The following is a 72089-nucleotide window of genomic DNA, read 5'->3' on the forward strand; positions in this document are numbered from 1 at the left end:
GGGAGGGAGAAGGGAAGGAAAAGAAAGGGAAGGGGAAGGAGGGAAAAGAGACAGGAGGGGAGGAAGAGAAAGGGTGAGGGTAAGGAGGAAGGAAGAGGAGGAGGAGTGGAAGGGAGGGGGGAGGGAAGAGAAGGGGGATGGGGAAAGGAGGGGGAAGAAGAAGGAAAGAAAGAAGGAAAGAGAAGAAAGGGGAAGAGGAGGGAGAGGAAGGGAAGGGGCGAGAAGGAAGGGATGGAAGGAAACTAACTTCAGTAGATCACAAATTCATTTCTGCCTCTTACTGTAAGACTGACAAGTTACATAATTTTCCCTATGCCTTAGTTTCCCTGTCTGTATAATGGACATCTCATGAGGAATAAAGGAAGTCAATACAGTGGCTGTATTTGCTACTTTTTTTTTTTTTAACAAAGAAACACCTCAATTGCTACTGATTATGAGTCACCATTTTAAGTAGATGCACTATGTCATTCAGAAGCATTACAAGTCAAGGCCAAAGGAAGAGGAAAGGCCTTAGCAGCCTGCTCTAAATACAGCAGCTCACTGGCCCAGCAGCACATCAGACAAGTGGTCGCTGTGCTGCTTTCACATAGGATCTAGGTCTCGGGAGATAAAGTGTAGTGGAAAAAAAAAAACCAGTCAAGAAAATGAAAAGCTTGGCTTTAATCAAATCACTCTCATTGGGACAGTACGTCCATTTCAATTACTTTATTCTGAAAACCAGAATTACAGGAGTGGAATGTAAACATTTAGGGTGTTTTCCAGTCTCCGCTTTGCCTTTGATCAACATAAACACTGAGCCAAGATCTCTTCCTCCTCCAATTCCCCACTCCTGTTCCTCTCTCTTCCTCTTCTTCCTTCTCCTTCCTCTTCCTCTTTTCCTTTTTCACCTTCTGCTTCTTCCTACCCCTCTCTTCTCCTCCTCTTCTCCTCCTCTGCCCACACTGATATTTGAATTCAGGCCTATGCACTTGCTTGCTTTGCTCACTTAGCACTTTACTATTTGAGTCTCACCCCCAACCTGGCTTTTTGCTGGCTATTTATTGGACATGCAGTCTTACAGACTTTTTTGCCTGAACTGATTTCAAACTGTGATCCTCCGATCTTAGTTTAGTCATTTGAATAACTAGGATTACAGGCGTGGGCTACCGATGCCCCGTGAAGACCGCTTTTGTGTGTGTGTGTGTGTGTGTGTGTGTGTGTGTGTGTGTGTGTGTGTGTGTGTGTGTGTGTGTGTGTGTTGGTGTCTGTTGGTACACCTGGTTTGCTTTTTTTACTCAAAGCTGGTGCTCTGCCACTTCAGCCACATCTCCACTTCTGGTTTTTTGCTGGTTAACTGGAGATGAGTCTTCCTGAATTTTTTGGCTCAACCTGTCTTTGAACCTTGATCCTCAGATGAGTAGCTAGGATTACACACGTGTCCTCGGCTCCGGTCTCAGACCTTCTAGTACAGCATAGTGGTATAGTGTTACTTCGTTTCCATCTTTAATTGTTCTCAAAATCAATTTGAACCCCTCTGTACAGTATTTTCACAATAAAAAAATGCCACATAAACAGAAAAAAAAATCAATTTGACCCCAGACACCAATGGCCCACACCAGTAATCTTTTTTTTTTTTTTTTCTGTTTATGTGGTGCTGAGGAATCGAACCCAGGGCCTCATGCTTGCAGGCAAGCACTCTACCGCTGAGCTACCTTCCCAGCCCCCGTCACACCAGTAATCTTAACTACTCAGGGACACAGATCTAAGGATTGAGGTTCAAAGTCAGCCCAGGCAGTAAAGTCCCATGACACTCTCATCTCTAATTAACCAACACAACAACAAAACTGGTAGTAAAATCTGGTAGTGAGGCTGTAGCTCATGTGGTAGATCAAGTGGTAGAGGAAGGGAAGGGAAGGGAGGAAGGGAAGGGAGGGAGGGAAGGAAGGAAGAAAGGGAGGGAGGAAGGAAGGAAGGAAGGAAAAGGAACAAAGAAACTACTTCAATAGATCACAAATTCCGTTTCTGCCTCTTACTAACTGCAAGACTGGACAAGTTATGTATGAATGAATGAAAAAGGTTAAGCAAAAATACGAAGCCCTCAGTTCAAGCCACAGGAATGGCACAAAAGTGTTAGGCCCAGTTTAGCCAAAGTAGCTCCTTTGTTTTGTCTAGGCAGCCATTTGGTTTGTAAAGTATAAGTATGAGCTGACTTTGCCCCAACCTGTTGTTTGTGCAGTAAGAACAAGCCGACCCTGTCTGTAAAGGACCCCCCCAAAATCTAGAAAAACCCCAGACAAAGACTGCCAGGAGTCAGCCTTTGTCTCTTCTCCATCCTTGCTAAAAAAACAAAAGAACATCTGCCCCTCAGTCAAGTTTACCAAGCTGGCAGCCTTGCAGAAGGCTACTGACAACCTTGAGGCTTACCACCAGCTGCACTGAGTTGCTGTGTTAATCACAAGCTTATAATAAAAAGAATTTCTCTAATAGTATCAATAACATTGATAGTATTGGGCATTCTGACCAAGCCAAGATTATGCTTTGCCGTATGCTCCTGTGACTTAAGGCTGTTTTTGCTATGATTTGCTTCTGTAACCTTGCTTGCTTGCCTCAGTCACAGAGCCCAGAAAAACGAAGGCAAGAGTCAGGTCAGGTGGAGGCATCCAATCAGTAAAAAGCAGATATGTAACCCTCCTGTTTTGACCAATAGGAGTAAGATTAGCTACATGCTTAGAGTTAGTTTATGATTTGTGGTTTTGCCCTATAAAAGCCTGTAAGACTGGGAGGGGTCACTCTCTCTCCATAGAGACGGCCCTGACCGCTTAGTTCAATTCTCAATGCTTGGCATGAAATAAAGCTTTGCTTAACTTAAGCTTTGTATCAGCCTTGATCCTTTGATCACAAACCTTATCAAAAGGAAAGGAAGGAAAGGTGGAAGGAAGGAAGGAAAAAGAAAAAATTAATTTAAAACAGAAAATCCCCCCCATGGTATAACCCCTGCTTTCATTGTATTTAATGTTGGTATAATTTGTAGAGGGGAAGGGCAAAAACAAATCGTTTAAACAGGGATACAGGTGGACTCATTGCAACAATGAGATGTACAAGTCGTTATGTCGAAAAATGAACTTTACAACTTTTGGGGGGGATAGAGGGGGAAGGAAAGGGGAAACAAAGGAGGAGGCAACATGTAATTGTAACCCCTCTGCTATTTTCACAATAAAAAAAATTGCCCCCACAATATATGAATGCTTATAGCAATTTTATTTACAATATCCCCAAACTGGAAGCAACCATAATATTCTCAAATTAGTAAATACATTGATCAAAACTAGTGCATTTGTATTATGAAACATTCTGTAGTACTAAAATTAAATGAGCTGTCAGGCCACACAAAGATAATGGATCCTGCATGATTCTCTTTACATGATATTCTGCTAAAGGTTTGACTATGGAGAAAATAAGAAATCTCTCTTGCCAAAGCTATCCAAAGAGGTTAGACAGATGACACACAAGTAATTTGGGGGAGGGGAGAGCGCAGCTATTTTCTGTGATATGGTCATGAGAGCTGTCAAAACCCATTGATTGCACAATTGCACGTAACAACATGATGAGTGTGTCTTTTTCCTTTTTTTTTTTTTTTGGTCAGTCCTGGGGCTAGAACTCAGGCCTGGGTGCTGTCCCTGAGCTCTTTTGCTCAAGGCTTAGCTCTCTACCACTTTGAGCCACAGGGCCGTGTTCTGGTGGTTCATTGGAGATAAGAATCTCACAGACTTTTCTGCCCAGGCTGGCTTTGAACTGTGATCCTCAGATCTCAGCCTCCTGAGTAGCTAGGATTACAGGCGTGAGCCAGCAGTGCCCAGCTACAAATGTATTTTAATGAATGCATCCCACTCAGAAAGCTAGGAGACTCCCGGGATGTAATATGTGACTTGATAACATAATCTAACTGTGGTCTAAACATATTCAACAGCCAGGCATTGGTGGCTCACGCCTGTAATCCCAGCTTCTCACAAGGCTGAGATCTGAAGTTCCTGGTTTGATGCCAGCTTGGGCAGGGAAAGTCTATGAGATTCTTATCTTCAGTTAATCATCAAAAACCTAGGAGTAGAGCTGTGGCTCAAAGTGGTAGAGGGCTAGCCTTGAGCAAAGCAGAGAGCTTAGTGCCAAGGCCCTGAGTTCAAGACCCAGGACTGCCACAAAACAAAACAAAAACAGCTTCACCAGACAGAATAATGAGCAAACATGCTCATTGAAGTCACCTCAAAGGGACTCATGATGACTGAACCAGGACAGAGTAACGCTTCTGTAAACCTAGGACCAAAGTGGAAGCCATCAAGTGACAAAACAATGTAGTATTGGCTGAGGAGCCCAAAGTGGAAAATACCCACAAGGCCAAGCTGCCTCTAATTAATTAAATGACAAAGAAGAGACAAGTCCTCATTTTTTTTTGGGGGGGGGTCCGGTTGTGGGGCCTGAACTCTGGGCCTGGGCGCTATCCCTCAGCTCTTCAGCTCAAGGCTAGCACTCTACCACTTGAGCCACAGCGCCACTTCCGGCTTTTTTCTTTTTGCTTATGTGGCGCTGAGGAATCGAACCCAGGGCCTCATGCATGCAAGGCAAGCGCTCTACCACTGAGCCACCTTCCCAGCCCCAGTCCTCATATTTAAAAAAAAAAAATTCATTTGGGTGCCTGTGGCTCATGTCTATGATCCTACCTAATCAGGAGGCTGAGATCTGAGGACGGAGTTTCAAAGCCAAGCTGAGTTTAAAAGACCTATTGAAGAAGAAGTATTTTACTTAAAATTGCCTTATGGAATTATAACCCCTTTATACAACTTCTTGATGATGATAAGCTGTGAGACTCACACACACACACACACACACACACGCACACACACACACACATCTGCTAAAGTATAGCTTTTCTTTCCTAAATTCATACCCCAAGCTATGGAATTGTAACCCCTTTATACAACTTCTTCATGATGTTGATGATAGCTGTGAGACTCTCATACATACACACACACCATACACACACACACACACACACACACATCTGCTAAAGTATAGCTTTTCTGTCCTAAATTCATACCCCAAGGTAGGCTTTCCATTCAACCACTCTCCCAATTCTCATCTGTGTTTTCCAAGCAAACAGCACCCAATTTAGCGCCCATGGAAATGAGAAAAAAATTACAGTCACAGGATTGTTACATAGTATTTTATCTCCATAGTGTACAAACCACAGCCACGGAGGGTCTCAACCCTCTGACACATAGTATGTATTACCATATTCATATTCTAGATGAGGAAATGGAGCATGAGCAGGGGGGAACACGCGGAAAAAGCAAAGTGGGTAAATTAGGACACCCACACTAATTCTGCTCAGTAGATAGGAAGAGATAAGACATTTAGCCCAAGTGGAATTGCTGATTGTTTCCCCCAGAGACCCGGCCCGAGTCAAGGCAGCAGTCTTTGTAAGATCAGAACAAGAGTTGGAGAACAAAATCTGTTGTCTGACCCATTTTTGTTAAAAGTGTTTGGTTGGTTGGTTGGTTGGGTTTTTTTTACTTTCTTGACTCTAGTTTTGGAAGACAAAATAGATTTGATGATTCTAATTTTCTGGGCATCCGCACTTCTGTGCTAAGATGTACCGGACTGAACTTTTTTTTTTTTTTGCCAGTCCTAGGGCTTGAACTCAGGGCCTGGGCGCTGTCCCTGAGCTTTTGCTCTACTACTGGAGCAATAGCCCCATTTCTGGATTTTTCTGTTATGTGGTACTGAGCAATTGAACCCAGGGCCTCATGCATGCTAAGCAAGCACTCTACCACTAAGCCACATTCCCAGCTCCCTGCTTTAATCTTTAAATGGTATGTTAGCTTACTAGTAAGTTCCAGATAAAGTTCAAGGAAATCTCATATTTTCTGTGAAGTTAGTTTTCTCCTTTTCAGTAAATGAGCTTTATTTAGTATTTAGGATTGGATAAAAAGAAAAGAAAGCCATATCTACAATAATACAATGTTTCTGTATGCTCACTTTTTTTTCTCTGAAACCAAGATTCTGACTTTATATCTGAAGCTTCCTTTCACTCATTGGCTAAGGTGCTCTACTACCTGAGCCACACCTCCAGCCCCTGTTCACCTTTGTATGAGTTTTCTGTAGAGATATTGCTCAGTTAAAACTATAATCAAGCTGGGTGCTGGTGGGCTTGTGCCTGTAATCCTAGTTACTCATGTAGCTGAGATCTGAAGGTCATGGTTCAAGGTCTGCCCAGGTAGGAAAGCCTGTGAGACTTTCTATTTCCAGTTAAGCACAAAAATAGCCATAAGTGGAGCTGTGGCTCAAAGTGGTAGAACACTAGCCCTGAGCAAAAAAGCTAAAGGACAGCAACCAGGCCATGAGTTTGAGCCCCAGGACTGGCACAACAGTTTTTTAAAAAATTTTTTTATATTGGTGTTATAAAGGTGTGATATACGAAGGGAAATTTTTTTTAAGTAGCACTGAAGTGTTTTTTTTTTATTTTTTTTATTGTGAGAATACCGTACAGAGGGGTTACAATTACATGGGCAAGATAACGAGTACATTTCTTATCAAGCATTGTTGCCTCCTCTTTGTTTCCCCTTCCCATCCCTTCCCATCTACCCCCCTCCCTCCACCTGATCCTCCCCCCACCTCCCACCAAAGTTGTAAAGTCCGTTTTTCAACATAACGACTTGTACATCTCATTGTTGCAATGGGTCCACCTGTATCCCTAGTTAAACGATTTGTTTTCTCCCTTCCCCTCCACAAATTATACCAACATCAAATACAGTGAAAGCATGGGTTATACCGTGGGGGAGGGACATACAAAGCAACAAAGAAATCATCTTATAAATATGTTAGAAACAATTGCATGAAAGGAAAAAAAAAAACATTTGAATACTTATCTTGAGATTCATTCCCCAACATCAACTTATCTGACCTTTTCTGCTTGACTCAGACATATACTAGTTATTGCAAATAAGGGAAACCATGGGACCTATGTTCCTTTGGGCCTGGCTTACTTCACTTCATATAATTTTTTCCAAGTCTTTCCATTTCCTAACAAATGGGGCAATGTCATTCTTTCTGATGGAGGCATAGAATTCCATTGTGTAGATATACCACATTTTCTTGATCCATTCATCTACTGAGGGGCATCTGGGTTGGTTCCATATCTTAGCTATGGTAAATAATGCTACAGTAAACATAGTTGTGCTGGTAGCTTTAGCGTGGTCTTGTTTGTGATCCTTTGGGTAAATGCCCAAAAGTGGGATTTCTGGGTCATAGGTGAGCTTTATGTGGAGTCTTTTGAGAAACTTCCATACTGCTTTCCAAAGAGGTTGAATAAGTGTTTTAAAGACACCTAGAGTGGGTTTTGCCAAACAAAGAGTTAAGAGTACAGCTGTTAGGTGAAGTAATTCTCATTAAGGCTTTGTTGTTAAAAAAAAAAAAAAAAAAAAAAAAAAAAAGCTTGACTTTGTTTATGAGCACAGCACAATCTAAGTTTCCAGACACTTCTGCAGAAGCTGCAGCATCGTTCTACACCCCAGTTTGCAGAGGCAAATTCCAAAGGCACTCTAACATACATACATACATACATACATACATACATACATACATACATACATACATGAACTCTGGGGTGGATCATAAATCTCAGCTCTTTTATAGCTTTCCCTCTTCTACTTTTGTGCTCATTCATCTATCTTCTTTAGTGAAAATTAAAGAATTGAGAATAGATCTCAATTGAGAATAGTAGATCTCCAAGCCAGAGCTTCCTTCAGAAAATAACCCTGCCCTGCTATTAACCCCCCTCTCACCCCCCCATCCCCCCACACCCGCCATAGGTCTCGGTCTCTCTGAGCTTTCAGAGTCTTACTCCCTGCCTGAGAGTTTTCAGGTAGCACAAAACTCAGGCAGATCATGAGGGCCCATCCTCTGCCTTAAAGGGGCAGGCAGTGCTAGTCCAGAGTAAGGTGTCCCCAGACTCAGTAAATGCTTTCTGCCCTTCCTTGAGACATGGCCCACTCCAAATCCCTCCAGCCAGCCTCCCGCTGGTTGGGTTCTCCTCTTCACTTTGAGACACAGATACCGGAAAGTTCCTTCAATGAAACAGCCATTGAGATATCACCAGAATCTCCTAAATTTATATTTAGTATTCAAGCCTGTAATTCTAGCTGTTCAGGATGCTGAGGGGTGAGGATTGGTGTTCAAAGCCAGTCGGAGCAGGAAAGCCCATGAGACACTTCTCTCTGATTAACCACCAAAAAAAAAATTGGAACTGGAGGTGTGGCTCAAATGGTAGAGTGCCAGCCTTGAGGAAATAAGGTAAGGAACAGCACCCAGGCCCCGAGTTCAAGCCCCAGTACCAATATTAATAAATATATATATATAAAATATATATTTATATATACAAACATGTTATATTATAAATCTACTATATATATTTTATTGTATATATATAACATGTTATATATAAATACATTATATGTAATATAAATTATATGTATATAGGATATTATGCATAATGTATACCATATAGTCTATTATATATAACATACTATATAGTGCATTATATATAATACATTATATACAATATACACATTATATACAATACACTATATACATTAATATACAATACATTATAATTATATACATTAGACTATATAGTTTATATATTATATATGTTAATAGATTATATATTTACATATTTTATGTTTTATTTATGTTAATTTATATATGTATATAGTATACATAATATATATATCACATATATACTATATATAAGTACACTAATCTAAAGTATATATAATTTATATAAACTATATATGTTTGTATGTTATATTTTTATCTATTATGTATATATTATATATAGCATATACTATATTATGTGTTATATGCATGTATTTTGTATATATTTTATATGTATTTGCTTATATATATATATGAGCAAGCTAGACAAATTATATTCTGGCCTTACATTTAGTTGAAATACTAGACTCAACTTCATGTTGTTTCCTGCTACAGAGATTTCTTTTTTCTTTCTTCTTTATCTTCCTTTTTATATTCCAGCAGTGTATTTCAGTCTTCCGTCCTAATTCCCCCTTATTACACCTAATTCCCCATTATTACACCTAATTCCCTGGTTATTACACTCAACAGTGTTATAAAATTACCTTAAAAGGGCTGATGAGTCAAGCCAGCTACAGAATTTCCCGTGTGCAGGCTGTTTACCTTTCCCTGTGTGTCCTTAGTCTGGTTCAGTGCTCTCAAAGACCCCTGTGGAGGAAGTTTATTAGAGAAATTTTTGACAGAGGTAAAGGCTAGGACAGTATCGGGGGAGGGAACACATTCTCTGCAGATTGCATCTCTATAATGCTTTACAATGGGTAAGACACCTTTCCAACTTTCTTCAACGCGCCTCTGAATCACTTGGGAAAACTGCCAACTCTGCGGTCCCATTGTCAGATCCTGAACTTGAAGGTTCAAAGGAGGGCCAGGCATCTGCATATATAACACGCACTGATGGACAGTCTGGTTCAGATGACATAGAAGCTTCTACTAGTAAATGAAAGGACTCTGTGGAAAGAAATCTAGGCCTCAACAACCAAATGTCTAATTACAAATCCAATATTAACAAAGTCCGTTCATCCTGCACAAATACAAATCGGAACACGTCAGAAAACACTGTACTGTTAAATAAACCATGCATAGGAATGGATCTGAAATGAGAATGAGAAAAGAAAAAAACAAAAATATTCGCAAGAAAGGACAAGCCAGGTACTGGTGGCTCACACCCATAATCCTAACTACGCAGGAGGCTGAGATCTGAGGATCACAGTTCAAAGCAGCAGGAAAATGTGTGAGACTCTTATCTCTAATGAACTACCAAAATGCAAGAAGTGGGAACTGTGACTTAAGTGGTAGAATGCCAGTCTTAAGCAAAAAACTTCAGGGACAGCTTCCAGGCCCTGAGTTCAAGTCCCAGGACTGGCACCAAAAAAAAAAAAAGAACAAAAGGGAGAGATTTTCCTCATTACCACCATGTCTGCTGGTCTGATTTTTCACTAATGGATCTCACTGTATCTGCTCCCTGCCTGCCCTTCTGTGATTTAATCTACCCAGGCCAAGAACATTGGATTTTTCCCTATTCTCATATGAAGAGCAAGTAAGGACATTTCCTTCATTGTTAGCGGTATGCTTTTCCTTTTCTGTGTTTTGGGTCCCATCCCCCCCCCCTCCACCCGCCCCTCACTCCCATTCCACTATTGGATCCCAAATGGAAAGGAAAAAGGGAAAGTATTAAGTACTTCCTTGATTCATTCATGAGCTGGTGTCAGACTCCAAATGTTAACAGTCTAATCTCTGTCACTCACTTCATGTGCAATCTTGGACCAATTGCTTAACCTCTCAAAGTGCTACAAAATGAAGTACTTAAACTACGTTTCCTCCAATGGTTCTTTCTGTGCTGAAATGAGACTCAGAAGTGCAGCACCTAGTGGCTCACACCTGTAATCCCAGCTACTCAGGAGGATGAGATCTGAGGATCATGGTTCAAAGCCAGCCTGGGCTGGGAGGTCTGTGAAACTTTTTTTTTTTTTTTTAGTATAAACTTAAATCCAAATCCAAATTTTATTTTACCTTAATTTTTAAGCGTGTTAAAGCAAGTTGAACTACATTTAAACTAGGAATGTTCTGTAAAGTTTTCTGCTTAAAATATTACCTGTAGAATGAATATATTATTTTTCAATGAAAGATAATGTTACATTACGTGAAAAAGATTGTTCCATATATTATCCCTTCAAATGCTCTCCTTAAACAACAACAAAAAAAATCAATGGAAATACAACTTTGAAATTGCCATGGATGAACAATTAGAAATGAAGAAAACAAGTCACTGGCACTCACAGGTAGCACAGAGAAATACATTTTGTTTCCTATCACAGTAGTTACATGTAAACTCAGGTTCTTTCAAAGTTGAGTAGACTAGAAAGATACCATACTTTAGGCAAACTTTCCATGTGATTCAAAGTTTATGCAAACTTTTTCCTTAGTCAACCCCCTAAGTATTCTTTGGAAGAAATGAAAATATTGAAATATGCTTGCCTTAGTGTGACCCTAAACACACAAACTCTTTTTCCAATCTGTACATAGTACTCTGAACTTTGAGCTAGCATGAAATTTAATTTTCTCTGAGATTTAATGTAAAAACAATACTGCATTGGGTTTCTATGCTGTAGCTACTTTTGTAAACAGGATAATATATCAAACACGAGGTAATCTAGAAAGCATAGACATGAGCCTATCATAGACATTTTAAACATGAGTATTTTAAATGGTTTTGCAAGTACTTCTCTGAGAGCAAGTTTTTTAAACAGAACTCAAGTTTTGTATTAAAACAAAAATACATCCCTCAAAAATGGCCCCTCAATGAGAAACCAAACTTCCTGTATTACTATAAAAATAATGACCATACATCTACAAAGTTATATTCCTGAAAGAATGAGCATTTTTATTCGTGGTTCATCATTTCCTGACAATGTGTCTGCTTCAAAAGTTAAAAAAAAAAGATAAAAATAAAACCAAAATGAACCCTGGTACTGGTAAAAAGCTAGAAAATAAGGGATGTACAGTTTGACAAAGGCTCAGAGGAGAGAATACAACAAAAATGCTTTTCTTCAATGACTCAGACCAACTCTGCTTTCTCCAGAAAAGGTTCACAAAGTCAACTGCCTGACCCTTCTCTTTCCATTTCTCCTGTCCCACTGCAGAATGGAAAATCCCACCACATCTTTTGCCCAGTAGCCCTTGGATTCAGACTGCACTCTGAATTCATACTTTTAACACTGTCTCGATGCTGTAGACCTGTGTCAGAGCCCACACTTGGTACAACATCCACTGTTCCATGAAAGTCTCCAGCCCAAGCTGAGGTAGCAGTGGTAACTGTGGTCGCATCTGTCTTTGTGATGTCACACTGGGGAGCAGGAATCCTGACCGCAGGCACTGATGACCTTAGCAGGGACCCATAGGATGGATCCAGGGCAGAGCCAGCAGCAGGGAGATGGTGGTGGTGGAGACCTTCATCTTAAGCCCTTCCGGGTGCCACCTCCCTCTCCCCCCACTCCACCTCCTTTACCGAATAGCAGCTCTGCCACGGGGCCGTGTTGGGAGCAGAGCCCTGCTATAGAGACCTGGAGAGAGTGCCAGCGGCACTCACTGCAGCGCCAACCACCATCGCTGCCCCCGCCCCCCAGACTATCTCCAGTTAACCACCAAACAGGCTGCAAGTGGAGCTGAGGCTCAAGAAGGTAGAGCACTAATAACCTTGGGCACAGAGAGCTCAGGGACAACACTCAGGCTCTGAGTTCAAGCCCCAGGGCTGGCACAAAATTTAAAAATGAATAAGGAGACAAAGAACCTCAACACAGAGTTCATCGGTGAACCAAGTAAGCTGCAGTAAGTACTAAATTTACTGTACGTGCCAGGGCATTCATGAGAGGAAGAGAAAAGAACGAGGCTGAATGACAGGGTACTACCAGTATCTCTTGCTCATTAATGCAATAGTTTCAGCCTCTCTGGTCTGTTCAGATCTACCTGGAACATGGCCACCTGATTGATCTTTTCAAAATGCAAATGTCAGAATATTCACATGAAATCCTTCAAAATCTTGCCCTTGAACCTACCATCCCAATACCTATGTGACCTAAAACACAGACTCCCAACTTGAATCTACCTCTGGTGCCAAACACGGCATGGGAACATACAAGAAAAAAGTTGGCTGAAATAACCAAAAAGCAAATGGATGATGAGTGAGTGAATGGTGGACATTAAGATTCAGCATCTTGGCTGATCCTCAAAACAAAAGTAAGCAATCTATAACAGAGACCAAAGTTCAGAAAAGGAGGGAACTGACTTTGGGTGCAGAGAAGGGACGCATCCTCTCTACAAGATGGAGAATACAATCTATTTGGAATGCACAGAAGATCCTTTGTTCTTTGTTCTTCTCCTTTTCTCTTTGTGCTGGTCCTAGGACTTGAATTCAGGGCCTGGGCACTGTCTCTGAGCTTTTGTGCTCAAGGGTAGCCACAGCTCCACTTCTGGCTTTTTTCATTGGAGATAAGAGTCTCAACAGACTTTCCTGCCCCTTGGCTGGCTTTGAACTGCCATCTTCAGATCGCATTCTTCTAAGTAGCTTGGATTACAGGCATGAACAACTGGTTCTGGCTTGTTCCTCTCTAATTAAGAAACAAAACGGAGATGCAGAGAAGTTTGCAAACAAAGACATCCTACTTTCAAGAGATCTTACAATGTCACAGCTTCTGGAATGACCAGTATGGAGAAGACCGGCATGGCAAAATTCTTTCATGGTGATGGAGATACTCCTGGGAAAGGCCAGGAACCACTTCCATTATCCGGTGGATTACCTTTCCACAGCAGAAACGCTTGGCTTCTCATTGGATTCCACGTGTGACTCCTTTATCCAGCCATGCCTTCCAGGGTGTCCTTCTGGCCATTAACAGCAGATGCCTGGGCGTAGAGCTCACTTGAGCAAAGAAATAGATAAGTAGAGCCTCATCAGGCACCTGATAAAATCTCCTAGGAGAAAACTGGGACAAACCAATTCAGACTTGTCAGCAACCTATATTAGTCAGATAAAAGAGGTCATTTATTGAGTACCCCCAGTGGAAACATTCTGGTGCATTAGCCAGAGGCCACTGAAGCCAGATGGCCGAGCACAAGATACAGATGCCAGGCTGGCAGTTCTGCTGGGTCTGTATTGGAGAGCTGAACACAACTGGACTTGTCACTAACCTCGATCCTCCCCTCATTTGGTAAAAGAAGGATTAAGCAGTATCCACGTCACAGATAGGACTAAGAAAGTATATATGAAGTCCTGCATGTAAAGTGACTCAACATAAATATCACATACTTGTTAGATGCTAGCAATATTGGTGGTGGCTGTATTCTTGTTATTACTACCATGAGCCCTCTTTTTAGAACATACATACAAAGTGGAATTTATTTATTTTTTTATTTTTTTGCCAATCCCAGGGCTTAAACTCAGGGCCTGGGCACTGTCTCTGAGCTTTGATTTTTTTTTTCCCTCAAGGCTGGTACTGTACCACTTGAGCCACAGTGCCACTTCTGGCTTTTACTGAGTTGTTTATTGGAGATAAGAGTCTCATGGACTTTCCTGCCCAGGCTGGCTTTGAACCATGATCCTCACATCTCAGCCTCCTGAGTAGCAAGGATGACAGGTGTGAGCCACCAGCACCCAGCCAAAATAGCCATTTTTATTTCTAAGGAAAGTGAATTGGGAAGTGTAAATGACTAGCCTGAGATCAGATAGTAATTGCTTTGGGGAGCTCCAGGCACTACAACACTTAGGTCATAACCAAAGATTTCACTAATGGGCTCAGGAAATACAATCAGGAACTCAATGAATGAATGAATGCATGAATGAGTCCTTCCTAATCCATGGTGGAGCTGTCATTGATAGAAGCCATCTGCACCATGCTTGGTACAACCAATAAAAGTTAATAGAGCTGGGAGTTGGCTCATGCTTGTCATCCTAGCTACTTAGGAGACTGAGATCTGAGGATCACAGTTTGAAGCTAGTTGGAGCAGGAACATCTGAGAGCTTCTGAACACTGAATTACAAAAAGCCAGAAGTGGAATTGTGGCTCCAAGTGTTAGAGTGCTAGCCTTGGGAACAAAAGCTCAGGGACAGCACTCAGTCCTGGGTTCAAGCCCCAGAACTGGGGCACACACACATTCTACATAATTGTTCTATGACTGCAAAGGACAACTCAGGATGTTCTGAGTACATAAAATGGTGCGTGGATTGGGTATGTTGTAAGGACACATTTCTTCAGGAAAGTGATGTCTGACCTGAAGTAAACAGGTTAATGGACAGCAATTCAAAAACACAGGGGTGGGAGGCGTGGCTCAGTTGGTAGAGCACCAGCCAATGAGTGAAACGTATCAGGTACCAAGTTTTTGAGTGCTGCCTCCAGACTAAAAGAAGGTGAAGAAGAAAGAAAATCTATCGGGTCTGGGAAGGTGGCTCAGTGGTAGAGCACTTGCCTTGCAATGCATGAGGCCTGAGTTCAATTCCTCAGCACCACATAAGCAAAAAGAAAAAAGCCAGAAATGGTGCTGTGGCTCAAGTGGTAGAGCGCTAGCCTTGAGCTGAAGAGCTGAGGGACAGCACCTAGGCCCAGAGTTCAGGCCCCCACAACCAGACCCCCCCCCAAAAAAAGAAAAAAGTCTATCTAGACAGATAGAGATAGCTATCTCTAGTGTGGAGATACAAAGATTTCTTTGTTAATGACATCAAGGAAAACTGGAACTAGAGATAAGGGAAATAGAGAGACACAGATGGCCACTAGTCCAAGGAGCCCACCCAGAGAGAACGGCTTAGAGGAAGGGAAGACAAGTTACTGCTGTGACAGGATGCTGGCATGGGATCAGGGATGAAGACAACCCTCTCCACCCTCTGCATCTTCTGCAGCCAGCCTGAGCCTCTGGTTCTAATTGGACTCAGAGCGGCCGTGTCTCCCAGCAGCATTCCCCAGCATGACTTGGTAAAAGTCAAACAAGGAAAGAAAAACAAATCTCCAGAGCTTGTGGGAAAAGTTGGTTTTTCGGGGCCTTTTATTATTGCCTTCTAATTAGCTGGACCTCCCACAAGGCCCCCATACTTCATGCTGTTCTGGTTCCTTCTAATGTGGGGTAAATGATAGGAGAAATAAACGAGCTTCCATTTCCACAATAATGACTCTGTCCTAATTAGTCCAAGCATAGTGAGCTACTAATGATGAAGCATCAGAATAACTAGAAGTCTAGAATCAGACTGATCTAGATTAATCTCAGGGCCACTAAGGTACAAGCTGTGTCAGATCTTGGCCCAGCCTCTGATTCTTGCTTTACCTTACTAAAATTTGCAGGTCATGATGGTACACATTTTGCATAATCGTATCTGATAGTATTTGCTGTGAAGAATTAGGCAACAGGCATAAAGTATATCCTGCCTGGCTGTGTTGTTTGTCCTATGGACATCAGGAAGGACTGACCTGTCCTTAAGCCTGCCAGCTGCTGCACCATTTGGGCTGCAGGTGGCTTTCGAGTTCTCGATTGATTGAAGCAGGACATGGTGAAGATGGCCAGGCATGGAGGAGATAAGGGTCGTGGTTATTAAGAGCTCTCTATGCACAGATTCGTCACTAGCAGTAACAGCAGCAGCAGGCCTTAGCAAACCAGCACACAGTCCCCTGGCTCATCATCTTGACACACACACACAGACCACAGGACCATTTGGTCAAGGATGTCCACACATGGCCACGTGCATCCATGCTCAGGGCTACATGCAGGATGGTTTCAGGTAACAAGTGCACATGTGATGCTCCAGATTGCATGGAAATACTGAACCAGTGGAATCCCACAGTCCTTGAAAAGTGCGGGCTCTTGAGGTCCCCAGGGCTCACAGCTGAAATCCTACCTACTCACAAGGCTGAGGTCAGAGAATGTGCGGAAAAGTCTCTGAGACTTATCTCCAATGGACCACCAAAAAGCCAGAAATAGAGCTCTGGCTCAATGGGTAGAGTGCTAGCCTTGAGCAAAAGAGCTCAAGGACAGAGCTCAGTCCATGAGTTCAAACCCCAGAACCAGAACAAATTAACAAAAGGCCCTGCATGCTCTTCAAGATGACAGCAAGAGATGCCTGACAGTAGCAGAATATGATCCCTCAGCCCCGATGACTTAATTAATAAGGCATTACCAGGAAGATGGTGCCTTTCTTGAAGGAATGGCATGTTAGCATCATTTTGGACACTGTGGCAATGAAATAAGGGATGTGGTAATATTGGGTGGTTGGTAAGGATCAATGGCTAGCAAGTTGTAAATCAAAGCAGCAATAATTTCCTAGTCTAAAAGTTGTTAACCAATGGGGTTGGGTGCTTGTGGCTCATACAGGTAATCCTAGCTACTCAGGAAGCTGAGATGTGAGAAGTATGGTTTGAAATGACCCAAGCCAGAACATCTATGAGACACTTTATCTCCATTTAACCTCCAAAAACCTAGAAGTGAAGGTGTATGTAGCTCAAGTGGTAGAGCATTTATCTATCTTGTAAAAGCACCCAGACCCTGAGGTCAAGCTCCGTACAGAGAGGGGGGGGGGGGGGGAGAGGAAAGCCTTTGGAAGATAGGTAATCAGAAAATCTGATGCCAGAACCTAGAGGAAACACTTCTGTTCATGTCAGCCTGCACAATCAGGCCTTTAAAAACTGGGGGGAGTGGTAGGGGGCACTTATAATCTATAGATAATATATGGTCAGACCCCCTAGCCTCAAATTCTAGTTCTTCCACTCCCTCGCTGTCTTTGTTACCTTCTCTATTGATTTCACCTTGAGCCTTGATTCCTTCATCTGTAAGATGGAAGAGACCATAAGAAAACATGCCTGTTTCATTTCTATGATACTCAAAATGCATCCTTATCTGAATGTCTAGCCCAGAATAAGGGATATTTAAGGCCTACTGAATCTTTAGAATTAGGAAAACATTAAAATCTCACTGTGTGTGTGTATGTGTGTGTGTGTGTGTGTGTGTGCGCGCCAGTACTAGGGCTTGAACGTAGGGTTTTGGCCCTATCCCTTAGCTTTTTTTCTCAAGGCTGGTACCCTACCACTTGAGTCACAGCTCTACGTCTGGCTTCTTGGTGGGTAATTAGACATCAGAGTCTCATAGATTTTTCTGCTCAGGCTGGCTTCAAACTGTGATCCTCAGATCTCAGCCTCCTGAGTAGATAGGATGACAAGGGTGAACCACCAGTGCACAGGTGTTTGTAGTAAGTTTGTAGTAGGTGTGTAGTAAGATGAAGCTAGAAGTCTGAGAAGGAAAAAGACTTTTTCAAAGCATCTAGATCATTCCAAGCTGGGAGTTGTTGTGACTCCTGGAACAGTGCTCCTCATTGGTGAGAATTGGGTCACCATATTGTCATCTCTCCAGTGCCTAGTCCTCTATGGCTCTGTGCTGAGGGGAAGGGAATGAAGAACAAAATGATTGTAGGGAATGACGGAACCAAAGGCAAGGAAGCAAGCAGCTAACATGGCAGCCCAGAGTATTCTGTGGTCTACTTTGAGCCACTGGTGGTGGTGAAGATCCAGATAGGATTCTGATCTCGGCATTCATGATGATCTATGAGAGCTCGCTCCCCCAGGCTGCGGCCCCTGCTCTTCCAGCTCTGATGGTTGTCTGGTGCTAGCCCATCTCCCAGTTGAAGCGTGGAGATGGAGTGGTTCTGATGCAAAGGTCTGGCCAACAAGGAAGTCCATCACCATGATCAGAATCTGCTGCATGAAGCACTCCTCTTCCTTTCCTCGATAGCTCTCTACTGCTGAGAGAGCTCTGGACCTAGACAACCCCCGTGGGCCCCCAGCATGCTGGGTCATACTGCCAATCAGTCCACAATGTACGAGTTCAGTTTGCATGATGACACAGGCTTCTTTGTGGATCTCCATGAAGAGAAACAGCAATGTTCCATTCTTCTTACCAAAAAAAAAAAAAAAAATGTTTTTAAGCATTGAATGTTTTAAGGACTTCAAAAGTGGCACCGCTGCATTATGGGTACTGTTCTTAATGTGCTCTAAAAAAAAAAATAACCAACCAAGCTAATAGGTTCTTGGATAATGAGTGATGCTCTTTCACTTTTTACAGATCCTAATTTCCATCAGATGATTATGGGTTTTGTTTGTTTTGTTTTGGTCTGAGGCCCAAACTCAAACTGGGTATTTAATGCTTTCATTCATTGGCTGGCCCTCTACCGACTGAGTCATACCTCCAACCACTAGTTTTTGTGTGTGTGTGTGTGTGTGTGTGTGTGTGTGTGTGTGTGTGTGTGTTGGTTCTGGGGCTTGTACTTAGTGATAGTGCTCTACCACTTGAGCCACAGTATCACTTCTGGCTTTTTGGTGGTTTGTTAGAGATAGGAGTCTTACTAAATTTCCTTCCCAGGCTGGCTTTGAACTGCAAGTCTCAGATCTCAGCTTCATGAGTAGCTGGGATTACAGCCATGACATACCAACAACCAGCAGATCCTGAATTTTAAGCTAAGATGAGCTAATACAAGGAGAGTTAGAAAAAGACAGGAAGGAAGGAGAAAAAGAAAGGAAAGAGAGAAAAGAAAGATACATTTGTAATGTTGTACTTTTGGTATCTTTTGGTCTATCAGAGCCTTATGCTTTTCTTAGCAAAAATAATCATTTCCCCAATAATACCATGGGTCTCACAAGATTTGCGTCCATGCCAAAGAGAAACAAACATGGTTTTCCTAAGGGGTGGGGAGAGTATGGAGGAGAAATTCTGATCTACAAATTAAACAGCTGTTTTAATATTCAAACATGTTCTGCATAACCATGAGCAGGCTTACTACTCTATGTTTTCTTGTAGGCTTGCCTTACAGATCTGTGTTATGGCTAAATATTTTTATTTATTTGTTTTTGGTTAGTTGTAGGGCTTGAACTCAGAGCCTGGACACCATCCCTGAGCCTCTTTGTACACAAGGCTAGCACTTGAGCACTTGAGCCACAACACCATTTTCGGTTTTTGAGTGGTTAATTGGTTAATTTGGTTAATTGGAGATAAAAGTCTCATAGGCTGGCTTTGAACCATGATCCTCAAAGCTCAGCTTCCTGAGTAGCTAGGATTACAGTCGTGAGCCATTGTTTCCTGGGTGAATATATATTTTTTATTACTTCTTCCCTATTAAGGTTAGAGAATTATAAATTCTGGATCCATGTTCCTTTATCCAGTGAAAATAATAATTGTTAATGAATTATTTAGAGATGAACATTATGTGATTATTTCCTGAACCCCATCTTATTCTTTTGTCTGTAAGAAAACTATGATCATCCCACTGCACAAAGAAGGAACTTGAAGCTCTTAAAGATAAAAATGACTGGATTAAGATGTTCACAGCTAGCAAATGGTGAACTAAAACTTCAGCTCTAAATCCGTGCTTTTTAATCTCAACTCTAAGGCCTTGGGGAGGAAGAATAAAATCAATCCTCACTAAGACAAGCTCTCCAAGAAAAATAGAAAGAAACATTTTTTCTGCTGTCAGAGAGCAGAAATTGAACATAAGTGTATTTCCTTCTATAGAAGCTCATCTAAAGAGTCTGAAAAAAATTTAGACTCGAGTCCCCATTAACTACTTGAGAACATGGAGTTCTGTTCCAGAATAAAATAAATGGGTAAACAAAATAAATCACGGCATTGTCTGTGCCTAACTCTCTTTCCCTGGCTAACTGTATCTGTGGAAACCGACAGAATCAACTGCAATGTGAAAGGAGTCAGCTTTTTTTGTTGTTGTGAGGCTTGAACTCAGGGTCTGGGCACTGTCCTTGAGCTCTTTACTCAAGGCTAGTGCTCTACCACTTTGAGCCACAGTGCCACTTCCATTTTTCTGGTGGTGAATTGGAGATGAATCTCATAGACTTTCCTGCCTAGGCTGGCTTTGAGCCATGATCTTCAGATCCTCAACCTCCTGAGTAGCTAGAATTATAGGCATGAGCCACTAGTGCCCAGCTAAGGTACCACCTTAAGAGGGAACCGATGTACAAATCAACAGAGAGGTCACTTGGAAATTGGTTGCAAGACAGCAAGAAATGGCACCTTACTGAGAAAGAACTAAGTTAGAAAAAAATCATTCCTGGACTTTAGAAGTTAGTTACTCAAAAGTGACAAGCCTTCTACCAGGTGCAGGTCTCTTATGCCTGTAATCCCATCTACTCAGGAGTCTGAGATCTGAGGATTGAGGTTCAAAGTCAACTAAACAGGAAAGTCCATGAGACTCTCAGCTCCAATTAACCACAAGAAAACTAGAAGTGGCCCTGTGGCTCAAGTGGTAGAGTGCTAGCCTTGAGCAAAAGAACTCAGGGACAGTACCCAGGCCCTGAGTTCAAGCCCCAGGACACACACACACACACACACACACATTACACACACACACACACACACACTCACTCACTCACAGAGTTACTTTCTTCAGTGTACCTAGGTGTCCCGAGACATCTTGGTCCAATGATGATGATCTCATTTCCATATCACTTTTCAGTTTACAAGGCATTTTTATAACAAGTATCTTCTTTGAATCTCATAACACTGGCAACTGGTCATGATTATTCCCACTTTGCCTATAAAAAATGACCTGAAAAAGTAAATGATTTTTTTTTATCCATTGTTCTCTACAGCTTGTTAATGGTTGAAGTGGAAATTGAAATCAGGTCTGATGACTCATGATCCAGTAATATTCCACTATTCTCCACTGTCTCTGGCTCCAAGGAGAAAATGACTTTGGTGAAATAAAAGGTGCATGTCTGCAAAGCAAAGACAATCCTCTTATGAAAGAAAATCGGTGTTAAACACACATGCATTTGGCAGAGAAGAAAAGAAACAAAGGAGTCAAAATTGACCCTCCAAAAAAATACTGACAAAGAGTCTGGAGCCAGTAGCTCATGCCCAGAATCCTATCTATTCAGGAGGTTGCTTTGAAGACCATGGTTCAAAACCCATCTGGGAAGAAAAGTCAGTGAGACTTTTCTCCCCAACAGCATCCAGGCACTGAGTTCAAACCTCAGTATCAGTACACTTTAAAATTGTTGACAAGTAAGGAAGGAAGGAGGCAAGCAGGAAAGAATGGGAAGGAAGAAAGGAAGGAAGGGAAAAAAAGAGTAAGAGAGAAATGAGTGAACCAGATGAGTCTTTTCTGTAATCCTAGCTACTTGGGAGGTTGATATATGAGGATTGTACTATGAAGCCAGCCCAGGCAGATAAGTCCATGAAATATTACCTCATTAATCACCAAAAGAATTGGAAGTAGAGCTGTGGCTGAAGTGGTAGAGTGCTAGCCATTAGCACAAAAGCCGAGTGAGAGCTCCAGGCCCTGAATACAAATACTACTACTGGTACAGAGAAAGAGGAGAGAGAGAAAGAGGAAGGAAAGAATGAAGGAAGGAGGGAGAGAGAAAAACAGGAGGAAAGAAGAAAAAAGGAGAGAAAAGGGGGAGAGAGGAAAGAGGAAGAAAGAAAAAGGAAGGAAAAAGAAGACAAAAGGAAGAAAAAGAAGGAAGAATGGAAGTGAAAAGAGAAACAAATGAAAGAAGGAAGGATTTAGCTGTGAAGATATAAGCCAACTCATATGATCTCTCAGAGCCTCTGTTGCTACTTTAGCAATGAGAAGATTCGAATTGGAAACCCAATAAGCTTATGATAGAAGGCGGGCAAGAATTCCTAGGAATCTTGCAGAAGAAGACATGTTATTAATGAGTGGTTGAAACCAGAGCCAGAAATGGGTGAAGGTTTAAGAACTGGCCATATCATTGGTATGAGAGAGGCCACATTGTTCTCCGATCTGCCAACTATGGCCATACTGGTGGCCACCCAGTATAGCAGCATGTGAAAGGAGGAGACTGACATGATCGTGTTTATACAATCAGGCGTCTTCCTTTGATTTTGTAGTTGGAGGTAAGGATATGAGCTTGAGATTCAGAGAAGTAGAGGAAAGAAAATGAGCACAAGGGAAAAGCTAGAACTTAGGGGACATCTCAGAAAAAGAGGCTACACTAGGATGGATTGGAGTTCCTCAAAAATGTCACCTAGATTTGCCATATGGCCAGTTTCTAGCTGCTGTGATGTATCTCTGAAGCTATAGCCATTTGTTTTGTGGGGGTAGGGAAAGCAGGTACTGAGACTTGAACTCGCAGCCCAAGTGTTGTCCCTTAGCTTTTTCCTCTCAAGGCTGGTCCTCTACCACTTAAACCACACATCCAATTCTAGCTTTTCGCTAGTTAATTAGGGATAAAAAGTCACATAGAGTCCCCATCTCAGCCCTCTGTGTAGCTGAGATTACAGGCGTGAGCCATTGGCGCCTGGATCATTCATATGTTTCATGTCTAAGTCAGAGTCAGAACATTAATGGCATCCAAAGTGGATATATTGGGCCAAAGCTATTAAGAACTAGAACCTCTTGATCTAGATTGGAATTGTCCAGTTTGGAAGTGGACACATGGCTCAAGTGGTAGAACGCTAGCCTAGAGCAAAAATGCTCAGGGACAGAGCCTAAGCCCTAAGTTCAAGTCCCAAGACTAGCACAAAAACAAAACAACCAAATCCTGGCATTATCCAGTTCTTACTCGGCTCATAGAAGACATAGAGACCAGAAGTGGCACAAGGTAATGAGCTCCAAAGACTCTGCCTATCAGACATTCCCACTGTCTCAAAAACTGGCTCTAAGCACCGTCTTTCCTGCCCGGACAAATTTGAAAGATCCATGCTGGGAAAATTCTGGCAGCTCTACCAAAGCAAGCAGATGGAGAACCCCATGACGACATCATTGTGTTTCCAACAACAGAAAACGCAGGTGGCATACAGAAGACTCTAGAAAGCACACAGCACACGGCAAGGACATACAGCCATTGCTCACAGACAAGCATTTTTGTAGCTCGATTCTTCTTTGGGGATGATAACATTTTTGTGACATCAATTGGAAGTTGATTAAGACTGCTCCTGTTTCTTTTTTTTATGGCTATCTGAACAAAATGTATGGTTAGCTGTCATCAGTGGCTGCCTGGATTGATTGACGAAAGGCAAATAAATAGCATCAGATAATATTCCAAGGAGGAGAGTTGTGGGGGGTTTTTTTTTGTTTCTGTTTTTGTTTTTTGAGCCAGGAGCTGGTGACTCACTCCTGTAATCCTAGCTACTTCAGAGACTCAGCTCCGAGGAACATGGTTCAAAGCCTGTCTTGAGAGAAAAGGTCGGTGAGACTCTTAGTCTCCAATAAACTACCAAAAAGCTGGCAATGGAGCTTGTTAAAGTGAGAATGTGCTAGATTTGAGAGAGAGAGAGAGAGAAAAAAAAAAGCTCAGGACAGTGCCCAGGCCTTGAGTTCAAGTCCCAGGACTGGAACAAAAAGTAACAACACCAACAACAGTGGGAAAAAAAACAACCCTGAGGTGACGACTCAAACATTAGTCAGACAATAGCACAGTCTACTTGCTGTAGATGATGCATTCAGGGAAAATCTCCAAAGAAACACTGAAGGTGAGATATGAAAAAATAAGAAGCAGGCAGTTTTGCAAAGCCCTGAGGCAGAGAACATTACAGGTTGCAGGAGTTTGGAGATTCAAAAACCCCGAGGCAGGAAAAGCAAGGCAGCTGGAGGAGCTGAATTCTACTGGGAGAGAGAGGAATGGGGCAAATGAGTAGATGGGCAGAGTGTTGGGTATCTTGCAGAATTTTGATGTTTGGGTTTATTCTAGAAGCAAAGAGAAGCAACAGCACCTGCAACACAGCACACAGGAAAAGAAATAAACCTTTGGGGGGAGAGAAAGAGAGAGAGAGAGAGAGGAAATACTAGGACTTGATCTCAAACCTGGTACATTGTCCCTTTTAACTCAAGGCTGACCTTCTACCACTTGAGCCACAGTTCCACTTCCAGCTTTTTGTTAGCTCATTGGAGAGAAGAGTCGCACAGACTTCCCTACTTAGGCTGGCTGTGACCCTTAATCTTCAGATCGCAGCCTTCTGAGTAGCTAGGATTACAGGCATGAGCTACTTTCATAAGGATTATTGCCTAGTTCATATGGGCTGGGATAAGTGAACCTGAGAAGACTTAACTACACAACCAATATGGCTGTTGTTATTTTCTACATTATAGGTTTAGTGGATGCTACTACAGTTACCACAGGGTAACCCTGTACAAACTCAGACTTATTTAGGACTAATAGTTACACCAAGATGTCATATTGTCTCTTTTCTTTTCTAGTCCATAACCATCTCAAGATGATCACACACTGTGCAGAGACACAGCGAAGTTACTGCCCCAGAAGCAGCTCTCATGATCTGAGGGAGAGAAAACCTTTTGCTTCCCTGGCAACACAAAAGGTGAAAAAGAGGCATGGTGGCCGAACAGAGACAAAAGACTCCATGTCCAAATGTAAACACTAGAGCTAGGAGGCATAAATGGGTGGGTAGGGATGGATAGATGGGAACAATGCAGGGGTGACTGATCAAAATGCCTTCCACTCACAAATGGACATTTAAGTTTAAAAATCATTTAAAGAGCTGGGCGCTGGTGGCTCACACCTGTAATCCTAGCTACTCAGGAGGCTGAGATCTGAGGATCCCGGTTCAAAGCCAGCCAGGGCAGGAGAGACCGTGAGACTCCTATCTCCAATAAACCACCAGAAAACCGGAAGTGGCGCTGTAGCTCAAGTGGTAGAGCACTCGCCTTGAGCTGAAGAGCTGAGGGACAGCGCCCAGGTCCAGAGTTCAAGCCCCACAGCCGACCAAAAAAAAAAAAAACATTTAAAAAGAGGCAGGGAGAGCTAAAACTGCAAAGTTTTTCACACTAACAACTTCAAGTATGATCCCAACATTTTTTTTTTTTTGCCAGTCCTGTGCTTGAACTCAGTCCCTGGGCACTGTCTCTGAGCTCTTTTTGCTCAAGGCCAGCGCTCTACCACTTGAGATGCAGCCCCACGTCTGGCTTTTTGTGGTTCATTTGAGATAAGAGTCTCACTGCCTTTCCGGCCTAAGCTGGCTTTGAACTGGGATCTTCAGCTTCCTGAGTAGCTAGGATTACAGGCCTGAGTCACTGGTACCCGGCTTGTCCCCAACTGTTTTAAAGCCTGTAACAGTGTTTGGTTTAGTTTTGGACAAGTCTCTGTAGATGTACAGTCTGGCCTTTGATGAAGTAACTTATCATCTCAGTACAAGTAAACACACCCCAATTATGTATCTCATTACGAAATTCCTATTTTAAAATTCTCTAGCAGTTGAAGGAACTTATCAATTTACCAGGCCCTCTGAACGTTCCTGATAATCTATAAGCCAAAACCATGTTTTTGCCCACTTGGCTATAACTGAGACTCACGTACTCATAACAGAAATAAGATGCATTTCTTTCTTTTTTTTTTTTTTTTTTTTGTCAGTCATAGGGCCTGAACTCTGGGCTTGGGTGCTGTCCCTCAGCTCTTCAGCTCAAGGCTAGTGCTCTACCACTTGAGTCATAGCGCCACTTCCAGTGTTTTCTGCTTATGTGGTGCTGAGGAATCATACCCAGGACCTCATGCATGCAAGGCAAGTGCTCTACCACTGAGCCACCTTCCCAGCCCCTAAAATGCATTTCTTTCATTTTACTTTTTTAAATTAGTTTAATTTTGTGCCTGTCCTGAGGCTTGAATTCTAGGCCTGAGGGCTGTCCTTGAGGGTTTTTTTTTTTTTGCTCAACTGGTGTTCTACCACTTGAGCCAGGCCTCCAGCCTGACTTTTTGCTCTTGGGGGGGTGGATGGAAGGGAGAACTTTAGCAAATCTGAGGGAAGACTTAACATTGCTTTTCAGTCTAAAGGGGCTTCAATGTATGCAGCCCCATTCACTCCACTTCTTCCTCCTCTTCCATCTTCCTGTTCTAAACCTTCCAGAGAATTCTCCCTGAAGCTGGAAATCCCATTCAATGACTCTCCAGTTTGAAGATGATCCAAACTGCTTATCATAGTCAATAAAAGTTTCACGATCTGGTCCCTGGCAGGTGTTCCAAGTGAATCATTCATACTATCCTGGCAGTATGAAAGTACATAATGCTTATGAAGTTCCAGTTATACAGATTGCCTCCATGTTTCTGAGACATCGTTTATTCCTACCGCAGGACCTTTGTACTTGCTATTCCCTTTACTGAAAATACTTGGTCTTTAGCTCTTTCATGACTGACTTTTCATCATTCAGCCATCAGCCCAAGTTACATAAACACTCTTGGACCTTCTTGATAAAGTGTCCATTTCCATCTGAAATGGTATGAATTCATTGCCTTGTGTATCTTCAAAATTCCTAAGTACAGAAATCTCCCTACCTGCCTGTTATCCTAGCTACCCAGGAAGCTGAGAGCTAAGGGTTAAGTTCAAAACCAGCCCAAGCAGTGAGGTCCATGAGACTCTTATCTACAATAAACCTACAGAGAGCCAGACATGGCTCCAGTGGTAAAACGCTAGAGCCTTGAGTGAAAAAACTAAGCAACAGCACCCAAGCCCAGAGTTCAGGCCCATGCAAAGAAAACCAATACAATAAAATAAACCTCCTTAAGGGCAGACACCTTGCTTTTGCTTTCCACACTGATATTTCTACAAAGCCTAGTACACTGCCTGGAACATAGCCACCCCTGGAGACTTAGCTGTTGAACAAAATAAAATGAATGGGGGGGCCTAGATAAGGACATAGAACTCTGGGGGTTGTGAGTAATTTTCCCCCCAGCTTTCCAAAATGTTTATGGCGATGCCTCATCCATTTGTGTGGGGGAGCTGCTTCAAGACGCCAGAACATCAGCTTTGATTTCGAAACACGCTGCGATGATTTGCCAGTGTCTTTCAGAGGTTTTAATCCCATCACATTGTGCCTGCTTCCCCCTCCTCTCCCACCCCAGAGACCCCCAAGAAATAACTTGACACGTCGTATTTATTGCTCTCCCATGTCTGTTATGTGGTCCAGGGGACAAGGATCCATGGAAACAACGTGTCACCACCCCCACCGCACACCTTTGATGTACATTGCTACCCAGATTCCCCCATCCTGTCAATAGCACAGATCTCAGAGCCCATCCTTAGGTGTTCCACTGTGACTCTGCGTGGAGCTGATTGTTTCTTCAGCCTGCCATTCCCCTGGAAGGCCTCCCTCCCTCCCCTGCAGCCTGGGTCAGCTCACCAACCCAGCTTTTCTCTCCTACCAGGGCACCTGACCCCCACTCACTGGCTTCAGCCTGCTGGGGGGGCGTGGCCTCTGTGCTGGGGAGGCTGATACCAGTCCCTGGCTTCCTGCCTACTGGGGGGCGTGGCCTCTGAGCTTCAGGGAGGAGCTGAGACCACTCACTGGCTTCAGCCTGCTGGGGGGGCGTGGCCTCTGTGCTGGGGAGGCTGATACCAGTCACTGGCTTCCTGCCTAGTGGGGGCATGGCCTCTGAGCTTCAGGGAGGAGCTGACACCACTCACTGGCTTCAGCCTGCTGGGGGGGGGCGTGGCCTCTGTGCTGGGGAGGCTGATACCAGTCACTGGCTTCCTGCCTACTGGGGGCGTGGCCTCTGAGCTTCAGGGAGGAGCTGACACCACTCACTGGCTTCAGCCTGCTGGGGGGGCGTGGCCTCTGTGCTGGGGAGGCTGATACCAGTCACTGGCTGGGGGGGCGTGGCCTCTGAGCTTCAGGGAGGAGCTGACACCACTCACTGGCTTCCAGCCTGCTGGGGCGTGGCCTCTGCTGCAGGGGGAGCCCTGGCACCACTCATTGGCTTTAAGTCTACTGGGGAAGGGGCCTCTGTGGTGGTGGAGGGGGGGGCCCTGACAACACTCATTGGCTCCCAGCTTTTCAGGGGCAGGGCTTCTTGCTGAGGGGCGTGGCCTCTGCCCTGGGGGCTTCTCACAAGGGATGAACGAACAGCTGGGAGCTGTCCAACGTGGAGTCTGAAGCTCTGACCCTTTCCCTGGGCCAGGCCTTCTTTCTCTGAGCCTCTGCTTTCCTGACTGCTCGCTTGCTTGCTTTTCCTTCCTGTGGCTCAGCTTGGGACACAGCCCTCCTAGGAGGAAAGGAATTTTTATTTTTCATACCAGGGATGGACACGCTTGGCAACGACCCCTGTATCTCCCAGCAAGAAGCGGAGGATCCACTGATGAACTGTCTGAACAGCACTGAGGAGTACCTGGCCTGTCTCTACGGCCCTCGACGCAGCCCCCTCTGCCTCCCCATGTCCGCCGTGTACTCCTTGATTTTCCTAGTGGGGATGGTGGGAAATCTCTTGGTGTGCTTGGTGATCGTCCGACATCAGACGATGAAGACACCCACCAACTACTACCTCTTCAGCCTGGCCATCTCTGATCTCCTGGTCCTGCTGCTGGGCATGCCACTGGAAACCTATGAGATGTGGCACAACTACCCCTTCCTGTTTGGGCCCCTGGGCTGCTACTTCAAGACCGCCCTCTTTGAGACTGTCTGCTTTACCTCCATCCTCAGCGTGACCATGGTCAGCGTGGAGCGCTACGTGGCCATCGTCCACCCGTTCCGGGCCAAGCTAGACAGCACTCGGAGGAGGGCCCTCCGAGTCCTCAGCATCATCTGGATCTTCTCCATCATCTTCTCTCTGCCTAATACCAGTATCCACGGTATCAAGGTGCACCACTTCCCCAACGGGTCCCTGGTCCCTGGCTCTGCCACCTGTGCAGTCATCAGACCCCTGTGGATCTATAACTCCATCATCCAGGTCACCTCCTTCCTCTTCTACGTCCTCCCTATGGCTCTCATCAGTGTCCTCTATTTCCTCATGGGGCTCAGGGTGAGTACTCTGGGGAGTGGGATCTGCAAGCTCAGAGCAACACAGGACTAGAGCCATTCTGAACTTGAGAGGTGGGGGGGGAGTGACTGAGTTGAGAAGGGGGGGGTGGAAGAGATGGGGGAGAATGATGGTGACACAGATTGAGACCCATTGTACACTCATAAAGTTACATGTTGCTCTGAAACCCCTCTGCACATCTAAAGAGAATTTGAAGAAGGAAACCGACATGCCTCCAATGAAACAATCGGTTTTTAAAAAGGTCAACCATGCAGCCTCCCCTTTAGGGCATATCCCATTATCTTCTCTATACACTTGATCTCTTAGAGGTAGCCATGTACTCCCCTGAGCTGGTGGGAAAATCTGATTCAGGAAGTCTGAAGTGGAGACGTATTATAAGCACGTCAGTTGATGGGGGGAAGGTAAGCACACTGAGCACCCACCACAGGCTAGGCCAGCTCCTTCCTGTTCTCCATTCCCCCCACCCACTGCTTATGTGGGAATGTTCTCTGCACCAATTTAATGGGAGAGAACATGAACTACTAATACCTAGTCCATAGTCCAAGACAGAGATGTTTAACATCAAAGACTTTCTTGTTGGTGCTTAGAACTTGTGGTTGAAATACCAAGATAAGTGAAACGTGTGTATGTGTATGTGTCTATATGTGTGCATGTATGAACATGTATTTGTACACATGTATGCGTGTTTATATGTATATATGTGCATACATATCTATATATGTGTGTATATGTATTTGTATACATGTGTATATGTGCATACATTTATTTGTGTATGTATATGTATAGGCAAAAGTATATGCATACGCACCTGTGTATTTGTATACCTGTGTATATGTGCATACATTTATTTGTGTATATGTATAGGCAAAAGTATATGCATATGCACCTGTGTATATTTCCATATGTGTGCATGTATAGCTATATGTATTTGTATGTGTGTTCATGTGTATGTAAGCATATTTGTATATGTGTATGTATCTGCATTTGTATGTATATGTGCATACATGTGTGTATGAATATGTATTGGATGTATTGTATGTGTATGCATTTGTATGTGTATGTGTATGAATCTGTGTATGTATATATTTGTATCTGTGTGCATGCTTATATGTGTGCATATTTGTGTGTATACATGTATGTGTATAGGTGTATGTATTTGTGTATGTTTCTGTGTATGTACGTGTGTATGTGTGTATGATGTATACGTATACATATTCTGTCTCTTTTACCTTACGTAAGGTGTATTCACATGTATATCTTAAGGATGACGGGGGAGGTACAGACCTCCGGGGGAAAAGAGGGAAAAGTATAGCCAAGAGGCTCACTGGCCACACTGATGAAAGTGAACTATACTACGCGTGGGTGGAGATGGGAGGGAGGACTGGGAGAGAGCGAGGGAGCAGAAGACACTGTACAAAAGGAAATGTACTCATTACCTGACTCATATAATGGAGGTTTCTCTATACATCACCTCTATACTAACAATAATTTTAAAAAAAAAACCTGAAGGGAATCAGCTAGTTTCCTGTTGATGCAGACTGAAAGTGCAGATTGAAGAGATTGATGAAGACATAAACACATGAGATAGAGAAAAAAGAAATGTAAGAGACACCTGCAATTGAGAAAAAAAAAATGAACACTTAGCTCGAGTGGTCTTCATGCTAAGTTTCTTCTATGCTCACAGTGGCAAACTGAGCTCTTTTTTTCTCTACATTTCTTCTCTAAATTTCTTTTCTCCAAATTACCTAGCAACCACCTTGCACAGCTATAGGAGGGAGTGTGTGTAATCTCAGCTGTATTTTGTTTCCAAACTTACCCAGATGCACTCATGATTATGACAGGATTTTTTTTAGTTAGTTTGTTTGTTTTTTAAATTTAAATTTTAGTTTTCTGTGCAGGTTCTGGGCCTTGAACTCAGAGCCTGGGCCCTATCCTGGAGATTTTTTTTTTGTTCAAGGCTAGTGCTCTACCTCTTGATCCACAGGTCCACATCTGGCTTTTTACTGGTTAATGGGAGGTAAGATCTCATGGGCTTTTCTGCTGAGACTAGCTTTGAACTGTGCTCCTCAGATCTCAACCTCCTGAGTAGTTAGGATTACAGGCATGAGCACCAGTGCCCAGCTCCCTTTCACTTGTAATGTCAGTGGGACAGAGGGAGGTAGGAAGGCTTCTGAATGCCCATAGTGACCACACATTTCAGTCTTCTTCTTTGGTCCCTTGAGCTCTCAAATAAAAGTTTGGAGGACACAGCCAAGCATCAACGACTCACACTGGTAATCCTAGCTACTCAGGAAGCTGAGATCTGAGGATCATAGATCAAAACCAGCCTGGGCTGGCAAATCTCAGTCTTTGCTCTCTAATTAATTAGCAAAAGGTCAGAAATGGAGGTATGGATCAAGAGGCAGACAGCCTGCCTTGAGCACAAGCCAAATAAGAGCTCAAAGTCTTGACTTCAAGCCCCAGGACTGTGTGTGTGTGCATGCATGTGCACGCATGCACACACATGCGCGTGCACACACACACACACACAAGTTTGAAGGATGGTATGGTAGAAACCATTTTGGATATCTTCTCTGTTAAACATCTGAAGGGAAATGAAATTACTATTCATACTAAAGCAGTATTTAATGTTGACTTGACAAATTGGATTTTCTTCTACTCTGCCAGTCCTTTCAATTTGTGTCAAAACACTGGGCAGTGGCATAAATATTTAGTTTTTCATTCTTCCTCTAATGAGCTAGTTGTGCTATTATAACTGCAAGAGCCGGCAGCATAAATAGACTGACATGTGACTTTCTTTTAATGAAAGTTCTTCTTATACAGGAGGCTTGTCCATAGGTGATATGTTTGCTTAATGTTTTATTGGAGGAAATTACTCCTTAGGGGGTAGATCTTATTACCATCCAGAGCTCTTCAACCCAATCAAGAAGTGACATTTGGCCAGGGACCGGTGGCTTACACTTGAAATCCTAACTGCTCATGAGGTTCAAATCTGAGGATCAAGGTTTGAAACCTACCTGTGCAGACATACCTGAGCGACATTTGATTTCCAATTAACCAGTAAAAAGATGGTAGTGACACTGTGGCTGAAGTTGTAGAGTACTGGCCTTGTGTGAAAGAGCCAAGGGACAGTACACAGGGTCTGAGTTCAAGCCCCAGTACTGGCACTGAAACTATAGGTTCCAATTCTTATTTAAATGGACTCAGCATGATAATTGTAGTAATAACTGATTTATCTTTCTGCCTGCCACATGTTGGTGTTCAGTCCCCACCCCACCACTTAAAGCCCTGTTTTGTTATGACTGTGTCATTACTGATCACATTTCCCTCCCTTTTATTTCCTTGGTACATCACTACACTATTTCCTTGCTTGTTCTGAGTTCTAAGTGGTTCTAAAGAGCCAAACCTCCCAGGCCTTTGTGTCCCTCACCTTATGAAAGCAAAGGTATATCTGGTGAGCAAATGATCGAGAGACGATGTGATCAGATGGCAGTAATTATACCAGAGATTGCTCACAACCCCTATCATCCTGACAGATATCTGACTTCAAGGAGCTTTTATCTTTGGTAAAGATACAGGATGTACATTTGTTGAACTTTAGAGGCAACCAGTGGGAGGGGGGGAGGTCTGTGCTTGCATGTGTGTGTGTGTGTGTGTGTGTGTGTGTGTGTGTGTGTGTGTGTGTGTGTGTGTGTGTGTGTGTGTGTGTGATGTGTGTGTGATGTATGTGCTCACCAGTCCTGGGGCTTGAACTTAGGGCCTGGGTGTTTTCCCTGAGCTTTTGTACTCAAAGCTGGCACTCTACCACTTGAACTGCAGTTCCATTTCAGGCTTTTTAAAATAAGAGCCTCGGGGCTGGGAAGGTGGCTCAGTGGTAGAGCGCTTGCCTTGTAAGCATGAGGCCCTGGGTTCGATTCCTCAGCACCACATAAGCAGAAAAAGCTGGAAGTGGTGCTTGGCTCCAGTGGTAGAGCGCTAGCCTTGAGCTGAAGAGCTGAGGGACAGTGTCCAGGCCCAGAGTTCAGGCCCCATGACTGGAAAAAAAATAAAAATAAAATAAAATAAGAGTCTCACAGACTTTTCCTGCCCTGGCTATCTTAACACCTTGGTCCTCAGATCTCAGCCTACTGAATTGCTAGGATCATAGATATGAGCCACAAGTACCCATCTAGAATTAATGCTTTTTTGTGGCCATCGCATCCTGGTGTGTCTTTCTCCTCATCTTCCTCCTCCGCCTTGTCTTCTTCTTCCTCATCATCTTCCTCCTCCCCTCCCCCATCTTCCTTCCTTCTAAACTCAGGACTGGGGCGCTGTCCCTGAGCTTTTTTTTCTCAAGACTTGTGCTCTACCATTTGAATCAAACCTTCATGTCTTGCTTTTTGGTGGTTCATTGGGATAAGAGTCTCATAGGCCTTTCCTGCCAAGACTGGCTTTGAACTGTAATCCTCAGATCTCAGCCTCTTGAGTAGCTAGGATTACAGACTTGAGCCACAAGTGCCCAGCTTTATCTATCCAATCTATCTTTCTATCTATCTATCTATCTATCTATCTATCTATCTATCTATCTATCTATCTATCTATCATAGTAGAGATTGTTTCTCTTCTAGCCACGACACTACATAGAATCATTTTCATTGGTGGTTCTTATCAATCTGTAAGGACATTTGGTTTGACCTGTGGGGATATGCAACACAATCTGGTAGAACATGGGTATAGATCAGAAGTCCACATGTTCAGCCGGTTCTTGGTAAGGATTTTTCCAGTAAAACTCAAAATGTTATCCAAGGCCTAGACAAGTTTCCTGTGTTTTTTGCTGTCTCTGGCATGGTGCTGGTTTGAACTTCAAATTCCATTAGTAGCCCACTTCTGGGTCCAAGCTCTTTTCTCACAATGGAAAACAAGTTGGTCTTGTAAGTCTAGACCTCACATTAGGCAAAGAAGGGCTCCCTTTGGCAATCCCAATAAAAAAGAAATGAGATTTCCATTCCCAAGAAGTAGGAGCAAATATCTGAAATCTCATTGGTCCAATATCTGAAATCTCATTATCCAATCACTGTGGCTGGGGAGTCCGAGGCTCTAATTTGCCAGGTTACTTGAGGACAACCGTGGGAGCTTGAGCTGGGGTCACTTCCAGCCAAAATCATGACCAAGTGGGAGGAAGGAGTAAAAATTGCCAAAGAGAGAATAAAGATCCTACTTGGCAAGAGAAATTAGGAAAAAAAAATACACCAGAGGATGAACTGTGTATTACATTAATTTCTGGATATTTGATCATCATTTCTCAATTATTAGTAAAGCTTCCTTTATCTGGTAAACATCCAAAAAGAAAAGAAAAAGAAATAGACACAGTTAGGTACTGGTGGCTCACACCTGTAAGCCTAGCTACTCAGGAGGCTGAGATCCTGACAATCTCAGTTCAAAGCCAGCCTGGACAGTCTGAATCCCACATCCTGAGATCACTTCACAGTGACACGTTAACAGTTACCACATCTTTTTTGTTGTTGGTGGTGGTGGTCATGGGGCTTGAACTCTGGGCCTGGGCACTGTCCTTAAGCTCTTCAGCTTAAAGCTGTCACTCTATCACTTGAGCTACAGTGCCACTTCCAGTTTTCTGGTGTTTGATTGGGGATAAGAGTCTCATGGACTTTCCTGCCTGGGGTGGCTTTGAACTTCGATCCTCAGCTCACACGGCCTCCTGAGTAGTTAGGATTAAAGGTGTGAGCCACCAGTGCCTGGCACCAAATCTTTGCACTTCTCTTTCAGCTGAAGAAAGATGAGTCCCTGGAGGCTGAAGAAATGACTGTAAATATTCACAGACCATCCCGCAAACCAGTCACCAAGATGCTGTGTAAGGCCCTACCTTTTGCTTTTGAAGTTTCCTTTTCTTGTTTGTTAGTATGAAGGAATTGTGGTCCTTCCTGGCAAAGTGCTGCTGCTGACCTGACCTGCAGCCTAACTCACATCCTGATCCATCTTTCTTCCTCAGGCTTTCTCATGCCTTGAAAGTCTGTTTCCTACAACGATACATTTGTTGCAGTGCATTCTACTCAGTGATCTGTGGTAAATTCCATCCACTCTCTGAGCCTCCCAACATCCCCCATTCCTCTCCGGAAAAGTTAACTTAAATTGGGTTATTGGATTCCTTAAAAATAGACCATGGAGCTGAGCACTGCTGGCTCACACCTGTAATCCTAGCTACTCAGGAGGCTGAGAGCTGAGGATCATGGTTCAAAGCCAGCCCAGGCAGGAAAGTTTATGAGCCTCTTATCTCCCATGAACCACCTGAAAAGCCGAAAGTGGAGATGTGGCTCCAAGTGGTAGAGTGCTAGCCTTGAGCAAAAGAGCTCAAGGACAGAACCTAGGCTCTGAGTTCAAGCCCATGACCAACAAAGGGGAGGGGGGCAGAAACAGAGATGAGGGACAAAGACTGACAGAGAGAAACTGTGACAAAAACTGAGAGATATAGAGATACAGAGAGAGATGTACAGAGAGACAGAGTAAAACAGGGAAGAGAGACAAAGCCAGAGAGACAGGAAGAAAGAAGAAGAAAGAGAATTCGTCATGGAGCAATCTCTACCCAAGAGCAACCTACTCCACTCTTCCCCCATAACCTACTTCTTCCAACTAAGGTCCATCTTCTAAAGATTCTACCACCTCCCAATCACACCTTGAGCTGATGGGGGTCTGTAGGGCAATCTTAACAGCAATGAGAGAATTTCATGTGTATAACAGTTCCTTATTCATCGGTGACTTTAAACACCACCAATTCCTCAAACACAGCCATTTACTTACGCAATCAATCTGAGTGGCTCCTACTGTCTACCTTGCAGCATGCTTCACTTTCAATAATAGGAATCATCATCATCATCATCACCATCATCATCATCATCTATTATTAGAACTTTGAGAGAAATTCAAAGTAGTAGTAGTAATATTTTGCCGGTCCTGGGGCTTGAACTCTGGGCCTAGGCTCTGTCCCTGTTCAAGGTGAGTGCTCTACTACTTGAGCCACAGTGTCACATCCTTTTTTTTGTTTTTAATATTCTAAGGAAAACAATTATATAAGTTATCATACAAAAAACTAAGCTAGGTGCTGGTGGCTCACGCCTGTACTCCTATGGATTCAGGAGGCTGAGATCTGAGGATTGCGGTTGAAGGCCAGCCAGGGCAGGAGAGTCTATTAGACTCTTATCTCTAATTAACCACCAAAATGCTGGAAGTAGAGCTATGGCTCAAGTGGTAAGAGTCCCTTGAGACAAAAACTCAAGGATAGCACCTAGGTTCTGAGTTCAAGCCCCAGGACACACACACACACACACACACACACATACACACACACACACACACACACACACACACACACACACACACACACACACACTACAAAACTGAGTATACATCTGATGCATTGAATACTTCCATTAAAATATTCTACATCGAGTCTCTCTAGAATTTAGTGTGTCTATAACTGTTCTAGCTTCACGAAGGTGGTGGGGGAAACTGCTAGAAGGAACTGAAGACTCAGAGCGTGCATCATTCACCGCTTCTCACCCACACTGCCCCTTCTCTCCCATTTCCCACCCTCTTCCAGTTGTCCTGGTCCTGGTATTTGCTGTGTGTTGGACCCCATTCCACATTGACCGGCTGTTCTTCAGTTTTGTGGAGGAGTGGACCGAGTCCCTCGCGGCTGCGTTCAATCTCATCCACATGGTGTCAGGTAAAACTGGCTCAGGTGGGCTGCCTGGGTTCACTTCAGGCTTTTCTTCATTATGCATAGACTCATAGTCTTATTATCCCAACATCTCACAGAAATCTGGTCCCCTGGAGTAAAGGAATATGATTTCCATTGGACTCCAAGATTGATGAGAGGTCTGTGATTTGGCCAAAAGAAATCTACCAGATCGCTATTCTAGAGGCTGTTTTCTACCACACTGAAGGAATCAGGATTGCTTTGGTTTCTCTTCCAATGGCTGGATGATGTTAATTTAGCACATATAGTGTCCCTGAAATCTCATACTCTGTTGTGAAGGGAACTCAGGGTTCATCAAGGCCTTATTTATGCTGTTCTGATTATGTGTTTTGTCAAGGGGGGCATGGAATAGGGTAGAAATCAGGAATGGGAAGGTCACTAAGTTGAGTGACTTGATTTGTACTTCATTAATATTCTTTTTTTTTTTTTTGCCTCTCCTGAGTCTTGAACTCTGGGCCTGGGAGCTGTCACTAAGTTCCTTTTGCTCCAGGCTAGCACTTTTTTCTGTGATTAATTAGAGGTAAGAATCTCACAAATTTTCCTGCCTGGGCTGGCTTTCAACTATGATCCTCAGATCTCAGCCTTGAGTAGCTAAGATTACAGGTGTGAGCCACTGCACAGGTTGGCTTTCTCCATGTCCAAGATGGCCTCCACCATATCGGGCAGTCATGTCTGCTCTAGACAGCCATGGCCTGATGGTTAAAAGCAAATCGAATGAGCTGGGCACCAGCAGCTGACTCCTGGAGTCCTTACTACACAGGATGCTTTGATCTGAGGATCATAGTCTGAAGATGAAAAAGTACCCAAGCAAGTGTGACTCAAGCAGTAGAGTGAAAAAGCCAAGCAAGAATGGGAGGTCTTGAGTTCAAATCCCAGTACTGGCGTGCGCATGCGCATGCACGTACACACACACACACACACACACACACACACACACACACACACACACACACACACACACACACAGAGAAGCAGTTGAAATAATAGGCTTGAAAGAGATTATAAGTTGTCAACTACCATGACATTCTAGCATCACCACAATAAGATGATATTACCATTAATAATAATAATAACAGAATATAAACATTAATATTTTATGGTCATAGAAACAACTCCAAAAGTGACTTGCCCAAAGCCGCTCAGTGGACAAACAGTGAAAACAACTCAAGTCTAGGGCATTGAATGTCAAGTTCACGGTCAAAAACCAGAGCAGAGATCAACCATAAAGTCTCCCTTTTTCAGTCAGTGTGACTATTGGCTTTGGATCCTTCTACCTCTGTTAGTCAATAGTTTGCTTGGGGACTTTTTAGCTCACAAAGACATAAGCAGAGAGAAGAGAAGATCAGATAAGATTTGTTTCCATGAGTTAGGCTCCAAATAGACATGGAGCAAAAGACAGTAACACATAAATGCCCACTGAGAACCATGAGCCTCCTTCTTACCTGCCCTTATACTCAGCCGGTATGTGCATAGATCATACATAAATATTAGTAATGGCAAGGCCAAATCTCAAAAACATTTCCAGCTCTTATCCTAGGGTTAATAGGAGAAAAATAAAGATCTAAATAAATTGAGGAAGACTCCAAAGTCATGTGAGACTTGGCTAGTCAATGAACCTCTTCAGATATAGCAAAGGGACACCTTAATTGAGGTTTCGAGGTGGGCAAATGAATGGAGAGAGGAAGGGTGGGCAAATATAGTCATGATATTCAGTGTCTATAGGGGCAAATGGATCCAGGTAGGTTGAGGGGATGGATGGGTTTAGGAGAGATGGAAAAGAATGAAGAATGAGGTAATGTTGATTGAGGTGCATTGCGCACAAAATGACACATTGAATTGAAACCCCTTGGTACAACTACTTACAGATAATTATATAAAAGCACGAGAAAAGATGCTAAGTATGGCTTCAATAATATCATGCTGCTATTAAAATACCATCTCCCCTGCCCTCCACATTACAAACTAGATGAACTCTAATTCTCTTAAACCATCAGAAAATACCGTAGCTAGGCACATGGTGGCTCACACCTAGTTAAGTCAGGAGGCTGAGATCTGAGGATCATAGTTTGAAGCCAGCCCAGGCAGAGGAAAGTCAGTAAGACTGGTATCTCCAATTAGCCACCCAAAAAAGCTGGAAGTAGGGCTGTGGCTCAAGTGGTAGAGAAGTAGCCTTGAATGGAAACAAAAGCTAAGGGACAGCACCCAGGCCCTGAGTTCAAGCTCCAAACAAACTAAAACCAAACATCATCATCATCATCATCATCATCATCATCATCTAATCAGAAAATACCCTAAGTCATTTGCACTTCTCAATGGTAACATTTTCATTAACAGTATTCACCTGGCCGTGTAATCACTAGGGGGCGCTATATCCTTTCCTGGTCCACATGGCCTCTGCATATCACACTCCCTTACCCTCCCCTCTCTTCCTCAGCTGTCTCTGGCCCATTCGTATATGTCACCAGACTTCATGCTTGCCCACAAAATCCTTTGTGATGTCCCAGTCCTTGCAAACACAAGGACATAGATCACTGTGGGAACTGCCATGCAGTGCCTCTTAGTGAGACATATTTTGTTCTTAACTGACATTGTTTTGTGTCACTGTAGTGTTCCTTATTGAGTTTGGCTATATCCCTTGATGGCCCTGAACCTCAGTAAGAGTTCAGTTCCTAGCTGGGCTCTGGTGGCTAATGGCTGTCATCCTAGCTACTCAGGAGGCTGAGATCTGAGGATCACGATTCAAAACCCAGCCCAGGCAGGAAAGTCGATGAGACGCTTATCTTAAATAAACTACTGAGAAAAAAAATGGGAGTTCTGCTGTGGCTCAAGTGGTAGAGCTCTAGCTTTGAACACAACGAAGCTCTAGGACAGCACATAGGCCCTAAGCTCAGACCCTAGGCCTAGCAAAGAAAGAAAGAAAGAAAGAAAGAAAAGAAAGAAAGAAAGGAAAGAAAGAAAAAAGGAAGGAAAGAAAGAAAGAGAAGAAAGAAAGAAAAGAAAGAGACAGACAGAAAGAAAAGAGAGAGACAGACAGAAAGAAAGAAAGGAAAGGAAGAAAGAAAGGGAAGGAAGGAAGGAAAAGAAGGAAGAAAGAAAAGAAAGAAAGAAAGAAAGAAAGAAAGAAAGAAAGAAAGAAAGAAAGAAAGAAAGAAAGAAAAAAGGAAAGAAAGAAAGGAAAGAAAGAAAAAGAAGAAAGAAAAGAAAGAGAGAGAAAGAAAGCGAGAAAGAAAGAAAAGAGAGAGAAAGAAAGAAAGAAAGAGAAGGAAGGAAGGAAGGAAAAGAAGGAGGGAAGAAGAAAGAAAGAAAGAAAGAAAGAGAAAGAAAAGAGAAAAGAAAAGAGAATAAGGTATAGGTGATAACAGAAGAGTGTGTAACAAATGGAACTTTGACCAGGTACCAGGCATCTGGTAGGTAACATAAATAATAGCATGCAATTAGTCAAATAATGTAGAAGAATCATCAAGGGAGCAAAGGTAGGCTAGGAAAAAGAGTTTGGGGAATATTTGCTTGGAAGAAATGTTTACAGGGAAGGGATTGTGAGTGCTGACTGAGTTACCATTCCTCCATTTACTTGCAATCTCCAATTAGACATTTAAGTAAAATTCCAATCGTAAGGAGAATTTAAAAAAACCAACCACCCTTCTTTTCTCTGATGGCTAACCATCTCTTCTTCGTGCTATGGGAACATGTTCTTTAATTTAGACAAGCAGAGATCAAAGGAAGTTACAGAACCTCTCATCTTAGATCCCAGGCCAGTCTACTTTTATTTATTTTTTCCTCCTCTAAGACTCTTTAATCTTTTTGTGTGTTTGATCCCCAAGTGCACAGGTGTTAACTCTACTCAGAGCGTTTTGTTGTCTTGATTAGAATCTTAGAGATACCACTCTTTCTGAAAAGACTCAGTGGCTGGAAATCCAGGCCTCTGTGCAAAAGGCAGACCTCTCCTTAAAGCGTCTGCTGCCCCATTAACCGGTTCCTTTGTATTTCAGGTGTGTTCTTCTACCTGAGCTCGGCTGTCAATCCCATTATCTATAACCTACTGTCCCGTCGCTTCCGAACAGCATTTCGGAATGTCACCTCTCTGTCCTGCAAATTGGGGTATGGCCGGAATCATCCACAAGGCCCACCGGTCCAGAGGGACATTTTCCCGACAGAGTGCCACCTCGTGGAGTTGACAGAAAACACAGTGCGTCAGTTTCCCTGTCAATCATCCATCTGCCATTCATCCCATGCTCCCCAGCCCTCTGCACTGATCCCCCCCTATGGAGGAAATTTCCAGAGGTACCACCTTGAAGAGGCCTAGATGGAAGTGAAAAATGTCCCTGGGACAGGTCAGCCTGGAATCTTTTCCTCACAATGTTAGGGAGAAGCAATGATCATAGAACTCATGTATATAGTTCTAATGATTGTTTTGTTAGTATTAGTATTTCAGCATTGGTCCTAGGGTTTGAATTCAGGACCTAGGTGTCATCCCTGAGCTTTTCTGCATAAGGCTTCCACTCTACTGCTTGAATCACAGGTCCACTTCTGGCTTTTTGGTGTTTGATTGAAGATTAAAGAGTCTTACGGACTTTCCTGCTTCAGTTGGCTTTGAACAACAATCCTCAGATCTCAGCCTCCTGAGTAGCTAGGATTACAGGTGTGAGGCACGAGTGCTCAGCAAGTTGTTATTGTTATTATTTTAAACTAATGTGGAGAGTCAATTTCAGACCTAGGTGTAAAAGGCAAAACCACTTGAGTTTCAGTGAAGCTATCTTTCCAGTAGTCTTAACACTTTAGGCCCCTTCACCAGTTCACAAAGACCACCTCACTGGCTGGCAAAGCAGCGTACTTGAAGACGGAGCAATTTCCACTCAGAGGAATGGGTTGTGTTGAGTTGTCAAAACCTTTAGGCTATTACAAGCAGAGGCCACGGTGGGCCATAGGAGGAAGGCACTGGGATGCTGCTCCAGGCTTTATGATTTAAAATGCCCATGTCCATTTGTCCCATGAACCACAATTCTAATGGTATATGGGAATCCGTTTGTGAGATCCAGAGAAGCCACATCTTGAGAGATTGAATCGGGAGTCTTTATTAGAAAGCTGGCGACTGCAGATGGACTCCTGTCCCAAAGACCTGCAGCCCAGAAGCTAGTTTGCACAGAGCTTTGAAAGGCTTTGATGTTTTGGGATGCGGACCCAAGCCCACCAAAAGTTTCTTTTTCTTTCTTTCTTTCTTTTTTTTTTGGGGGGGGGGTCCAGTCGTGGGGCCTGAATTCTGGGCCTGGGCGCTGTCCCTCAGCTCTTCAGCTCAAGGCTAGCGCTCTACCACTTGAGCCACAGCGCCACTTCCAGACTTTTTCTTTTTGCTTATGTGGTGCTGAGGAATCGAACCCAGGGCCTTGTGCATGCAAGGCAAGTGCTCTACCACTGAGCCACCTTCCCAGCCCCTTTCTTTCTTTCTTTTCTTTCTCTTCCTTTCTTCCTCCCTTTTCCTTTTTCTTCATTTCTCTTTTTTATTTCCTTCTTTTGTCATTCACTCACTCATTCATTCATTTTCTTTCATTTGAGATAAGGGCTTGCCCTGTAAACTAGAGGGTAGATGAACCCTGAACACTTCTGCTTCAACCTCCAAGTGCTGGGCTTACAGATATACAGATAATGGCTGGCTTTTCTTATGAAAATATGACCCATGGCTTTTACTATCTGCACATCTCAGTACCCCACACGTCTTCTTTTATCTCCAATTTCTATCTGTTTGTTTAACACCCATCCTTCCATGTTCATATTAATATGGGATTGTCCCCAGAGAGCATGCTTGATTTATTCAAATAGCTGTCAAATCTCTGACTTCTCCACCAGTGAATCTCTCTTATGTTCTTATTTGACTTTGCTTTCTGTCAGTGGCTTCAATTCTTGCTTTTGCAGAATGTACATTTGTCCAAGGAATAAAGTGTTTTGTTTACTTTTATTCTCTGTGACTGGAACTTGGCAAATGTATCTGTCTCAATGGGAAATGTTCAATAAACAAATGGAAAGTGACCTGGCTTCCAATTCTGTTGGACTGAGCCAAATAACGGTTCCAAATGGAATCATGCTAAGAGCCAAAAAGACTAATACTATTATTCTATTAGAGATTTCTGACCTTCACCTGTTCTTCTAAGTCGTTTGAGTTATAAGAGCATGCCTGCTGTGTCTGAAGTTCAAGAACAGAGTTACTGGGGTTGAAGCATGAAGAGTCTAGCAATTGGTCCCTGATTATTTTTCTCCCCTGAGTTTAACGAGCTATCATATTGATAACTTGCTGCACAGGGTTCCAACATTATCATTTATGAATTTACTGTGGCTTTTCATAGTCATGGTAGTCATGATTCAGTGTTCAAACCCTCTTCGCTAAATCGTAACCTACCTTTCATGAACCAAATTCTCTTGTGATATGATGGTTTACATTGGTGGGCATCATTCTCTGACTATCTGCAGATTAAGTTGAAAAGCCTCAGCAATACAAAAAAAAAAGCAAGCTCAGGAATGGGTACAAATCAGTTTCCTTTGTGACTTTCACTGTGGTTTTGGAAGCACTCTGAAAAGAGAATTTGGCAGGTTCAGTATGCTTTTTTTTTTTCTTTTTGGACTGGTCATAGCTTAAACTCTGGGCCTGGACACTGTCCCTGAACTCTTCAGTTCAAAGCGAGTGCTCCATCACTTGAGCCACAGTGCTACTTCTGGTTTTCTGGTAGATATAAGAGTCTCAAGGACTTTCCTGCCCAAGCTAGCTTTGAACCTCGATCCTCAGATCTCACCCTCCTGAGTAGCTAGGATTACAGGTGTATACCACCAGAACCTGGCAGGTTTGTAATTCTTACTATCAACCTCAGTGCCAGGAATAAAGTACCAATGCTGTCAGCAGGTGCAGAGAAAAAGGACTTTGGTTCTTTTTTTTTTTCCCACTCACTTATTTTATGCTCTTAAAAATTTATATCAGAGGCTGAGCACAGTGGCTGATGCCTGGTCATCCCAGCTATTAGAGAGGTGGAGATCAAGAGGCCAGCTTGGGCCAAAAAAATTAGACTCTATTCGCAAATGAGGCAAATGTAGTAGCTTAATGCCTGTGATCCCAGCCACACTGGAGTCTGAATATAGAATGGAAGTTGGAGGCCAGACCCAGGCGAAAACATGAGCTCCTATTTGAAAAGGAACTGAAGAAAGAGGGTGTAGCTCTAGTAGTAGAGTGCTCACCTCTCAAATGTTAAGTCCTAGGTGCAACCCCAATATCATTTAAAAACATAAAAACGGGCTGGGAAGGTGGCTCAGTGGTAGAGCGCTTGCCTTGCATGCATGAGGCCCTGGGTTCGATTCCTCAGCACCACATAAGCAAAAAGAAAAAAGCCGGAAGTGGCGCTGTGGCTCAAGTGGTAGAGCGCTAGCCTTGAGCTGAAGAGCTGAGGGACAGCGCCCAAGCCCAGAGTTCAGGCCCCACGACCGGACCCAAAAAAAACAAAAAACAAAAAATATAAAAACAAAATATAATCAAAAGGCTACCATTCACTCATTGACTCTTCTTTCTCTTCCTCCTCCTCCTCTTTTTCTTCCTTCTCCTCCTGCTTCTCCTTCTTTTCCCTTTCCTCCACTTCCTCTTTTCCTCTTCCTCCTCTTCCTCCTCCTCTTTCTCCTCTTCCTCCTCCTTTCTTCTTGTGCTCAGGGCCTGAGCATCTTTTGCTCAAACATAGCCCCCTACCACTTGAACCACAACTCCATTTCCAGCTTTTTTTAAAGTAGTTTATTGGAGATGAGAGTCTCACAGACTTTCCTGCCTGGGCTGGCTTTGAACTGTGATCCTCAAATCTCAGCCTCCTGTATAGTAGCTAGGATTACAGGTGTGAGCCTACCAGAGCTTGGCCTAAAGGTTCTCTCTTAATAACTGAGTTCTAATCAAATGAAGGCCTATCAAGTTGACTCAACAGTCATGAATCCAGGATGTATGACCAGAAGCTATTCAGCGGCACATTGCTAGCAGTCTCAGATTGGTTTGCAAAAAGCTTCCTATTAAAATATTCAGGAACTTGGCAAGCTGGTGGAAGGATAGTTTGCAATCAGTCTCACTGGAAATATTTATACCGTGGAAATTAACAAACACTCTAAATCAGGGCTTTTGTAGTCCCTCGAGTCAATTTATCAACACAACACTAGCTATTCATAAGCTGGCATCCTGCCATCTTTCTGTAATACATGTGATTTGTTTTGAGAATAAATTCTCAGTAGCACTGTCGTAATTAGAGATCACTTGAAGTTGCCGGTAACGTATGGAAACTATAAAATAGTCCACGAGCCCTCTTTTTGACCTAGAGTTATTAGATAAAATAGTCTGAAGCATGTTAATTGTGTCCTGAAAGCCTCATCAACATTTTATAACAAACATAAAGTGCAAGAATGATTCTTGGATGTTATTCATTCATATGAGGACAAGAAATATCAGCAAATCTGGGCTAGGAAGGTGGCTCAGTGGTAGAGCGCTTGCCTTGCATGCATGAGGCCCTGGGTTCATTTCCTCAGCATCACATAAGCAAAAAAAGAAAAAAGCCAGAAGTGGCGCTGTGGCTCAAGTGGTAGAGCGCTAGCTTTGAGTTGAAGAACTGAGGGACAGCACCTAGGCCCAGAGTTCAGGCCCCACGACCAGAAAAAAAAAAAAAAAAAAGAAAGAAAAAGAAATATCAGCAAATCTACTTATCTTCTCTATACAGCTGTTTTAAAATATCCTATGGGATCCTGGCAAAAGATGCTCATATTCTTCATCCTTGTCTGCTTGGCTGGAGACTTTATTTTTTTAATATGTACAAATGCATTATTAAAACATTGTAGGAAAGTTTAAGATTATAGAATCTAGCTGGGCACTGATGACCCATGCCTATAATCCCAGCTACTCAGGAAGCTGAGATTTGAGGCTCTAGGTTTCAGGTCATCCCAGGTAAAAGTGTTTGAGAGATTCCATCTCCAATTAATCAACAGAAAGCAAAGTTAGAGGGTGTGGCTCAAATGGTAAGGCTCCAGCTGAGCAGACGCAAAGTCCTGAGTAAAAACCCTGATACAGTCAAATAAGAAAATATGGTCAACAGTATGCCAAGCAGACATCAAAAGTCATCCAGTCTATACCTCCCTGCCCCGCTTTAGATCATTAAATGGCACACAGACTTGTTCTGTGTTTAAAATTTTATGATTAACTTTTTATGATCATTGAATAGCCTTGCAAAGGGATTTTAATTCGACATGTTTTATGAGTGTGATGCATTTCGATCTCAATATCTCCCTTCCCTCATTCTCTCCTCCTATCAAGTTATCTGGTTACATTTTCATATGTAGAACATTATCATGCCTATATTTGCCTCAAACTCTACTCTAGAAACACATACATAGATGTTATACTTTGAAAATGTATTCCCTAAATAATGTTAAAGTTTCAAATAGGGTAAAAATCATTGTTTATTCCTAATCATATTGCTGACAGTGAAATAAATTCATTGTAATGTGTAATGTATATGTGTGTACACACACACACACACACACACACACACACACACACACACACAGAGTGCTTTAAGTTTGAATGCTAGACCAAACCAGTTAAAAAATAAATAAAATGATAAAATAAGATTCTTTAAAAAAATAAGGCATTTCATCTTTTTCAGAAACAAGTAGTAACTGCAGGCTAAAAAGCCATGCAATGAGTAGATAAGAAGGACTTGTAAGTAAATATTTTTAAATTACAGTCTCCACTGGGCTCTGATAAATCCTTATTTGAATATTTTCTCAACAGCTGAACTAGCTTAGGGTAATTCCACTTTTTTTTTTCCCCTTTGTAAAGGCGGAAGAGTTAGCATACAGTCTGATGTTCTATCAATCCTTTAATAATTGAACTGAATGTCTCAGCTTCACAAAAATAGAGAAGTATTGGCACCACCAGCTTCTTCCCTCCAGTTGAGACAATAAGACTGGATCTCATGTAATATTTGGGAAATTAAGACACCCAACCACAGGCTCTCAGAGATAGGTAACAGGAAGTATCCTGGTCTGCTTTAAGACACCTGCAGGTAGCTGGGGTTGGTTCCAGGCTGGGTCACCCAATGGGAGGGGAAATGGCCACCTGTGCTATGTGATAGGCAAGTGTCATGGCCAATCCTAAGTTTTAGGGGCTGGACTCTACCTACCCACTCACCATGGCAACAGGAGCAAACAAAGGCGGGATAAATGTAATTGGAAGGGAGTAACCAATCAGAACTCAAGATGCTTACACCTGCTTACAAAGTGACTAAGCTAGAAACCCAGGACACCTAGAGTGGAAAAATTGTTCTTGGATGCTCTCCAGTGGTCTGAGTCTGACCTCCTATGACTGAGGCCCACTTTCTCCCACACAATGGCCACATGGGAGTCGATTTGATTAACATTCCTGATCCACTCCTCCAGCTCAACTCCTCCCTAAGCATCCTTCATTTACAGATTCCAGGGCAAATAGAGAAGTGAAGAATGTGGACTCTTGGCCTGGATATCTGGGTTCAAATCCTGGCTGTGACAGTGGTTAGTGGTGTGACCTTGAGCAAGTTATCCATGTCTATAAAATGAAGAACAGACAAGTTAACAAATTACTGTCATGCTCTAAGGTGTCTGACACTTAGAAATTTCCAGAATAAATAATGAACAGTATTTATGAATCACGAAAATATATATTTAGTACCATTACTATTATTTTTTTGGTCATGGGGCTTGAACTCAGGACCTGAGCACTGTCCCTGAGTTCTTTTGCTCAAGGCTAATAGTACTCTACCACTTTGAACCACAACTCTACTTCCAGTTTTCTGGTGGTTCATTGGAGATAAGAGTCTCATGGGCTTTCCTAGCTGGGCTGGCTTTGAACCAGGATCCTCAGATCTCAGCTAGGATTACAGGTGTGAGCCACCAGTGCCCGGTAGTAAGTTACTCTTTAGGGTGGCACCAAACTCAAAATTTCCACATTTAGAAAATTGGTAGGCATTTAAAAATTATTATTTTTCACGACCACCAAATAAGCCAGCTGACTAAGATTCTTTCGTCAGTTGCTAGGGATTTCATTACTAAATGAAGGCACGAATGTGTATTCAAGATTGCTTCTCTGTTACATAAAAGATTCATCAATGATAGAGAAGTCAACAAAAGAAAAGGAGCGTGGGCTGTTAAGAACAGCCAGGAGTATTAATTATCCTCAAGCCCTTCAGCCTCTGTCATTTGGGAAAGTGTCTAAGATTTGTTTCTTAGTATTAGAAGACAGAAGCCAAGAATCTCAGTCCTGGTGATTTCTCCTTGCACAGATAAGAGGTCTTGGTCCAGGATCAAACAATGGCTGTCAAATTGAGTCCAGAGCTGACTTCTTCATCTCCTGGGAGCTCACTGCTGCTCTGATACCTCCCTGCCCTGGGGTGAATGAACAGCGCTTACACCTGAGTCATTCAGAAAAGGAAGCTTAAGCAAATGCAAGATCGTGCTTCTACATCTTTGAACTGGTCTTTCAACTCCATTAAGGAGAATTTCACTAATATGTTTCTTTTTTCCTTCAAATCTCATTAGCTGTAAAATTAATTTGTATTTCCCTACATGTATACCAGCATTTGACAGTAAATGCAGCCAAGGTAATAACACGTTTGCACAGACATTAAAAAGCAAACAGCCTGAACACAAGCATACTCTGGCTTAAATGGAAAGGATATCTTAGAATGTAGTCTTATGCGCTTTCCCATCATCTTTTTTAATCTACTGGAGCTGTCGTTTCATAATGGTGTAAAAGAAGAAAAACTAACTTGCACTGGCTGCTTGTTAAAAATGATGAAAACTTTACTCTGATTATAATAAGGAAGAGAGATTGAACTCAACCCTAAACATGATCAAGACAAGTAAGGATTTCTACCCAAGTGTCAAAGGGAGGGAAAGAACTAAAAAGAAAAAATCTACTAAAAAGAACTTGATATTTTCACCTTACCTCAGTTGGAATGGCCATCGCCAAGAATACAAACAACAAATGCTGACAGGATGTGGGAAAAATGAACCCAATGACACTGTTGGTGGGAAATTCAGCCTGTGTAACTGCTATGGGAGACAGTGTGGAGAGTCTTCCAAAAGCTAAAGACAGAGCTACCCTATCATCCAGTGACACCACTCCTGAGCATTTATCCTAAGATCACCAAAGATTTCAGGTCAGAGTACAATAAAGATGCTTGCGTACCCATGTTCACTGCTGCATTGTTTTCCACAGCCAAGTTATGGAAACAGCGCAGATGCCATATAACAGATGAATAACTCAAGAAAATACATATACACATAGACAAAATTTTTGCCTCTCCATCAGAAATAATAATATATCATTTACAGGTAAATGGGTGGACCTGAGGGAAAAATTACGTTAAGTGAAGTGAGGTTCAGTGAGATACAAAAGACACGTGCTTCTTTCCTAGTTGCGGAAGTTAGATCTAAATTATAAACGTATATGAAAACGTATAATACAGGGCCACATGCATACAGACACAAACAGCTTGAGTAAAGTATGGTACCATCAGGGGAGGTTTATTCCATGGTGTAGTTCCTTTGAACAATGAATTTAATGCTTTCACCAATAAAAATTTATCTAAGGGCCAGTAAAGATACCTCATGCCTGTAATCCCAGCTAATCAGTATGTACACACATATCCACATGTATGTGTGTATATACATATACACCTCCTGCACCTGCTTGATCTGCCTGCTGCTGCTTGTTTTCATTCCTGACTGAAGACAGTCAAGGCATCTGTCATTGCTCAGTCTTTCGATGAACTCCCAGATGCATACCATGAAGGTAATGAAAAGAAAGATTCAGGTCAATCCTTCTCACGCTAGGTCCCCTATAAGGAAGCCATTAGTGGAGCCTTCTTAGGCCCTGAGAAATGCTTCCAGGTGTTTCTTGTCTTCTCTTTCATTCCCAGAGGCCTTGCAAAGAGGGGAGTGGTATGTCAAGTATCTAATGCCTGGGCTCCACTTTTCAGTGCTGAGTGACTTGTCCCCAAATCTTTGCTTGAGGCTTATTCCCCAAGACCAATTTCTAGTCCTAGCATGCTGCTCTCTCCTGCTGTCACCTGGGGTGGGAGGGTCACTGATCCTCTCTAGATTTAATTGTCTACCTGTTGGGGAAGAGCAAAAGGTGAAAAAGTGATTTTTAAAGCCAAAATATGAAGAATATCGTGGAGCCAGATTTTGGTGTCTTATGCCTGTAATACTAGCTACTCAGGAAGCTGAGATCTGAGGATCATGGTTCAAAGCCAGCCTGGGCAGAAAAGACCCCATGAAACTCTTATCTCCAATGAACTACCAAACAACAGAAAGTGGAGGTGTGGTTCAAGTGGTAGATTGCTAGCCCTGAGCACAAAAACTAAAGGACAGCACCCAGGCTTGAGTTCAAGCCCCAGGACCTTACACACACACACACACACACACACACACACACACACACACACACACACACACACACACACACACACACACACAATTATGATAGTTCTTAGTAGTAAATGTGATTAATGGTTCATCATCAAGAGCCTAATCCCAATGAATCAGACTTAGTCAAGAGAGAAAGCCAGATAAGCCACAAAATATTAAAATCTTTTAAAAAGATAACATAAGCATTGTGCAGCTATGAGCTTTTATACTAATTTTAAGATGATTTGAGTTATCTGTGAAGATACTTCATACCCAGAGGTGACCCAAATATATTCATAGCACAAATTAAAGAAATAGGCAATTAATCTAGGCCTTGAGTCTAATCAGATTACTAATATTTCCAGACATCATTTTCTCTGTGAACACCATTGCTTTCTTTTTTTTTTTTTGGTCTAGACTGAAACTTGAACTTAGTACCTGATGATTTTGTTCATTGGCTGGCACTCTACCAAATGAACCACTCACTTCCAACACCCATTGTTTTGTTTTCTTAAATGACGAAAACCTCATCTCTGGAGTCATTCCAGATAGGAAAAAAATAATCAGACTTTAAAGTCAAATACATTTTCTTAGATAGTCCTGATTAACATGAATTTACTAATGGTTCTGAGAAGTCTTGAAATTTTATTTTTTAAAAGATATGTTTATTAAAGGAATTTTGTAGATCTCAACAAACAGATTCTAAAATTTACCCAGAATGGCCACAGACCTTGAAGAAGTACTGACCCAGTACTAAAGAAGAGGAACAGATGCACTTGTAGCTCAGAGCTAGAGCTGTGACCTTTTATGCCCATGTCCCTGGGTTTGATCTCCTGACTGTCATATACATATACATATATATATAGTCATATATAACATGTAGTATATAATATATATGTATATTAGAAGATCAAGAAGGTGTGACGTCTTCTACCACCCAACTGAAGACTTACTCTAAATCTATAAAAGAAACACAGATTCAACAGTCCAGAAACAGATACACACAAATACAGTTAATTGATTTTTTTTTAATGTAAAGAGCTAGGCACCAGTGGCTCCTGCCTTATAATCCTGGCTTCTTAGGAGATTTGAGTATCATAGTCAGACAAATCCAAGAGATTCTTATTTCCAAATAACCAGCAAACAAGGCTGTAGCTGGAGGCATGGCCCAAGTGGTAAAGCACCAGCCATGAGCATGAAAAAGGAAATGTTGATTAAAGTTGCAAGGCCATAAGTTCAAGTCCCAGTACCAGCACACACATACAAAACAAGTAAAAATTTAACTCATTGGAGAAATGATATTCTTTCAACTAAAATAATTGAAGTCTAAAATAATTGAATGTCCATCTATAAAAAATAACCCCATAGAGATTTTACATCAAAAATGGATCATTTAATAACAGAATGATAAAAACATCCTCCCAAATAGTAGAAGAGGTTAGAGACCTTGATTCTATTTTATTTTATTTATTTATCTATTTATGTCGGTCATGGGGCTTGAACTCTGGGCCTGGGTGTGGTCCCTGAGCTCTTCAGCTAAAAGAGAGTGCTCTACCATTTGAGCCACACTGCCACTTTCTGGACTTTCCTGCCCGGGCTGGCTTTGAATCATGGTCCTTAGAGCTCAGCCTCCTGAGTAGCTAGGATTACAGGTGTGAGCCACCAGTGCCTGGTGGGACCTTGGTTTTAGTGCTTTTAATACAATACCCTAACGCTGTAAAAAGAAACAATGAATTTGGCTTTATTAATATTGAAATACAAAAAATAATAATAAATAATAAAAATTGAAATACTACTTCATGGCCACACTCTTGAGATATTTGGGGGGTGGGGGTCTGGTTATGGGGCCTGAACTCTGGGCCTGGGCTCTGTCCCTCAGCTCTTCAGCTCAAAGCTAGTGCTCTACCACTTGAGCCACTGAGCCACTTCCGGCTTTTTTTCTTTTTGCTTATGTGGTGCTGAGGAATCGAACCCAGGGCCTCAGGCATGCAAGGCGAGTGCTCTACCACTAAGCCACCTTCCCAGCCCCGAGATATTATTTTTTTTTAAGTGACAGACTAGGTGAATGTATTTACAAACTATATATCTGAAAATGGAGTTGTATGCAAAAGAGACAAAAAACTTTCAAAATTCAGCAATAAGAAAATAAATCTAATTTCTTGATCTTTGGTGGTTCATGCCTGTAATCTCAGCCACTGGGGAGGATGATGTCTGAAGATCAAGGCTCAAAGCCAGCCCAGGCAGGAAAGTTCATGAGACTCTTCCAATGAACTACCCAACAGCCAGAATTGGCATGTGGGAGAGCAGTAGCATTAAGCACAAAAGCTCAAGTACAAGGCCCAGGCCCGGAGTTCAAACCCCAGGACCAGTGTGTGCATGTGCACACACACACACACATTGGTACACACACACACACTGGTACACACCCCCCCCCCACACACACCTGATTGATGGTACATCCTTGTTGAATGGCTAAGGTGTGTGTGTGTGTGTGTGTGTGTGTGTGTGTGTGTGTGCGTGTGTGCGCGCGCACATGCATGCTTGTACTGCGTCTTGAACTCAGAACCTGGGTACTATTCCTTAGATTTTTTTTTTTTTTTTGCTCAAGGCTAGCACACTATCAGTGGAGCCACAGCACCACTTCCAGCTTTTTGGTTGCTAATTAAAAATCTCCTGGACTTTCCTTCCCAGAGCTGCCTTTGAAAGGTGATCCTGCAATCTCAACCTCCTGACTAGCTAGGATTACAGGCTTGAGCCACAGCACGTGGCTACACTCACCTCTTTTGTTTAGGCCCCGTATAACTGCTCACTCCACCATTTTATACCCTGAGGATCAGTTGCTCCAACATCTTTTAAAGACACATGGGAAAAATGCCTTCTGGACAGATATATCAAATGTCACCCAGCTTGGCCGTGTCTCCAGTCCTGGTCTCTCCCCGACCATGAACAATCTATTCAAAGGCTGTGTTCTTAAACATGCAACATTTTGAGGGGTTATTTCTCCAAATGTTCTAACAAAGCTATTTTTCTGAACTGTGTGTGTATGCAGGAATCAAGGTGTACTCTGGGTGGCATAAATAAATAGTACATTACTTGTATATTTAATTACTTATACACAATATGTATTTTGCATATAATTATGGATTTAATTAATTGCACATGATTATTAAGTGTGTATTATGGTCTATTAATAGTAATACGAGTTGTATATTTGTTTATTTAGTGGACCAGCCATATGCCAGCTGCCATGTTAGCCACTGAGAATGCTGTGGAAAATGGATCCACATCTTTATGTTGGATTTTAGGAGTGAGCCTCTAAAGGCCTGGGGTGGGATTACATGCACAGGTCTGCAGGCCTCAGCCTAACAAAAGGGCTTGATTTGGCCAGTGAGATAGGAACTTGGGGTTGGAAGCATCAACAATGCTTCCTAGCAACTCCGGAGGCTGAGATCTGAGATCACCCTTTAGAACTAGTCTGGGCAGACAAATCCAAGAGCCTCTTATCTCCAATTCACCAGCTAAAAGCCAGACATGGAGGTGTGACTCAAGTGGTAAAGCACTAGCCTTGAGCAAAACAACTAAGCAAGAGCTAGGCCCTGAATCCAAGACCTAGTACTCTCTCTCTCCCTCTGTCTCTGTCTTTCTGTCTCTCTGTCTCTGTCTGTCTCTCTCGTCTCTCTGTCTCTGTCTCTGTCTCTGTCTCTGTCTGTCTGTCTCTCTCTCTCTCTCTCTCTCTCACACACACACACACACACACAAATTAAGCTTCCCAGGTGATATTTTTTTGCATCTCGTAGATCTCTACCTTGTTTCTTGATTTGAAACCCAACTTCCTTTCTGAGAATGGATCTTACACAAACTAGTTCCTTTATTCTGGGAACCTAATCCTCTCTCCCCAGCCAATAGTCTAAATTCTGCTTGAAGCACATGGCCAAAGACAAGCCACGTGACACTTCCACAATGCAAAGTGGTTTAAAGTGTTTCTACCAAGATTCACTCCCCTGGCTTTGACTCCAGCATCCCTGCTCAGAGCAATGCATAGTCCCTATTAAAGGAGCAAAGCCAGAGAGAGGTGTGTTGGCCTGTGAGCCATGGTAAATCACAGCAAACAAACACCAAGAGATTCACTAGTACAAGGAAAGCCATCTGTTTATAGAGCCACCAAATAATCAGTACTTGGCTTTTCAAGTTGAGATAAAGAAAACAAATGAAAATATTTGCCTACAATGGATTATAAATGGTAAACATTGGTCCTTTTCTAGCCTAAAAGCTACCATCCATGGAGGACAAGTTTTATTATCACAAGATCCAGATGGTTCTTTACCAGGGCTGGGCCACACAGAAAAAATCTCTAAATTCCTAAGAGCTGTGTAAAATTTCACTGTGTATAAGTACAATTGTTTTTTTGGGTTTTTTTTTTTTGATCTACTCATCTATTGTGGGGAAGCTGGGCTGTTTCCATATCTTGGCCAGTGTGAATAGTGCTGCAATGAACATGGGTGTGCATGTGTCTTTTGGATCTAGAGCAAATCATGTTAAGTAAGGTAAGTCAACACACAGTCGCATGTTCTCTCTGATACGTTGAAGTTAGACCTAAAATGTACTGGAATATGACAAATTATACAGGATTCTAGAGACTCACATACAGGGAGAACAAAAGAGGCTACTCTTAGGAGAGAAACTCAAAGGCACAATGCCTTTCCATATTTATATAAAACAATATACATCATGAAACAAACTCTAAGACTTGGAAACAAAAGACTTTGTTTGAGTTTTTAGTTTTTGATGATTCTATATTCTTTACCTTATGTATGGTGTATTCGAGTGTACAACTTCATAAGGGTTGGGGGAGGGTACAAAATTCAAGAGAAAAGGGGTGAAAAGCGTAGCCGTAGAGCTCACTGGACACGGATGAAAGTGAACTATACAATTCACAGATGGATACGGGAGGGAGGGTCTGGAAGAGAATAAGGGAACAGAAGACACTGTATGAAAGGCAATGTTCTCATTACCTGACTCAGGTCATTGTAACCCCTCTGTACATCATCTCTACAAGAACAACAAAGCAAATTAACAATAATAAAAAAAATCTCTACATTCCACTCAGCTGAGTCAATCCAAATTATAAGAATCTTTCAGCAAACTTACTTTCTCATCTTAACCACTTCCTCCATCCTGTAGATTTAAATCGAAAATAAATGGCAAAAATGAAATAGCTTTATTGGCTCTTTTGGAGAAAAAAAGAATTAAATCGACTATCTAATATCTATATGGCTGATTATTAAATAGTTGAGTGAATGGTCTGCTAAAAGGCAGACCATCATCCTAACTGAGCTGGTATCCTGGCCTTTCTTCTAAAACCAGATGTGCCCTGAATTGAGGAATTCATTTATAATAAAATTACTAAGGAATTCACTTATAACTGAAAAAAAAAATATTTCAGTGGTCAATCGTGAGAGTCTATTTGCTTTTCCAAATTAACTCTTCCTATGACTAGCACTCACATTTCCTCTATAGATAGGAATTTATTTTAAAAAGATCTACCAGAAAAGAAACTGAATAAAGTAGAGGGGAAATATGGTATACAGGACCTCCTTGAGAATCGAAGGCAATTGAACAGCAGTGTGGCTACATGTGAGTCTTATTTCCAAGACAGGTCACTAGTGATGGTCAGGCCATGGAGTCTGATCACGTGACTTGAACCTCGTTCCAACACCCTCAAGACAAACCTTAGGACATGATTTCACTGTGCTCTTCCTCCTGAGAGCCTCATCTCCCCGTGATCTGGCTATGCTGGCCGCCTCATCCCACCACACAGAATCTTGGGGCTGAGAATCTTTCTCCTCTCTACACTTTGTGCACTGACTCTTTTCCTCAGGTGCAACTTCTGTGACCCAAGACACGTTTTCAGAACGTCTCTACCAGCTTCACTGATTTTGTTTTGAGAGAGACTCTTTACATCCAGTAGGCTGGACTTTGAAGCTAGCCAGGAAAGTCTGTGAGACTCTTATTTCCATGGAATCATAAAAAACAAAAACAAAACAAATACTCTCAGAGGACAGAATCAAAAGTGGAAATCTGGGGCTGGTGGCTCATGTCTGTAATCCTAGCTACTCAGGAGGCTGAGACCTGAGGATTGTTGTTCAAAGTCAGCCTGGACAGGAAAGTCCAATGAATCACCACGATAGCTGGAAGTGGAGTTGTGGCTCAAGGGGTAGAGCACTAGCCATGAACAAAAGAGCTCAGCGACAGCATCCAAGTTATAAAGTTCAAGCCCCAAGACAAAAAAAAAAAAAAAGCTGGAAGTGGTACTGTTGTTCAAGTGGTAGAGTGCTAAGCAAAAAAGCTCAGGGATAACACCTAAGCCCTGAGTTCAAATCTCAGAAATGGCAAGGAAGGAAGGAAGGAAGGAAGGTAGGAAGGAAGGAAGGAAGGAAGGAAGGAAGGAAGGACCTTACACCATATCACTGGGGAAATTCTATAATCCATGTGTGGTGACTAATGCTAGGTCACTTTGACCAGGCCCTGGAGAATGCAAATAGTTGCTCAAGCATTCTGTCAGCCAGGTTTCTTGATGAGATGAACACTCTGTAGACTCCAAAGTAGACTTTGCTCCCTAGGCAGGATGAGCCTCGTCCAATCAGGTGAAAGCACAGACTGAACAGAAGCAGCAAGCCTCCCACAGACACAAGCTCCTCCCCCAACCACCTGCTTCCTCTGGAGCATGGACCTCAGCAGCCTATAAGCCAGGATAGGAACAAGGCTCTTCTGTGCCTCGGGTCTGGCGTATACCTGGACCAGTGCACTGACCAGGGACTTGGGGGTGAGGATAGAGGGACACTTGTGTATTCATTCTCTCTGTCTCTGTCTCTGTCTCTGTCTCTCTCTCTCTCTCTCTCTCTCTTCTCTCTCTCTCTCTCTCTCACACACACACACACACACTGCTTGTACATTGGTGGGGAAGGGCCTGGGAGCCTCTGAGGAGAACTTACTCTCAAAGGAGGTGTGATCAGATGACCTGCTTGGCCCACGATCAAAAGCCTCATCCTGGGATGGGAAGTATCAAGCATCAGTAAGACTGAAAGCAGATCGTGAAGTCAGGGCTCTCCGGAGATGGCATCGTGTTTCCCTGTAAACCCAAGTGATGATTCCATTTGTGTCCTCTCAGCCCAGACGATCTTTTTAATTCCGCCTCCCCCCCCCCAACACAAGACAGAATTAATTTGCATGGTCAATTCACCCGCAGACATGGTGTAATTTGATCTTGGCGAAGCCAGCCTGTGCTGAATGATCTGAGTAAGTAAGTCTCAGCTTCCGTGTGGATCCAAGAAGCTACCATGCTCAGGAGTGCAGAGAATGTGAGCCCCTGGGACAAGGCAGAGCATAGACCATTCAAGCACAGGGCAGCCATCCTCTCTCAGGCAAAGTCAGATGAATCCGTCTACCCACCCTGGGTGATCATAGTAGACATGAGCCTCCATACTTCCCATCTCCTGCCCTTTCTACAGCCTTCCAATCCCCAATCACTAACTTTGTTCAGAAACCCATGCACTATTATATACAATGTTGTTAGGCAACTTGCTTTTTTGTTCAAATCACTGCATAACTGGGATATTTTCTCATGTGATTAAGTACTTCATTATTTGGTGGATTTGAATCACTTAGACTGAAATATCATAACACAGTGGAACAGTTTCCTTTTGTTGGGAAGGGAAGGAATTCCTCCATGTCTGTTATCCTATTTAAAACAAAAACCAAAACACCACGATGGATGTTCTTGAGCCATAATCTTTCTCCAGGGATTTCCTGAGTTTAAATAATTAGAGGCAATGTCATGTCTGGATCAAAGGAAGTGTCTACTTGGAAGAATTTTGGAACACCTGTCTACAGCTCTTAGAGATATCCTCATAGCACATATCTTGGGGAGAGCATCTTTCTCTGACAGTGGGTGAGATGGATTCAGAAATACTTTCGGTTCCATAAGGCCATGGACAAGAGCTGGGCTAACAGCTCAGCAGTATTTATTGACAATCTCATAGGCCTTAGTGACAGCCTGACCTTGAAAAATATGTGGTGTCTCCCTGGTCAAAGTTGTAGGCTCTATTACTTTTTTTGTTTGTTTGTTTGTTTTATTTCCCCTCAATACTTTTAAAGACATTAACAAGGAACTGCTTGTAAAACAGCCCTGAAGAAACCAAGTCTCCAGACACTTGGAAGCACTGGCCACTAGGGGGCAGTGGAGAGCCACAGACAGCTGTCAGGATGCCTGTAACAAGGTTGTTAAATTTGAAACTTTATCTTTCTTCTTTCCTTCCTTCCTTCCTTCCTTCCTTCCTTCCTTCCTTCCTTCCTTCCTTCCTTCCTTCCTTCCTTCCTTCCTTCCTTTTTTCCTTCCTTCCTTCCTTCCTTCTTTCCTTCCTTCCTCTTTCTTTCCTCCCTTTCTTCCTTCCTTTTTTCTCTTTTTCTTCCTTCCTTTCTCTCTTCCTTCTTTCCTTCCTTCCTTCCTTTCTTTTTTCTTCCTTCCTTTCTCCCTTCCTTTCTTCTTTTTTCTTCCTTTCTTTCTCTTTCTTAATTTCTTTCTTTTTTCTTCCTTTGTTTCTTCTTTCTTCCTCTCTTTCCCTTCCTCCTTTTTAATACTTTTATTATCTTTAAGTACACAAAGGAGTTGTCATTCAACAAAGCAGTTTATGAATACTGTGCATCTTGATCTATGCCATCCCTTTTAGTGTTCCCACCCACCCCTCCCACCTCACCCCACCCCTTCCCTCACTTTTCTTTATTGTGTAGGATATGTATTGACTTTTTTTTTGGCCATCTAAAAAAGCACTTGATGTACGCAGTGCATCTTGATCTGTCATCTCTCCAACATTTCCAACCCCCACACACACTTCAATCTACTCCTTTTTCTTATTTTTCTCCATGTTGTGGTATATCCGATGAATTCCTGACTAAACAAAGTTTGCATGGTTTCCTTCCTCTGTGGTAGCTGGCATGTGCTTATAAATCTATAAGTAAACACCCAGGGTGGTAAGCAAACAGTTACAAATGAATTACAATTGACTCTATGGAGAGTTCAAAGAGTATAATTCTTTAGAAAGATTAAGTCAAAGCCCAACAAAATAAGTACCAGGAGATGAGTACCTGCAAGAGAAGGGGTGGGGCTAAGGGGGGAGGGGGAGGCTAATGAAGAGGGAAAGTTGAAGGGAGGAGAATGTATTTCTTATTGAATGGGCTTCAGGTCTCAGAAATCCAGGTCAGGGGTGTTGGTTGGGAAGGCTGGCTTTCTTTTCTTTTCTTTTGGTTGGTCTTGGGGCTTGAACTCAGGGCCTGGGCACTAAGCTGCTTTTGATCGAGTCTGACTCCCTTGACCTAAGGTACCATTTCTGGCTTTTCCTGTAACTAATTGGAAATAAGAGTCTCATGGACTTTCTTCCCTGGGCTGGCTTCGAAGCTGTGATCTTCAGATCTCAGCTTCCTGAGTAGTTAGGATTACAGGCATGCGCCAGCGTATTACTATTATTATTACTTTCATGTAAAACTGTTAGGTTCATTTTCTCCTGAGGTTGGAAGGAAGGGAACAGAGCCTTAAACAGGTCCAATGGATGAGTGAGGTGATGAATGATGGGGATTCGGGGGAAGAGGAGGGGGTAACAGCACTTGGAAACCTCCCCCCACCACCCCAGAGATTGTTTTGTTTCCACTTGCAAGAATTGCTCCGGCACCTAGGGACCAAAATCTCTTTATATCAACACTATACACCTCTACAGCTCAGAGAACCCAGCCACCATGTCCCTGAAGCCCACACTCTTTTCCCCTTGTCTGTGATTCTTTGTGGCCCACAGGGGAACACCCAGAAAAGCCACTTGAATAACCAACCCATAGGTCTCTTTGGGTAAACCCCCATCACATTCGCCAGCTCTCCAGTGGTCCTGCTGTAGAGGGCCCCCTTCACAGAAGCTACTCCATGAGCACATGGCCCACCCACCTCCAGCCATCCAAATATCCGAGGCATTTCCACCATTGCTGTTGGGGAGTATAAATCCCTCATGGTGGTTCTCTGTTCCCCACCCCCCTCTCCAGGAGGCCCTGCCTTCATTCACCAAATCCCCTTCTTCACAGAGTCAACTCAAGCACCCAGCATGAAGCTGTTTGAGAAAGTTTCATCCAAGGGGGCAGACAATCGGGTGACACGGGAAGTCAGAACAAATGGCTAAGTGATCTGGCATCCCTGATGGGCCCTCTGTCCTCTAAATCCATGAAGGTTGAATAGATCTGGGATGAACTGCTCTGGTCTGATCACCACTCCAGCATGTGCTGAAAGTATGATTCTGGGCAATTTCCATAATCTTTGTATGCCTCAGAGATCCCCAACTATAAAGTAGAGATGCTACTAGGGATCTCCTTCAGGGTGTGGTGAAGGGGCTTCATATAATCAGCATAAAGAACCTTCCTTACCTGTTCACTATGATAGTCTCCAAATCCCACTTTGAAGGTACTTTATTTCCTGCCACTCAACCTTAAACTTTGGTTCTAGGGTTCTCGCTTGTTGGATACTTATTCCCGGCCAGTGATGCTGAATCTTTTGGAAAGGGACTGCTCATATGGGGACTAGGAATGTGGCTGAGTGGTAGAGTGCTTGCCTAGCATGCAGGAAGCCCTGAGTTCGATTCCTCAGTATCACATATACAGAAAAAGCCAGAAGTGGTGCTGTGGCTCAAGGGGTAGAGTGCTAGCTTTGAGTAGAAGAAGCTCAGGGGCAGTGCTCAGGCCCTGAGTTCAAGGCTCAGGATTGGCAAAAAAAAAAAAAGTTACAGCTCACTATTAAAAGAAAGAAAGCTGGAAGAAGTCTGAGCTCAAGTCTGGTGCTCCAGCCTTGAATGAAAATAGCCAAAGGAGAGTGCGTGAGGCCGAGTTCAAGTCCCAGTACTGGCCTATGCACTCGCAAGCTACTCACCTTAGTTTCAGTTCAATTGAAATATATATTACATTCAGAAAAACATATGCAGTATTTTGGGCTATAGCATATGTAATGTATTATACACATATACATATCACATATTATATGTTAAAATTTTTCACATACTATATTATATTTTATTATATAAAAGGTATGTGAAAATACTGCATGTATTTTAGGGGAGTATTAAGCCCATCCTTGCCCATGCTCACTGGACTAAAATCCCTGCTTTGCATATAAGTTGTCTGTCACTGACTTGGTCTCCAGAGCCTCTCCTCGTCTTCTTTCCCCCTGATGCTCCTCTTTCTCAGACTCTTCTTTCACAGTAGTTTCCCAGCCCTCTAGTGCTTGCCTGTCTCCACCCCCTCGTTCACTGACACAGCCCCTTTACTCTGTACAACTCCCCTTACCTGCTAAAGAATCCACATAATTAGGTCTATAATTTCAGGTACACATGGGTGGGACTAGGGGAAATTGCTAAACTGTTCTGGGAAGGTTTTGAGTGGATGTATTTCCCGCAAGCCAGGTGCACTGGTGGCTCACACCTGTCATCCTAGCTACTCAGGAGGCTGAGATCTGAGGATCTTGGTTCAAAGTCAGCCCAGGTAGGAATAATCCATGAGACTCTTATCTCCATTTAATTACCAGAAAACCAGAAGTGGTGCTGTAGCTCAAAGGGTAGGGTGCTAGCCTTGAGCAAAAGGATCTCAGGGACAGTTCCCGGGCCAGAGTTCAAGGCTCAGGGTTGAAAAAAAACAATGTACTTCTATTCAATTTATCTTCCTCTGATTCTACTTTACATGCACTCCTACCATCCACAGTGGCTGTATTTAGTCATCTGTCAGTTCAGGGTAATAATTCCAGTTCAGGGTCAACTGGATACTATAATGATAATATTATTGTACCAGCCACAAGTCTAAAGTATATCTCTTCTACAGGGGCTTAGAGACAAGAGATGATGAGCTGGGTTCATCAGGGGCAATGGCATGACCTTGCTATGTCATGATGTTTATGCATCTCATATGAGAGACCTTAGCCAAGCCTCCTGAGCCTCTCCTTAGTCACCTGCAAAGCAGGCACTCAATAAACGTGAGATGGAGCCAAGAGCTAATGGCTCACTCCTGTAGTCCTAGCTAGTCAGGAGACGAAGATCTAAGAATCAAAGTGTGAAGCCAGCCTAGGTAGGAAATCTGAGACTCTGCAATCAATGACCAAAAAGTTGGAAATGGAGCTGTGGTTCAAGTGGTAGAGTGTGAGACTACAGTGAAAATGATGAGAGAGAGTTTTAGTCCTTAAGTTCAGGCTAAAGTATTGGCACAAGCAAGGAAGGAAAGAAGGAGAAAGAGGGAAGGAAGGAGGGAGAGGAGGGAAGGAAGGAAGGAAGGAAGGAAGGAAGGAAGGAAGGAAGGAAGGAAGGAAGAAAGAAAGAGAGAAAGGAAAGGAAAGGAAGGAAGGAAGGAAAGAAGGAAGGAAGGAAGCAAGGAAGCAAGGAAAGAAGGAAGGAAGGAAGAAAAGAAGGAAGGAAGGAAGGAAGGAAGGAAGGAAGGAAGGAAGGAAGGAAGGAAGGAAAGAGGGGAGGGAAGGCAGGCAGGCAAGCAGGCCCTAGCCATAGCTCCATTTCTGACTTTATTTTTGTGGTTAATTGGAGATAAGAGTCTCATGGAATTTCCTGCTGGGAGGGGAGGGGAAGGGAAGGGAAGTGGAGAGGGGGGGAAGGGGAGAAGGAAGGAAAGGGAAAGGGAGGGAAGAAAAGAAAGAGGAAGAAGGAAGGAAGGAAGGAAGGAATTGGAACGTGGTAAGTATGTGTGGGAGGTTGAAAGGAGCGGAATAGACCAGTGAAGAGAGGAAGGGAAGAATGCATGCATACTATTCAATGGATACCATATGAAACTAGGAAAATTGAGGGGATGGGTGTGGTTGGGAGGGACGAGACGGAAGGAGGGACGGAATGACACCGATCCAGATGCGTGCCGAAACTCACATATTGAATTGTAGCCCCTTTGTACAACGAAAGATAATAAAACACATAATTTAAACAAGTAAATAAGAAAACAATGAGTAGATAAATAAGAAAATGAATGAATGAATGAATGAATGAATGAATGCGAGATCCTGCCTTCTCCTAGCTGACAGGTAGGCCTGCTAGTAACTAAATTCACAGCCGTGACAGACAAAGCCCAGTGTGTCTTTCACACACTGGCAGGTATTCTCACCCATCCACCATCCATCCAAAAAAACAAAAAGCAAAGAACCTGAGATTCCCCAAAGCTCCATTAGGCAGAGCCAGAGAGCCATTTAGGCCAAATGAGTTGACCGCCAAACTGCTCATTCCATTTGGGAGAGTACCCGCTGTCCTGATCGGGTGGCCAAGAGAGCAATCAGAAAGAAAGCAGCCAGGAAAATTAATCAGGACCCGGAGAATTTTAATAAAACGTTATTGCAAGTCAATGCAAATGTGGGGGGTGCGTGCAGCCTTGGGGGCATTAGCTCCTGTTTTAATTGGATGACTCAGATCCAGCCATCTGAGGAGCATCCAACTCAGCCCGCCACAATCATCCTTCCTCCACACCCCCTACCCCCCGCCCCTGCCCTGGTTTGCCACAGTCATGGTCCTTGGCCTATAGCAAACCCACGAGTCTCAGCTCTGCCCTATCCAGCCCTGCCTGCCCTGCACCTGTGCAGACTCCTTCCCTCCACGCCAAACTGGTTGCACATTTCTGGTACTTTCTGATCAGGAACCAAAGCACTTGGCCTTGAGTCCCAGCTTCTGTCATTAACCTACCAGGAAATCTTGGTCACATCTACCATCTTCACCAGGTCTCAGTTTTGCATCTGGTAAATGGGCGTATTGGAATAGATCTGCCACAGTCTCTATTATCATCTTCCTACTCTTTGATTCTGGGTGGTGGTGGCTTACGCCTGTCATCCTAGCTACTCAGGAGGCTGAGATCTGAGGGTCACAGTTCAAAGCCAGCTCGGGCAGGAAAGTCTGTAAAACTCTGATCTCCAATTAACCACCAGAAAACTGGAAGTAGATGTGGCTCAAGTGGTAGAGAGCTGGCCTTGAGCAAAAAAATCTCAGGGCAGCATTCAGGCCCTGAGTTCAAGCTCCTGCCCGCCTTTCCCCCCGCCCCCAATTCTTGTACTGTATATGTGTGTGTGTGTGTGTGTGTGTGTGTGTGTGTGTGTGTGTGTGTGTGTGCATGATGGTACTAAGACTTGACCTCAGGGCCTTGTGCTTTTGCTTGGCTTTTTTTTTTTTGATCAAGGTTGACACTCTACCACTTGAACCACACCTCCACTCATGATTCATGGTTCAATAAAAGGGCTTTAGTAGCAGCTCATAAAGTGACATTACCAAACACCAGAGGAAAGGGTGGTCTTGCTTTGTTCTCTGTAGCTTCCAGGAAACATTTAAACTCCAGGAAAGGAGCAGACTTTACTGGCAGCTGTCTGAAATGACCAGCTTTTCCTTTGGATTTGTCTGTTCATCCTTTCAGAGAGATCAGCTTTTTATTTTTTATTTTATCTGTGCCAGTCCTAGGACTTGAACTCAAGGCCTAGGCAACCATCTCTGAGTTTTTTCGCTCAAGGCTGCTACTTGAGCCACACAGCTCCATTTCTGACTTTATTTTACTTTCTTTTTGCTTGTGGTACTGAGGAATCGAACCCAGGGCCTCAGGCATGCAAGGCAAGCACTCTACCACTGAGCCACCTTCCCAGCCCCTTTGACTTTATTTTAGTGGTTCATTGGAGATAAGAGTCTCACAGACTTTCCTTTCCCGGGCCGGCTTTGAACCTCCATCCTTAAATCTCAGCCTCCTGAGTAGCTAGGATGGCAGGTGATCTCTCTGTACCTGGGTTGCTGGGCTGGTTGCATGTTTTGTATAATGTCTTGTTCTTACCAACTTGCTTCATTCATAATAAGGAATCCAAGGCTGAGAACACTTAATTGGGATTGTGAAGTATGTGCATCAATTAAATGACAGCCTTGAGTCAGACTCTAGTGTTCAAGTGTCACTCTTTCATGACATTACAATACTCCTCAGGTACCACAGAAGCCATTCATTCCAAAAATGCACACTCTGTGTAACTCATTAATGGATACAGAATAAAAAGAGAAATGAATCCTGGTACCTACCAAAAAGCTAGCTCAGCTCCTCAGTGATAGGGGAAAATAAATATTGCAAACACAGGTTTGAGATGAAATATTTTAGAAAGAGCAACATCAGGATTATTTTTACTCCTTTTTGGTTTTTTTTTAATTTGCTCTTTTTATTAATATTCTGGATTCCATTGCATGGGGAAAATAAATGGACAATGTCAGCATTTTCTCCTCACAGCTGGGTCCCAGGTCGGCAACGTTTTACTCCCATAAAGGAAAAAAAAAACCTACAATCCCCTAAAATTTAAGGTTATTAAGTTGCAACTGAATAATTCATGAGGCAATTATGAAACATTTATGGTGGAATATTCAGAGCTTCCAGAGAAAAGAAGCCATTTGGGGGTCGCCCCCTTGGCAAACTTGGGTAGCTCCACCTTGCTCTCCTGGCTTTTTGCTGCTACCTCAGATGATCCAAGGTGGCTACCGGCCCTTCAGATTTGTCTAAAAGATACCTCAGAATTTGGCACCGGGGTGGCTGACAACTGGTAATCCTAGCTGCAGATTCCTAATGCAGACCCTGAGATCTGAGGATTGCAGTTCGAAGCCAGCCTGGGCAGGAAAGTCCGTGAGACTCTTATCTCCAATGAGCCACCAGAAAACCGGAAGTGGAACTGTGGCTCAAGTGGTGGAGTGCAGCGCCCAGGCCCTGAGTTCAAGCTCCAGTACATGCACAATACATTTGCCTCTGATTAGGAAGCTGAGTTCCAAGAAGAGGCAGGTCTTACCCAATCCAAGTTAAAGGTAGATTTCAACCCTAAACCTTACGCTACTGCACTGTAATCTTAGTTATTTTATTATTATTTATTTATTATTTATTTATTATGTATATATTTATTATTATTATAATTATTATTATATTTTAATATATTTTTGACAGAGGCTTGAACTCAGGGCCTGGGTGCTGTCCCTGAGCACTTTTGCTCAAGGCTAGCACTCTACTACTTTGAACCACAGCACCACTTCTGGTTTTCTGGTGGGTCATTGGAGATAAGAGTCACACAGACTTTCTTGCCCAGGGTTGGCATTGAACCTGGATCCTCAGCTCTCAGCCTCTTGAATAAGTAGGATGACAGGTTATGAGCCACTGGTGCCCAGCTCTGAATCTTATTTATAGAGTAATAAATTAAGACACAAAGTCACTCCTATCAGAACTGCTCAGAGCAAGGACCAAAGCCAGCCTTTGTCCCCAGAAGACAGGTTCTGAGATTCTTAGAGGGGTTGGAATGCCAGCCTCAATCCCTGACAGTAAGGAGGAAATTCCTCATCTGTGCCTGGATGGTTCTTCTAAAGCACAGGCATTTGGCAGTGAAGAGCTTTATCCTGTCATGGTCACTGTATGGGTATAATGTGCTCCCTGAGCAAAACACACACATTTGACTTCCAGGGTCATCCGCCTCATTAAACTAGGGCACCAAGGCGGATACTCTTCAACTCAAGATAGAAATGACAAGGAAGTCCAGATGCATCTGAAACAGCATTGGGCTGGCATCTGCAGCAATGATATAGGACTAAAGAAATCTCTCAAGAGAAAATTCTACACTGCAAACCCCAGGCAGAGGAAATCTTGAACATGACGACATCACAAAAGCCCCCAAGTGTCACTTGATCATATTCTGTAATACTCCATTTACCAAGATCCAACACCTAAAATTAACATTCTTTCAAGACCACTTAGAATCACCATCCATCCATCACTATGATTGATCTCTCCCTGTTTTATGGCCTGATGTGAGGATGGACAGAATCTGCACAGGACACATCGCCCCCTGCTGCCAGGTTCGCCACAGGACGCTGTTAAATGAACAAAGAACAAATGCTGGTATTGGGTACCATCTTGGATTGGCTTGCATGGGCAATCTGTCTTTTACCATGTTCTTTTTTTTTTTTTTAAATCTAGTCTGTGAGACTCTTATCTCCAATTAATCACAGGGAAAGCTGGAAGTGAGCTGTGGCTTAAATGGTGGAGTGCTAGCCTTGAGCACAAAAACTCAGGGACAGCTCCCAGGCCCAAAGATCAAGCCCTGGAAAACAAAGAAAGAAAGAGAAGAGAAGAGAAGAGAAGAGAAGAGAAGAGAAGAGAAGAGAAGAGAAGAGAAGAGAAGAGAAGAGAAGAGAAGAGAAGAGAAGAGAAGAAGGGAGGGAGGGAGGGAGAGAGGGAGGAAGGAAGGAAGGAAGGAAGGAAGGAGAGAAAGGAAAAGATTCTTATCACAGGGACAGAAAAAGGACTAGCAGAATCTTAATTGAAACCCACATTGTTCTATTCACATCCCTGGAGAAAACTCACAGAGTTTAGATTTCCCAAATGGTAAACCACTATTCCTCTAGGAATGCTGCTCCAGTTAAGGATGTGGTAGACCGATTTGTTGTTGGCCTTCCATTCTCCCCAGCATCCTTCTTTCCCCCATGCTTCCCTGCTGTGTCAGGAGACCATCTAGACCCCACCCAACAGTGTAGAAGAAGTTAGGGCACATCTTTCCCCATGCTTCTGATTTTCAATTACACCAACATAATGTACTTAAAAATCGGTCTTGTATTTGGAAAGAGAAATCTAGCCGGGTGGTAATTTCATTGCTCTGTCAATTTGCAAAGAAGATTCTATTTAAGTGTAGCGATTGGCCCTCTGCCACACTGCCAGCCAACAGCAAGCCAGTGTCTATGGGGACAAGGAGATGCCAGCGGAGCCCCTGGGCGTATACCACAACTGGCAGGAAAACTCCCTGCCTCCCTTCTAGAACCTTCTGGGACTTTGCAGGAGTTTCCTTATGGGGTAAAACCTAGAATTAAACACAAAAATAATGAATTATTATTATTAATTATTGCTTTACAGTTTCCAGATGCTTTGCATCTGGCTGAGAGCAAATAATGAGTCCAGACCTACTTTCTACCCACTAACTCATTCGCACCTCAGGAGCCTCCTTTGTTACAAGCTGACTTTTGAGAAAAGTGAAATAGAGAGAAATTAGACAGTGTGAACAACTTCCTTCTCCTATTTGGTATCCCAGATGCAATCCCAAGTTTGTTCACAGAGGTGACACGTTTGGTCCACTGAAAATGGCTTGCTCCTCCACTGTCCTGCTCATGCTAACCGATAACACGTAGCCCTGCACATGTTTGTGAGAGAAAATGAAGGTAAAAGTTGGGTGCTGGTGGCTCATGCCTGTAATCCTAGCTGCTCAGGAGGCTGGAATCTGAGAAGCATGGTTCATCAAAGTCAGCCTGGGCAGGGAAGTCTGTGAGAATTTTACCTCCGATTGATCAGCAAAAAGATAGAAGTGGAGATGTGGCTCAAGTGGTAGAGCGCTAGCCTTCAGCAAAAAGAAGCTTAGGGACAGTGCCTATGCTCTGAATTCAAACCCTAGAAAACAAACAAACAAAAAAACCTGCTGCAGAAAATAAATGTCAAGTATCTCCACCACTGACTAAAGCTGGAAACAGATAAGATTATCCAAAAATTTTCACTGCAAGCAAATCTTGGGGAACAAGATTTAATGTGTAAATCATTTAGGGAAAAGATGAACCAGGGGAAATGATGGCATGATATTCATATTTGCATTGCTCAATTAGTTCTTTCATCAAGTATTTGCTGGATGTTCATTTGGGGCCTGGCTGTAGACTACAGTATTGAAAAGCAAGTCCTTTCTTAGCAAAGTGCCTTGGTCTAGTTCAGAGGTCTCAATATCTCAAAGAAAAGGGAGCTCCAAGATTGCTTGCTTCAGGTCACACAGACTCGATGATGTCAGAAAATTCTAGAAAGTTCCAGAAAGTTCTCTCCAGTTGACAGACGCCTCAGGGAGCCTGGGTCCGAATGAGGGAGAATTTGTGAAGTCTTCAGTTCAGGCTTGACTTTAAGCTGCAGCTTGAAACAGGGATCACTGGCTGCAATCAGAGGCCCACCTTGACAGAACAGGAGAACTCTCTGGCTGACAAGAAAATCACACCATCCATTGAGGATCGTCTATCTTTTTATAGACCCAGGCACCAATGGCTCACACCTGTAATCCTTGCTACTCAGGAGGCTGAGATCTGAAGATCCCAGTTCAAAGTTAGCCCAAGCAGAAACGTCCATGAAACTTTTATCTCCAATTAACTGCCCCCAAAACCCCATCCCACAACACAACAAAACAAAACCCCCTGCAGTGGAGCTCAAGAAGTAGAGTGCTAGCCTTGAGCAAAAGGGACAGCTGACAGGCCCTGAGTTCAAGCACTGGAATCAACATACATGACAACAACCACAAGAGGCAAGAGAACAGAGATTACCCTTAGTTCAACAAGGAGAAAAAAAAATCTGTACAGTAGACTGAACTGCGAGGAACACAAGGAACTATTAGTTCTTACCCAAGATACTTACCTCCTTCCTAAAATTCTACTGCCCTCAAGAAATTCTACAGCCAGCCAGCACCAGTGACTCCTGTCTGTAGCTACTCAGGAGACTGAGATCTGAAAGCCAGCCTGGACAGAAAAGTCCCTGTAAGACTCTTATCTCCAATTAACCACTCAAAACCCCAGCAGTGGCACTATGGCTCAAGTGGTAGAGCACTGGCCTTGAGCTCAAAGAGGCTCAGTGATAGCACCCGGGACCAACACACACACACAGACAGACAGACAGACAGACAGACAGACAGACAGACAGACACACACACACACACACACACACACACACACACACACACACACACACACACACACACAATTTCTGCAACCACATTATTCCCAAGTATAAAACCAAACCTTCCCAACCTGGCCAAATGCTGGAATCCACCAGATAGTCCCCAAATAACATAGCTACCTTCCACCTAGCCCAAGGGCTTCTGATGACACAGCCTGGGATAGGGCCTCGGCAGTGGGAAGCTTTTAAAATCTCCCCAGTAGGTAACTTGGCTGTGTAGCTAAAGTTGAGACCCATAGGGGCTCTCAGAGCTGTTTTCACAATCAATACCACAGCCACCCATTCACCATTCAAGGCCGGAGGTCTCTAACTTTACTATGTATGAGAATCACCAGAGAGGACAGTGTTTTCAATAATACATTTCTACTGGGGACTGGTGGCTCCTGCCTGTTACCCTAACCACTCAGAGAGGCTGAGCTCTGAGGATCACGGTTCAAGGCCAGCCAGACAGGAAATGTCCATGAGACTCTTCTTTCCCATGAACTTTTTAAAGAGTCAGAAGTGGAGCTGTGGCTGAAGTGGTACAGTGCTAACCTGGAGCAAAAATAAAAATAAAGCTCAGGGGACAGTACCCTGGCCCTGAGTTCAAGCCTAAGGACCAGCACAACATAAACAATAGCATAACATAACACATTTCTTTATTATTATGATTATTTTTAATGACGTAGGACTTCCAAATTGAGAAGTCAGGTTGTGAGTCTAATACATCATACATCTTGATCATTCCTTCCATCATTCCAAAAAAAAAAAAATAAAGTAATCCATTTCTGGAGTGAATGCCTGGAGATTTCCAGTATCAGTCTGGCTTAAGACAGAGCCTGGGAATCTACCTGTGAATGAACGGATCTCAATCAAGATGTCAGTCATGGCTGTGTCCCTCATCCTTGATTCGAAGAGCCAATCAGCTCTCAGCCTCGAGGCTCACAGCGTGGAGGGGAGGGCCTTGGAGAGGCAGAGCCATCCAACCAGGAGAAGTCGTTCAGCACACCAGGAGGCCTTGTGGCAGGGCTGGCAGATGGCAGGGGGAGGTATTGCGGAGGAGGCAGGCAGAGACAGGCCAGAGATGGATGGTCTCCCAAGGTGGCTGGACCTCCACCAACAGCAGGGCGCCTTGTGACGTCTGCAGTGATGCCACCAGCTCCCCATCCAGTCACCCCAGGGTTGCCTAAGATTCACGTCCAGCCACAGCAACGACACGCCTACTGATCTCTCTCTGGGTCGGTCCACGTAGGCCGGGAGAGACAAGAGCTTCCAAACCCGACTGTAATTGAAGCATTCATTTGCATTTTTAAATTAGTTAGGCCGTGGACCGTTGCAAAGCAACGACAGAGAATTGGGATCATAATTAGCCTTTTGAGGATGCTGAGGAGGAGAGAGGCAGGGAATTGTTCTTACCCCGGCTGTTTTCCTGGATTGGGGCGGGGTAGGAGGAGGGGGGCGCAGTGAGGGAGAACCCTACAATTCCACATCTCAGATAGATCTCATGATGTTCTCCTGATTCCCCCACCCAACCCACCCCGGTGGACCATTGCTGCACCCTGAAAATCATGGTGGAAGGGGTGGGGCATGTGTGCCCTCTTTCTATACCAACTCTACCTGCTCCCTGCTCAACCTCTAGGTCGCCCAACTAGCATTTGCACCTGCTGGCTGAATTTCCACTGCGTTTTCTGCTGTGTGTTTGCTGAATTCCGCTCCTTGCACACATATTCTTCCCGCACCACCCCCCCAGT

At 43.2% G+C, this 72089-nt stretch overlaps 1 protein-coding gene across 1 annotated transcript; it reads left to right on the forward strand.

The window, feature by feature from the left end:
- The first annotated feature begins 28627 nt into the window (after window positions 1–28627).
- Window positions 28628–41431, forward strand: Nmur2 (neuromedin U receptor 2). Its single transcript, XM_070022653.1, has 4 exons — window positions 28628–29360; window positions 35142–35226; window positions 36970–37095; window positions 41118–41431. The coding sequence occupies exons 1-4, from the start codon at window positions 28644–28646 to the stop codon at window positions 41429–41431; spliced, it is 1242 nt and encodes a 413-aa protein (XP_069878754.1). The 5' UTR covers window positions 28628–28643.
- The last annotated feature ends 30658 nt before the right edge of the window (window positions 41432–72089 follow it).

The sequence above is a fragment of the Dipodomys merriami genome, unplaced genomic scaffold (assembly GCF_024711535.1).
Source record: "Dipodomys merriami isolate MVZ:Mamm:240054 unplaced genomic scaffold, mDipMer1.0.p SCAF_151, whole genome shotgun sequence".
In the NCBI taxonomy this organism is placed as follows: domain Eukaryota; kingdom Metazoa; phylum Chordata; class Mammalia; order Rodentia; family Heteromyidae; genus Dipodomys; species Dipodomys merriami.

Coding starts and splice junctions, on each gene's coding strand:
- Nmur2 (XM_070022653.1), top strand. CDS start 28,644: ATGGACACGCTTGGCAACGACCCCTGTATCTCCCAGCAAGAAGCGGAG. Junction 29,361..35,141: donor ATTTCCTCATGGGGCTCAGG/GTGAGTACTCTG, acceptor CTTCTCTTTCAG/CTGAAGAAAGATGAGTCCCT. Junction 35,227..36,969: donor ACCAGTCACCAAGATGCTGT/GTAAGGCCCTAC, acceptor ACCCTCTTCCAG/TTGTCCTGGTCCTGGTATTT.